This window comes from Cupressus sempervirens, chromosome 6 (genome assembly GCF_028749045.1).
Source record: "Cupressus sempervirens isolate cs-2001-9-10 chromosome 6, ASM2874904v1, whole genome shotgun sequence".
NCBI classification, from domain to species: Eukaryota; Viridiplantae; Streptophyta; class Pinopsida; order Cupressales; family Cupressaceae; genus Cupressus; species Cupressus sempervirens.
This window is the reverse complement of record NC_143123.1, coordinates 97,791,693-97,863,781: the sequence shown is the minus strand read 5'-3', so window position 1 is coordinate 97,863,781 and position 72,089 is coordinate 97,791,693. Positions and strand designations below refer to the sequence as shown.

The following is a 72,089-nucleotide window of genomic DNA, read 5'->3' as shown; positions in this document are numbered from 1 at the left end:
TCATTCTTTTTTTTTGTGGGGAGTGGGGGAATTTGAAACAAATTCGTGGAATGTGAAGAGACGTCTGTTGGGGGATATGAGGAGCCTCTCAGAAGTTATAAAACCAAGGCTCCTCATTTCATTTTCATTTTATGTTTTTGCAGGAAGGAAGAGGTGGAGGTTATTGGAGGATTAGATTGGAGTTTTTGAATAGGAGTAAATTGAAGTTTTGGAGTAACATTTTTGCAGGTGAGATTTCTATTTTTTATTTACATTTTCATTTAGATTTAGATGTAGAAGTAAATTGAAATTCAAAATTAGTTATAATATTCTACTTTGATTTATATTTCAATTTTAATTAATTTCATTTAGATTTAGAATTCTGTTCATATGACCGAAATTGAGGCCACTAGAGGACCTGTGCAGAGTTTTTCGTGGAGATAAGCATGGGGGTACTGAATCAAGGCACATTAGGCCTCTTGGAGATGTAATTGCGGTGACTTCCATGGCTTTTTGAATCGAATAGGGCAATCTAAACAATCTCAGATCTGAAATTCTTTTCTTCCTTTTCAGCCGAAGACAGAACAAAGATTGCTTGCAAGAAATTTTGCAGAGTTTAAGATTTGATTTCTTATGGCCGACTATTCTTGGTAACTGATATTTCTATTGTATATTCCCGTGCCCAGCACGGGAAGTTTTAATCCATACAATTTATTTTGTGCATTTAGTGCACAAACTAAAGAATGCATATGCAATCAATTTTTTTATCAATCTTTATGATAGCTTTTTTTAAAAAATAGAAAATAGAAATTATTCTTTTATGTATGTAGAAAAAATTAGAAAGATTTTATGTATGTAAAAAATTAAAAGAATTCTATATACATCTAGATTTATTGAAAAGAATTCTATTTACATCTAGATATTTTGATTGAAATAACCATAATGTAAAAACAAAATATAAAATAGAAATGTTAATATATGTATGTAGAAAAAATTAGAAAGATTGCATCCATCTAAAAAAATTCTATTTACATCTAGATTTTTTTAGAATGGAAAAAAATGGATAATAGAAATATCAGTTGCATGTTTGTAGAAATAAATTAGAAAAACATGTATCTAGAAATTAAAAAGATTCTATATGTGTCTAATTTTTAGATTTTACTTTATTCTAAACTAATTATTGATGGATATATATTTTAAAAATATTTATGTAGTTTAAAGTTTAGATTTTAATTAATTTGTATGCAAATAGGAAAAAGAATAAATATTTTATATATATGTAGATTAATTTCTATTTTTAAAATTTACAAGTAAATGAGTACTTTATTAATTTAAAGTAAACAAGTTTTTAAGTAATATATTTTTATTTTAGAAATATATTAATCATAATGTTCATTTATTATTACTTATTTAATATATTTACTCTCAAATCTAAGACAATAGAAATGATATTTTATTAACTTTGAAATAGGGAAGTTTTAAGCAAGTTCGTTTACAAAAATATCAAAAATATATTTGGTCTTTGATCAAATTGGAGTTAATATTAGAAATATAAATATGATCATTAACAATTAAGCTAAATTCAGTTCAAAACAATAATGTTATTTAAATTTAAATAAATTTTTTTGAAAAGAATTCTATTTACATGTACATATTTTGATTGAAATAACCATAATGTAAAAACAAAATATAAAATAGAAATGTTAATATATGTATGTAGAAAAAATTAGAAAGATTGCATGCAACTAAAAATATTCTATTTACATCTAGATTTTTTTAGAATGGAAAAAAATGGATAATAGAAATATCAGTTGCATGTTTGTAGAAATAAATTAGAAAAACATGTATATAGAAATTAAAAAGATTCTATATGTGTCTAATTTTTAGATTTTACTTTATTCTAAACTATTTATTGATGGATATATATTTTAAAAATATTTATGTAGTTTAAAGTTTAGATTTTAATTAATTTGTATGCAAATAGGAAAAAGAATAAATATTTTATATATATGTAGATTAATTTCTATTTTTAAAATTTACAAGTAAATGAGTACTTTATTCATTTAAAGTAAACAAGTTTTTAAGTAATATATTTTTATTTTAGAAATATATTAATCATAATGTTCATTTATTATTACTTATTTAATATACTTACTCTCAAATCTAAGACAATAGAAATGATATTTTATTAACTTTGAAATAGGGAAGTGTTAAGCAAGTTCGTTTACAAAAATACCAAAAATATATTTGGTCTTTGATCAAATTGGAGTTAATATTAGAAATATAAATATGATCATTAACAATTAAGCTAAATTCAATTCAAAACAATAATATTATTTAAATTTAAATAAAATAAGCCATGTTTACTTTGAAACATCAAACAACTAATTAACTAATACGATAATTAAAATAAATGAATCTATTATGGCATAGAAAAATATTTTCGAAGTATAATTTCTTTGTTTTTGAATCAATATGAGTTTTTTTTTCTACTTGAAAAGATAAACCATCCTAATTGTCATCCTTAGTTAACCCTAACAACAACCCCTACCTTAGCCCTAGCCCCAACAATGATGTACAATATAACTATAATCCAACATTAAACTATAATTATAGCACTAAAACATATCCCTATTGATATAACAAAAATCTCAGTCCAAACCATAATCTAAACCAAAAACCTACACACTAATATTGGTTATAGTCCTAACCCTAAAATCTAACCCTTAACCATAATGTAAAAAAAAACTCCAAAATATTGATCAAAATCCTAAACCTACCTATATGGATAACCATGATATTAAACTCTAAATCCAGTCCCAAGGTCCTAACCATGGTGTAAACCTATAACCAAACTCTTAAAAAATTTACTAATCCCTGATCCTAATCACATTCCCAACTTTAAACTTGAACCATAAACCATAGTTGTAACCATAATCATAAACTTAAACAAAACCCTAACCCTAAAGGTACAATCATAAAATTAATCATAGCTTAGACCCTAATCCTAGCACAAACCACAATCATGACCAAATATAAATCTTCACCTTACCCCTAATCATAATTTCAATGTTAACCCTAACATTAGTTTCAATCCTACCATGATATGAACCCTAATATAGACTTCACCTTGATCCTCACCCTAATCTTAAGTCTAATTAAACCCTGACTAAAACCTAATCTAAATGATATATCTAACTATAATCCTAACTGTAACTATCATACAACCCAATGCTAACCCTCATGTATATTTAATCCCTAATCTTAACTCTAAATATTCTATAAACTCTAGAATTGACCTTGATTCTAACCATAACCCTAAAATCTAAATTGTAACCATAGCACGAAAGGTGGGGACCCTCGCTACATGGCACAATTCTGGGTCTTGGAGCCTTGCGAAAGCACTACAGAGTGAGGAAATGTCATAAAGGTGACATGTAGTAGCATGATGCAATTTTGGGCTTGAGAGCATTGCAGAAACAATGCAGCTTAAGGAGGCGCTAGAATGGAGACTCATGGAAAGAAGAGGAAAGACATTCATGTTGCTGGCAAAAAACTATGAAAAGAGATAACATGATGTCTTAACCTCCCACAAAAAATGCAAGGTTGATCCCAAGGGGGAATTTGGTTTCCCCAAAAATGAATGATGGTCATTGATGAAGGTCTTCCTCTCGAAATAGACGGCATAGATGCATCGTGAATCCTCACCAATGAAGGATTAAGTCGCAACCGTCGATGTAGATTCTCCCCTCAAAAAGGATGACTGAGATGCAACGAGGAAACTCCTCCCAATGAAGGATTAAGTCACATTCGTCGATCAAGATTGGCTTTATTTCCAATGGATGACTAAGATGTAGTGAAGAGATTCCTCCCAACAAACGAAGCAGATAGCACAAAAGGTGTGAACCCCCTCCATGTGGCACAATTTTGGGTCTTAAAGACTCACAAAAGCATTTTGGAGTGAGGAAATGTTGGAAAGGCAATGCGTGGTAGCATGATGCAATTTTGGGCTTCAGAGAATTGAAGAAACAATGTAGCATGATGATACATCAGAATGGAGATGCATGGTAGCATCTTGTGCAATTCTAGGCTTTAGAGTGTTTCGAAGACACTAGCATATAAAGAAATGTTAGAATGGGAATGCATGGCAACATCTTGCACTTTTGGGAAGATGGGAAGATAGCTCGTGAAGAAATAAGAGTTATCAAATCTCGCAGCATGAATCAACCCGACCAAGAAAAAATGATCCAGCGTGGTCAATGAAGAAATCGAGCTAACACAAAATGTTAGCCGCCAACTTTAGCGATGTTAACCCTCTGCAAAGAACCTATCCCATTTAAGGTCTCTCAGATTAGACATCAATGATGGGTTGAATAGGGGGAAAAAATAGCACACAATGCCCTCCTAAATGAAATTCTAAATGTAACACTAATAACCACAGTCCTACTTCTTTCCCTAACCTTATCCATGAGCGTGGGAATATACATATTATCATATAGGGCACCTTATATAATAATAAATATAATCTAAAATCCCAACCCTTACTCCCCTCCTAACTATAACTGTGACCATAAGAAAACTTCTAAATATAACCCTTCCTCTAACTCTAACCCTAACCCTAACCCTAACTATAATTGTAACCCTATCCCTACCACTAATTGTAACCCTGAATCTAACTCTACCATAATTGGACTTTAACCCTAACTATAACTATAACCCTAAACCTAACTCTAACCTTAACTGTAACCATAACCGTAACCCAAAACCTAACCCTAATCGTAGCTAGGATTCTAATACTCTGTCTACCCCTAACTCAAACTATAGCCCTAACTATACCTCAAACTCTAACCGTAACTCATATTCTAACCCTAAACCTAACCCTAACCTTGACCCTAACCCTAACCCTAAGCCTAAGCCTAACCCTTTGTCTACCCCTATCTCTAACCCTAACCCTAACCCTAACCCTACCCCTAACTCTAACCCTAAATCTAACTCTTTCTGTAAATCTAACTCTACCATAATTAGACTCTAACCCTAACCCTAACTTTAATCCTGACTGAAACCCTAACCCTAACCCTAACTCTAACCTTAACCCTGACTCAATCCCCTTACCCTAACCTTAACATTGATATAACTCTCTCTATATATAACCCTAACTCTAAATATAAACCTAACCCTAACCCTAACCCTAACCCTAAATCTAACTCTAACCCTAACTGTAAGTGTAACCCTACCCCTACCCATAACTCTAACTATAAATCTAACTCTACCATAATTGGATTTTAATTTTAACCCTAACCCTAACTCTAACTCTAACCCTAACCTTGACTCAAAACTCTAACCCTAACCCTAACTCTAACATTAACCCAACTGTAAAATTAACTCTATTGGTAACTCAAACCCTAAAACTAACCCTAATTCTAACCCTAACTCTAAATCTAGCTCTAGCTCTAACCATAACTCAAACTCAAACCCTAAACCTAACCCTAATCCTAACCCAAATTATAATGCTCTATCTACCCCTAACTCAAACTATAACCCTAACCCTAACTCAAACTCTAACCCTAACTCATACTCTAACCCTAAACCTGACCCTAGCCCTAACCCTAACCTAGAACCTTACCCTAACCCTAACCCTAACCCTATCTATAACCCTAATCCTAACCCTAACTCTAATCCTAATCTTAACCCTAATTCTAATCCTAACACTAAACTTAACCCTACCCCTAACTCTAACCATAAATCTAACTCTACCATAATTAGAATCTAACCCTAACCCTAACCTTAACCCTAGCTCAAACCCTTACCCTAACTTTGTCCCTAACCATATATCTACGTATGACTATAACATTTTACATTACAATATCCCAAAAATAAAATATATATTTTTATCTAAATTAAACTCCTTATATTAAATTTAAAATAATATTTGACTCAAACCTTAATCGTAACCCTAACCTTAACCATGAGCATTACTCTAAACCTAACCTTAACCATAAACATAACTCTACACCTAACTCTAACCCTAATTCTAACTCTACCATAATTGGACTCTAATCCTATCCCTAACCCTAACTATAAGCATAACTCTAACCCTAGCCTTAACCATGAGCATAACTCTAGCGTTAGCCTTACTATAACCCTAACACTAACCCTAATCATAACCATAACCATAACTCTAACCCTAACCTTAACCATGACCATAACATTAACCCTAACCTTAACCATAAACATAACTCTAATCTAAACCATAACCATAACTCTAACAATAACCATAACCATAACTCTATCCCTAACCTTAACCATAGCTCAAACCCTAACCCTAACTCCAACCCTAACTCTAATGCTAACCCTAACCCTAATTCTATCCCTAAGGTTAATATTAACTATAATGGTAACTTTGTCCCTAACCATATATCTATGTATGACTATAACATTTTACATTACAATATCCCAAAAATAAAAAATATATTTTTAATCTATATTAAACTCCTTATATTAAATTTTTAAAAATATTTTGAAGCATAATTTTATACTAACTTCATACAACTCTAATTAAAAATTAATTAACAATTTTATAGTAACCTTATCAAAATAAAAAATAAAAAGTAAATATTTTTCCTATTGCGCCGCGACTGCCACTAGCTATATATACCTCTATATATATTACGCCGAGAGTAATCATTCTCGAGGCGCCTATTTTTATTTTCATTAATCCCAACTTCGATTAAAATAACTTTGGGATTAAATAAAAATAGGCGCCTCGAGAACGATTACTCTCGGCGTAATATATATAGAGGTATATATAGCTAGTACTCATAGTTGTGGAATACAAGGAGCTCTGTTTTGTTTTTCATTGCCTGAAACCGGAAACAAATTGTAATGGACATTATAAAAGATCATTCATAAAATCCCTTACTTAATGCGCTAAGAAATTTAAATGAAATTTCAAATTCTGCTATGAAATCAATTTCTAAATTTGCTATTTTGCTAAAAGAAACATTTATTAAATGTCAAACAAGTAAGAACGATGAATATTAGTTTCAGCAATTAGAGATTATGGGATTTGTAACAGCAAAGAAGGAATTTATAAATAAGAACAAAATCCACTTGAAACCAAAGGTATGTTTTCCTTATTTGCAGCACATAGATAGCAATTATGAAAGGAGAACATTCATAGTTTACAAGAGACAATTATTTTCAATTTGGAGAAATAATTCGCAACTTATACATTAGTAAGGACTTCTTCAAACATGGGAAAGCACACATCTGGGCAAAAATTTGATTGAAATGAATGAAGAAAGAAATCTTTGAATTTCTCTAAAATAGTTTGAAGGAAATGTTGCGTACAATAGACTTACACAAAAGATTGAGGAAAAGATTGTACCATACCATATATGATAATAAATATATTTATAATAAAATTAGTTGACAAATATTATTAGTAAAAATTGAAAAGTAAATATAAATCTTCTCACCAACTCTACTTTAATGTTAAAAAGTACTCACACAAGAAATAATAACTACCCATCCTCATATTTAGTTAAATTACTTGAACCTGGAAATATTTGATATTAAGAATTGTTTTCTTATAAAAATATTATTAGATCATTGAATATAATATTATATTAACCATGTTTGCTAAATAGTGGGATATTGTCTATTTTTCATTGAGATCAGAAACATCAATGCAAAAAATAGTGACATAATTGATTCATGTTCTCTATCTTTCATCTTTGAATGGTATATCACAGAGTGTAAAACTAAATGTTGATGCAAAAAATTGTGACACAATAAAATCTAGAAATATTCTAAAATACACCAAAACATATTAAAACTTCTTCAAATTCTATTTAAATATACTACATATCAAATAAATAAATACTAAAATAGAAAATTTTAACTAATTTACTAATTCTACTTTAACATAATAAACAAGAAAAGATGAAAATTATAAAAACTTCCAAAAACTCAAATTTTGATATTTTAGAATTTGTCCTTCCCAAAATCAAAAAATCTCTCACATATTACTTAGACAAGTACAAATCAAATACCAACACAGAAAACAAATAAGTACCTAAAAGTCTATCACTCAGTTTGCTCTTTATTTGAGTTTTTAACTTTATAATTATTGCTGAGTTCACTCGACATTTTCTTCTTTCGAGCTCCTCTCTCCAGTGGCTACAGAGTTCACTCGATAATCACACTACCGAGCTCTACCCTACAGTGGCTACCAAGGTCACTTGGCATCTATTATTGCCGAGTTGTTCTTCATCTACCAAGCTCACTCGGTACACTCCTGCCACTTGGTTTATTAAGGTGCCGAGTAAATTTGGCACTTGGCAATAGTTTGTGCCAAGTGAAAATTATTAAAAAGTGTGAATTTATGTTAACATTTCTTCACATGGTATCGGAGCTTTGAGGCCCCACATCCACAGTGAGTTAGGGCATTTGTTTTCTTGGGATATTTGACATGGCAGGAGATGCAGGGAAGATATGGCAGCAGCCACCACCTTTCAATGGACAATATTATGATACATGGGAAAAGAAAATGAAAACCATTATGGTTGCAAATGATTTGTGGGAGTTTGTAGTTAATGGGTTCAATGATGTGACAGACCTAGCTCAGTATGCTACCCTCACAAATGCACAAAAGACTCATTTGAAAGAGTCAAGGAGAAAGGATGAAAAGGCATTAAGTTTGATTGAAGCAGCAATGACAGAGACAGTATTCCCAAAGATTGCAGCAGCAAATTATGCAAAGGAATCTTGGAATATCCTTGAGACAAACTTCAAGGGGACTGATAAAGTCCGTACAGTGAAGCTACAGAATATAAGGAGGGAGTTTGAGAACCTTCAAATGAAGGAAAATGAATTAGTTGCAGATTTCAATTCAAGGACCTCCAATGTGATTAACCAACTAAAGTCAAATGGAGAAGACTATCAAGAGCAGAGGATAGTAGAGAAGATATTAAGGAGTTTACCTCATAAATATGACAATTTGGTCATGACCATAGAAGAGGCAAAAGACCTCACTATTTTGACAATGGATGAGTTGATGGGTATTCTTCAAACCCATCAGTATAGGATCAATAGATCTACATCTTCTTATTCCCAAGAGCAAGCATTCAAGGTTCAATCAAATCCAAGAGGAAGGGGGAGAGGAAGAAATGGCTCAAGTAGAAACTCTAGAGGCAGAGGCCGAGGAAATGGAGGACAAAGAAATGTTGCAGCAGAAAGCTCAAGAAGAGCAGATGGAGCAAGTAGCTCACAAAATACTTCAAGAGGAGGTAAGAAAAACTGCAACTCAAATAGGAGTAATGTAGAATGCTACTACTGTCATAAATTTGGGCATTATGCAAGTGAATGCTGGAAGAAGCAAAATGATCAGTTAGGACAAGCAAATGTGGCTGATGTGAACATGGGAAGTGGAAACAATGCCACTGCCTTCATCATGTGTAATGTTGGTAAAGAAGGAAGCCCTAAGGTTTGGTACCTCGATATTGGATGTAGCAACCACATGAGTGGTAATGAAACCTTGTTTTCATTCATTGACAAGAGTTTCAAATCTGAGATTAAAATGGGTAATAATGGAACCCTACCAGTAGTGGGCAAAAGATCTATTATGGTCCGCACCAAGCAAGGTGAGAAAAAAGAAATACAAAATGTGTATTTTGCCCCTAGTATGAAGCACAATTTGATAAGCATTGGTCAGCTCATTCAAAATGGATACAAAGTGCTGATGAAAAGGATGGGAGCAAGAACCTACTTCCAACAGTTCAAATAACAAAGAACAGAATGTTTCCCTTGAAAATAGACACATGTTTCTCATCTCAAGTTGGTGTTGCACCTCCCACACAATCCACTCTAAGGAGTGTGATTGAAGATCGCTCACGGCTATGGCACCTTAGGTATGGTCATCTAGGCTATGCTGGTTTAAATTTGTTGTCAAATAAAAGAATTGTAGAAGGTTTGTCATGTATAGGAAATTCATGTGACAAGTGTGAGGCTTGTATTTTGGGTAAGCAACATAGGCTTCTCTTTAATTCTAGAAATTCTAGGAGGGCTAGATATCCATTAGAGTTAGTGCATACTGACCTAGTCGATCCTAGGCAAGTTACTTCTATTGGGGGGAGTACTTATTTCATGACATTCATTGATGATTTCAATCATATGACATGGGTGTATTTCTTAAAGAATAAATCTGAAGCATTTAAAAAAATTGTAGAATTTAAAGCCCAGGCTAAAAGAGAATGTGGACACTATATCAAGGTCCTAAGATCATATAGAGGAGGGGAGTATACCTCCACTTCTTTTATAATTTTTTGCAGGAAACATGGTATAAAGAAAGAGCTCACAGCTAGCTATACACCACAGCAAAATGGAGTCACTGAAAGAAAGAACATGACCATTGTTGAAATGGCAAGGAGCATGATGAAAGAGAAAGGTCTCCCAACTGAATTTTAGGGAGAGGCTGTGGCAAAAACAATTTACCTAATTAATAGGTGTTCTAAAAAGGCAGTCCGTGATAGAATTCCAATGGAAGCATGGTCATGAGGAAGATGGACAGTTGAACACGTAAGGATGTTTGGATGTGTTGCATATGAACATGTGCCTAAACAGCAAAGGAAAGAATTGGATGACAAAGGTGTGAAGTGCATCTTCACAGGGTACAGCTTAGAATCAAAGGCATACAGATTGTATGACCCAGTGAACAACAAGATGACTCTTTCAAGAGATGTGGAATTTCTTGAAAATCAGTCCTGGTATGGTTCAATTGATGAGTCACCGGGCACATCAAGTAAAGTGTCAATTATGAGTGAAGAAGATGTTGATGAACAACAAGAAGAAGGAGCAGATAGAAGAAAAGGCAAGCAGCTTCAGTCATTTCCGAGCTCCTCTAGGCATGATCGAGTGTCAGTATCGAGTAACAGTGAAGACCGAGCTGGTCAGCAAAGCAGCAATAGTGAAGATTTTGATCCCACACTCTCCTCCATGTTACCAAGAAAGACCAAAAGTCTTAAAGAGATATACCAAGATGAAAGTGTTAGAGTAACTAGTTGTTCGCACTTATTAATTAAATCACTTTGGTTTAATTAATTAAGTTGCCTATTACTTTTGTTTTCTTAAGCTATCTTGTAGGTGCATATAATTAACATTTTATTAATTATATTGTGCAACCTAGCTTTTTTAGGATTTAGTTTCCCTTTTTGGGTTCCGTGATTCCTTTATAAGGATTCACCTCTTTGTAATTATGGATTCCATTTTGATTCACTTATTGGATTATATGAGATATTTCTCTTTGCATGTCCATAAGATGGATCTGACTTTTTGGCCTCCATAATTTTTTCTTGCTTCTGTTCTTTGCTTCATCCATGTGACAGGGTTATGCATGCAGGTGTTCTTGGGAGATTAGTTTTTCACCTAATATAACATGGTATCAGAAAAATATATATATAAAAAAGGGGCTTTTTTTACCACAACAATTTTTTAAAAAACTGCCAATGGTCACCGAGAGCGCTAGCAGTTGGCGGCAACCACCTGCGGTAAACCGCCGGTGGTCTCGCTGACCGCAGTGGCTCTTGGTGACCCGTCGGCAGTGCCTTCCGACCATCCGCCTGCCCTCCACCGTGGCTCTGCCACTACGGCAGTGCATCCTGCGATCTCTACCCACCCTCCGCCCATGCACCGCTCTGTCGGCAAAGCGGGGGTGGTGCTTTTTTTTGGGTTTTTTAAAATTATTTTTTTATTAAAAAAAATAATTTTTTCTTGCATTCTGAAGGCCCTGTCAGTTTTTCTTCCATAACTTAAGCATACAGACGTATTTTTTCGATCCAAAAAATGCGTCGAAAAGCTAGTTTCGAGATGGAGATGATGGTATAGGTATTTTTGGTTTCTGGTGTAGTTTGGTTGCTTGTTTTGGCAGTCAAAGCTAGATGTTCTATTTTGCCTTTCGGGAGCCATATCTCGCTCATCCGGACTCTTATCTGGGCTCGCTAGATATCGTTGAAAAGCTGGTTCTATGATTTATTCAGTTGTAGAGGTCTTTTATCCAGATTCTACTCCAAGTTCTTTCTCCTCCGAGTTTTGCACTTTTGCACTCTGGCGGATTACTTGGATTCTACAGATCTTGGGATCTCTTCTTTTGTTCTTTTGGCTCACTCTTCTTTCTGACTTCTGAGCATTGCATGCTTCTCTTTTGTTGCATTCTTTTTTTTCTGTAAACGCACTGAGATAAAGTGCCTACTTTTGCATATCTGGGATCTTGTACACCTTGTGTTTGTTTGTACTCGCACTCAGTTATAAAGTGCCATGGGGGGTCATGATGTTTTGCCATTTTGTGCTCATCCACCTTTGTCAAGTGAATTTTTCTTCCACGACATTAGCCCATGCAGTGTGTCGGTGACACCGCCCTTTATCCTGTGCTTGTACTTCTTTTGCACTGTTGGTATTCCTGATTCTTCTTCTTGCAGATGTTTCTGGCATTGCATTTCAGTGTTCCTGTCACCCCTCTCCCTATTCAGCATTATGGGAGGGTTCACCGGTTGGCTCTATTGCTTCCTTGGTTCGGTTGAGTGATCTACGTATTCAATTTTTGTTCCTATGTACTAGGCGGATGCAGTGGCTAGGCACCTATGCATTTCGGTGAGATGGTTCATCTACTATATAGACACTCATTCATTCCTACTTTTGGAGGTCACCTCTTCGATTGATCAGCTCTTCAAACTTTGTCTTCTCTACCTGGTCATGCACTATTTCAGTGGGGGTTCCAGTAGTTTCTTTTGACAGTATTTGTAGCTTCATGCTTCGGAGATGCTTCATGCTCTTTTTTGTTCCTCTCTTTGGGACATTTCCTAGATTGGAGGCTTAGTTTCCTTCATCTAGTTCTTTTTCTTTTATTTGGGTACCTAATCAGGCCTTGTTGCCGAGACCCATCTTTTCCTTCTTTCTTAGTTGTGCTAGGTTAGCTTACCTCCTGAGCTTCGCTTAAGGGGGGGGTGTTAGAGTAATTAGTTGTTCACACTTATTAATTAAATCACTTTGGTTTAATTAATTAAGTTACCTATTACTCTTGTTTTCTTAACCTATCTTGTAGGTGCATATAATTAATATTTTATTAATTATATTGTACAACCTAGATTTTTTAGGATTTAGTTTCCCTTTTTGGGTTTCGTGATTCCTTTATAAGGATTCACCTCTTTGTAATTATGGATTCCATTTTGATTCACTTATTGGATTATATGAGATATTTCTCTTTGCATGTCCATAAGATGGATCTGGCTTTTTGGCCTCCATAATTTTTTCTTGCTTCTATTCTTTGCTTCATCCATGTGACAGGGTTATGCCTGCAGGTGTTCTTGGGAGATTAGTTTTTTACCTAATCTAACAAAAAGGTATGAAGATTATGATGAGTGTTAATTTTGCATTATTTTCTCATAGTGATCCAATATATTTTGAAGAAGATGTTAAGGAGAAGAAATGGTGTAAGGCCATGGATGAGGAAATAGATGCTATAGAAAGAAATGAGACATGGGAACTAACTGAATTGCCTCCCAAGAAGCAAGTGATTGGAGTGAAATGGGTCTACAAGACCAAATGCAATGTTGAAGGCAAAATTGATAGGCATAAGGCAAGGCTAGTAGTCAAGGGCTACAAATAGCAGTATGGTAGAGATTATAATGAGACATATGCCCTGGTTGCAAGAAAGGAAACCGTGTGTGCTGTCATAGCAATTGTAGCTTAGCACAAATGGAAGGTATACCAAATGGATGTGAAGTCCACCTTCCTAAATGGTGTATTGAAGGAAGAAGTATATGTGGAGCAGCCACCTGGTTATGAAGTAGCAAGTGAAGAGAATAAAGTATATAGATTGAAGAGAGCTCTTTATGGGCTCAAGCAAGCTCTAAGGGCATGGTACAGTAGGATTGACTCATATTTGATGAGCAATGGCTTTAGCAAAAGCAATGGTGAGCCTACTCTCTACATAAAGGCAGCAAATGAAAATGTGTTGATTTTTGTCTTGTATGTAGATGATTTTATTTTTACTAGAAATGACAAGGCTCTAATTGGTGAGTTCAAAGAGACCATGAAAAATGAGTTTGAAATGACAGACCTAGGTCTCTTGAAATACTTTCTAGGCATAGAAGTACAACAAATGCATGATGGCATCTTCATCTCTCAAGAAAAGTATTCAGGGCATATCTTGGAGAGATTTAAAATGCAGAATGGTAAGGTAGCCCCCACACCAACAGCAATAGGTCTAAAGTTGAGCAAGGAAGACTCTAGCAAGAGAGTGGATCCAACACTATACAAGAGTATGATTGGAAGTTTAATGTATTTGATTGCAACTCGACTAGACCTAATGCATGCAGTAAGTTTAATTTCTAGATTTATGGAAACACCAAAGAATTCCCATTGGCAAGCGGGAAAGGGGATCCTAAGGTATGTGAAAGGTACCAAGGGATTTGGAATTTTGTATACTGCAAATAAAGACTTCAAGTTGGTTGGTTACATAGATAGTGATTGGGCTAGAAGTATAGATGATAAGAAGAGCACTTCCAGATACATGTTCCATATGGGATTGAGTGCAATTTCATGGGCATCCAAGAAGCAACCTATTGTTGCTTAATCTATAGCAGATGCTGAATATATAGAAGCAAATGCAGTAGTATGTCAGGCTATTTGGTTAAGGAGGATCTTGACATATTTGAATTAAAGGCAAGAGGATGGAACCATAATTTATTGTGATAACATCTCATCAATTGCATTGTCAAAGAATCTAGTCTTTCATGAGAGGAGCAAACACATAGAAATCAAATATCACTTCATGAGAGAGTTGGTGGAGAATGGGTATATCAAAATAGAATTTTGTAAGTCTGAGCAGCAGCTAGCAGAAATTTTCACAAAGCCATTACGCATTGGAAGTTTTGTACACCTAAGAGAGTGTCTTGGTGTAGTTAATGTGGATTAGTAGTGATCCTTGTTTTTTTGGCTTGGGACAAAGGGGGAGTGTTGGAATATTAAATAAAATGGCCATTTGCTCTTTGAGCCAAACACCCACCTACCTCCATGACAGCTTGCAAAACAATCAAAAGAATTTATTATAGGTAGGTAAATTTTCAAATTTGCAAATGAGGGGGAAAACATTTTTGGCAAAAGAAAAAAAAGGAATGTTCTTTTACTTTTGGCCTATAGATAGAGTGAAGGTGAAGAAGAGTAGATTAGAGAGTTGTAGAGCACAAAAAGAGGAAAGGAAGTGATCAGCAGATCAGTCGTTGCAGAGATAGAAGGAATCGTTTTCATGCCTGCAGTTGCACGTGTTTCTACCTGTCATTCTGTAAGTTTATTATTTTTTTGAGTGCATCCTATGCAGCAGTGTTTGCTCCAGGCACCATTGTATGCAGCCATTAGAGCTACAAGTTTAAAGTTTATGAAATTTGAAGTTTTACTAGTTTTAGGGTTATTTTAGGGTTTTCTGGTAGAAGCCATATGCTCCCAGATTTTGTAATAGTTTCAATCAAAGTTAAATAGCAAGCAAGCAGGCATACATGAATCCATTGCTTCTTATTCATTGCATTTGTGAAGTTTATTATTGAATATTTTAAGCCTTGGGTTCTATAGTTTTTAATGGTGGTAATACTCACATTGAAAGTTTGTCACTCGGTTTGCTCTTTATTTGAGTTTTTAACTTTATAGTTATTGTCGAGTTCACTCAGTATTTTCTTCTTCCAAGCTCCTCTCTCTAGTGGCTACTGAGTTCAATCGGTAATCACACTATCAAGCTCTACCCTGCAGTGGCTACCGAGTTCACTCGGCATCTATTGTTGCCAAGTTGTTCTTCATCTACCGAGCTCACTCAGTACACTCTTGCCACTCGATTTATTAAGGTGCCAAGTAAATTTGGCACTCAGCAATAGTTTGTGCCGAGTGAAAATTATTAAAAGGTGTGAATTTATTTTAACATTTCTTCACACAAAGCCCAGATGAAAATTGAAGTCTAATCTCAAGATAGCATCCCATGGAGACAAGGTTACATTTCTTGCTAATCACATGTTCTTCCATTAACTCCAACATTTACTGCTAACAACATTTGTGGCTCACATTCATTCTAAAAAATTATACCCTTTTTCTATATAATCAACACTCTCTGAATCTTCTACTTTCCAAAAGCTTTTCCTTAGATCTATGGCTTTTTCAGACTTACCAGCAGGCCAATGTAGATAGATAGTGTTGCCTATAAATCAAGTTCTTAGAGAGTTTTTCAGGGCTTTGGATATGTACCGTTTATCCTTCACTAAAATAACTCCTTATTTCTCTGTCTATTTATTGACCATGAGGATTCAATGTGATGTGTGTGAGCAGAGCACAAGCCCGCTGCCATCATATGCGGCACAAATGAAGCGGCTTTGTGTGCAAAATGCGATGCAAAAGTGCACCAGGCTAACAAGCTTGCTTGCAAGCACAAGCGCTTGGCGCTTATGCCCTCCAATTCTAAGCTTTGTCACTATGACATATGGCAGGTAAGTTCAACAAATCTAGAACTTAGATGAAATTTAATGAGTTGAATTGGGGTTTCTCAGAATTTTTTGGATTGGTTGTAGTTGAATTTTTTTTTTTTAAGGTATGACGATGGAGAAGTACTGCATAATGGATTTTTTTCCAAGATTTTTAGACCAAGTTAAGAAAAATTGTGTTGTTGTATGGATCTATGAGATTTATAGAGTCAATAAGTAAAAATGTACTCACACAAGAAAGTACATTAACTCTTAAAATTATTTCCTTCTTATTGTTGTCAAAAGATGGCTAAATATTAAGCTCGGATATCAAAGCGTGAAGTGAAATTTGGAATAGAAGCTCAAAGCGAGGAAATCGTGAAAGATACAAACTATTATATGGTATAAATGATCACGCGTTGAAGATTTTCATCAGAGACATTCAAATGCAGGGTCATATTTAGAGAAGAAGCTAAAATAACTGAATACAAAGTGAAAGTGGTGAATCATAAAACCCACAAATGCATTTCAAAGAAAACTATAGAAAAAAAAATGACCGCAACCAAAGTTGGCATACCTTTACTTCAGCAGACGGTTCTCTCTAAATGATGGTCGTTAACACATAAAAGCCCAAACTGAACCATCGTTGCACTGCACTATCCATTTTTAAACATGGGGAGGTAAAAGGGCTCGAGTTGGAAAAGGAAACAACAAGAAAAGTCTACAAAGGAGGGAAAAAAGAAAGAAATATTTTTTCTTTTGATTTTCGATTCTTGTTTTGATTTCTGGCCAGTAAGGGTGACAATTTGTTGGTAGAAATAAGTAAAAACCAGGAGCAAAGCTCCCACATAAAAGCTTATCAGCTTAATTATTTTTTTAATTTTTTAAAAATTTTGTATTATTAAGATTTAATTTAAATGTACTATTGAATAAATTATAAAACACTAGAATGTCATTTTACTTGATAATCAAAATAATTATTATAATATTTTAGTAACTATATAAAATTAACAATCAAATATAAAGATTAATAAAAGAGTACTAATTAATTAATTCACTATAATAAATTTATTAATACTATAATTTAGTCGATGGAACTTTCTTCCCATAAAATTACTTTCTTGGATGGAAAATTGTCAACCTTTGACAAAAAAACTATCAGTGCTTGCCATTAATTATTTTCCAGCTAGTTTTGTCTCACTTCAACTTTAACTCTTATTTTTTTTCCTATTTATTTAATTTAATTAGCTATTATCTATATTGTTAACTCTTTTTTTTCCTTTTTTTATTTATCTCCATTTTAAACTCTTGTATTTAATTTATAAATTGATTTCTCTATACTTTTAACTTTTATTTTTTCTATTTATTTAGAAATTAATTAGTTGTTATCTCCACTTTTAACTTATGTATTATTTATCTTTATTTAATTTTGATTTTTAAAATTGATTGAAGTTTTAGTTTTTAAATTATTTAAATTAGTTTTTTTTTTAAACTTTAAATATTAATTTTTAGTTTAGTCAATAAGATATTTGTGGGAGTTCCTATTTTTTACTATATTTTTTATATTAATTTTGTGAATTTTTTTATAATAAATTATTTATTTATTTATTTAAGCCAATAGACTTTAAATTAGTTAGTGTTTTTATTTTTTATAATTATTTTTTAAAGATTTAGTTTTTCATTTATTTTTTAAATTAGTTTAGTTTTTCACTTTAAACATTGATTTTGAATTTAGTGAATAGGATTAACAATTAGGATATTTGTATGATTGAAGTTTTAGTTTTTAAATTGTTTAAATTAAATTTTTTAATTAGTATAAAATTCTCATTTAAATGTTGATTTTTAGTTTAGCCAATATGATATTTGTGGGAATTGTTATTTTTTATTTCTCATATTAAATTCTCATAATAGTTTTTTTTAGCGAGATTTTTTTTCATATATTTAAGTTGATAAATTTAAAATTAGTTTAGTTTTTAATCTTTTTAAATGATTTTATTCATATATGTAAGTTAATAGACTTTAAATTAATAAGTAGGAGATATTTTTCACCAAGTTATATTGTTATCAGGGTTTAACTATGTAGTTTTTGAGTCAAACTCATTGACTCGTATTTTTTATGGGAATATTTTTTAGATGATAATTAATTACTATATAATAAATTAAATAAGTAAATATTATTTATTTGATTTATTACAAAATTTTATTTTATTTTACTTAAAGCAAACACTTATCGGCTCATTGTTGTAAGCACAAAAGCTTGCGATTGCTTATATACTAATAATGATAATATAAGATTATATAGTATGTTAATATAATATATTAAAAAAATTATGTTCTAATATTTAAAAAACTACATATAATTATTAATTATTACATAATTAATTCTACATCCTGTTAAAATATATTCAATAGTTACTACAAGTTACATGTTGTCTTTATATCCTCATTACTATGCATGACATCTGAAAGCTTATCTTTCATTTAGGGTATGTATTTTTGAGTTAACTTGCATATCCTCCTTTTAGAGTTAACTTGCATGTCAATATGATCATAAATTACTTTTTTTCAATTCTATACAATCAACTCATCGACAAAGTTGTGTCAATTCTCATATAAAATTCTATTACCTTAACCAAAATATAATACATAATACATGTAGATTCGTTATAACATTTTTAAATACATTAAATTTTCAATTATAATTTTAAATCTCAATAGTGAAATGATATTAATTTAATTCAACTGTAGTAATTTAATTATTCTAATTATTTAATTGTATACAAATAAATAAATAATAGTACATTACTAGATTTTACTCACTTATTTAAAATACTTTATTTTTAAATCTTTTAAATTATTTTAAATTCCATTCCATTTCAAAACCTAGCATAATATCAATGTTTATATCTTATTAAAGAAACATTTCTATTATTAACAAAAATCAAATATATCTTTTTCAAAATAACTATTAAAATTTTATAAAAGATTTTTTATTTAATAATTATTCTTAACATCCATCCATTTCAAAAGAGAACATTTTATTTTCTAAATTAGTAAATTTAAAACATTTAAACTCGTAGTAAAATATTATAAAAATAATCATCTGTTGTACTTAATATAAATGATACTACACTAATAAATGGTGCAAATTTTCGGCTAAGTGTCATTCCCTTTTGCACCTCCTATGGTGCAAGTGCTAGTATATAATTATTAGTTATTTTTATTAGCTTTTTGTATCATGTGATATTTATATGTTTCTTTGGTTACACATTCTCAATATTTAGTGTAATTTCTATTTTTATATATTATTTATTTGTAGATCATGCCAAATGGTCACCTCATGTAAATTGTGACTCTTTAATCATTATTTAATTTAAGTATCATCCATCACTTCAAATGTGTACACCATGTATGCTTCAACACTTCAAAGTTAAATGAAGCAATATTGAACAAACAAACTATTTCATTTAGGCCATCACTTCAAGTTTGTCCACCTTGTATATTAGAAGTGAAAGATGTGACCTAAATGGAATTGTTACTATGTTCAATATTTCTTCATCTAACTTTGAACATCAAGCATACTGCAAGGTGTGCAAATTTGAATGATGGATGAAACCTAAATGGAATTGTGACTGATGAGTCACAATCTACATTCAAGGTGACCATTCACATGATGTGTATAAGTAATAACAAAAAAATAGAAATTAAATTAAATATGGAGAATGAATGAATAAAAAAATATATAATCATTGTAATTTTTATAACTTTTCTAAAGTATCAATTTTAAAAAGTAGTATTGTACAAAGTAAATATAGTATTGTATTTACTTTTATAATGATAATAGATTGTAGTGTACAATTACTTCTATGATCCTTTAACATTTTAGCAATCTAATGCATTTGATACATGTAAGAACTAGTTTCTAGAAATAAAAGCCACATAAGCATAACAATAATAAATGTAAAAAGTCTAAGTTGAAAAGTCAAAAGTTGATTCACTGTCTAATTTCAAATGAGAAAAAAAACTACACAAATTGTCATTTAGTCGAGAAGAAATTGGAAACACAAGTCATTATTACATAACACCAAAATCTCTAAATACATTTGATAGTACAATATCGACCACATGTCAATATCATATGCTAACCAAAACATATATGGTGAAAATGAACATATGAACATAGTATCTTTTGTCAAAATTATGTCAAATTGCATGTCAAACATGAATATAACATCAGTACATTATATGATATAAAACATATATAATAATATAAACACAAAAATTAACATGTCATTGGACCTGAGAGCCCATCTGCACGTTGTCCTGTCTCCAAGCCATCAGATCACTATCCATCTGCTATCAGGAGACGAAAGAGTGGTCCATGCACTTTTACCACCCAACCATGGAGTGGTTAGCTCCCCGAGGTTCTCTGGTTAAGAAAACCTACTTGACCTTGGCACGAGTAGGCTAGCAACTTGGCATAGTTGGATCAAAAGGATCAGTTGCAGCCAAGCGATCAAATCTACTTACACCTATGTTTAGTAGATACATTCACAAGGATATGGAAGAGGGAAAACAAAATAAAATAACCATTGCATTTCAATCATATGCATAAATATTTTACCAAGCTTGGCCAAGCATCAGAATCAGTTTAGTGTAAAAGACTGGTAAGCAGAAAACAAGGAAAAAATATTCACAATATTTCCTTCTAAACTACCCTCCTCTTTGAACCCATATTCAACATCCATTTTTTAACTATTTATAAAAAGAGAAAATTTCCTCTATATTAACGTATGTTCATAAAATAAATACTTACCCCTAAGTAAATAATTTTTTTTTTAAAATCAAATCTTAGAGTAACAATGTCATCTAATCCCAAACCTAAAATTTGATAGAGTTTCCCAACTATTTAGTAATTTGTGCAGAACTATTTTCACCTTTCAAAATTAAAAAAAATAGGTTTTGTTTCCATAATTTCTACATCTTTTCTTAAATTTAAGAAAGACAATAACTGTTCTGTCACTATTTGAATGTTTCTCTAATGCTAAACTACTTTAAAAAAAAAACTATCAGGAAATTACTTTATCTAAAAACATATCATAGTACCCAAGTAAATTTGAAATGTTTCTCTTAAGTCTTAAATGTGTGTTACCGTAGATGACTTCTTAAGAACCACAACCAAACGTATTCTTAAATTTTATTCTACTATAAAACATAACCCTCTTTTTAAAACTTAGATGAATGTCCATGATTACAATGACAATACTAGAACCTATACTCTAGCATCAAATCAATGGTTTTAGTTTTCTAATAAATCAATTTAGATTTCTTTTGGATCTTCATAGTAGATCACTAAGTTTTGTTTTTATGTTTTCTCACCATTTTATCACAACATACATAGAGAAAAGTTGGTTACACCCCCGATGCACTAGTTGGAGATGGCTAACATTTTTTTTTCCTTTCCATCCTCGCTATAATGCCCTTGACTAATCATGCCTTTCTCTATTCATCTCCTACACTGCCTAATGCCATAGTGAGACATCAGTTTCACTAAGAACATCAATTTTATCAGAGAAAAAAAATTACACAAAGAACACTCCATAAATTGATGGAGAGGCATTCGATTCTTAACATATAAAAAAAAAACTATTTATCATTGACATAAATTTCTCAACTAACTATTGAAGATTTAGAATTTGCAATATTTCAAAAGAAATAATAATTAGATCTCTCCATTTTATCATGTATGCTAAATATACATGTAACAAAATGTTTTGATCCATCTAGATAATTAAAAGTAAAAAAAAATGATTTAAATTCAAATAAAACTCTGTGTGTGTGTGTGTGTGCACGTGTGCGCACGTGACTACACCATAAAAATTCTAAGCCAACCCTGTTGAGGAGCTAAACTCCTCTACCTCAACCAATCTTCTACCTTCAATACCTACGTGCTCACAAACTAGACATCATCCATTGAGTCAGTAACAACATCACCATGATAAATAAATAACATCTTAAATACTTTTTTTTTAAACATTCATCATACATCATCAAATATAAACATATAAAAACAACAATAATTTTATCCATCATATAAAATCTCATATGATCAATCATATAACAAAATCACTATATCGACAACAAGTAAAATCTATCCATCTAATATCATCTACTAATAAAGTCTAAACAAAAATATAAAGATATTCGACTCAAGTCAGGTCATACATAGACTTAGTCAAAAATTCAATCAACATAATAAATTTGAATAAATAGCATATCAAAATTTGAGTCGTAACATCCCTCCCCACTAGGAAGAGACATCAACCCAATTTCCATCAATATCCAATGATCAACATATCATAAAAGAAATAATAGTAGCAATAGAAATCATTAATCTAAGTAAAAAGATGTGGAAAAGACTGATGCATATTATCAAAATCCTCCCACATAGCACTGTCAACAGAGAACTGGTCCAATTGGACCTTATACTACAAGATGTCTCTGTCATGCACTCAGATAGTGTGCTCAACCACAAGGTGGGTAGGTAACACCTGCACCACCCTTAGATCCTGAACCTACAAGGCACGTCAATCAAGAATATGAGATGCATAAGGATGTTATGGCTTCAACAATGAAACATGAAAAACATTATGGATATGGGCTAGAGCTGGTGATAGAGCAAGTTGATAAGCCACAATATTTATGACCTCCAAAACATCAAAAGGCCCAACATATCTCAACGCAAGCTTAGAAGACTTGCCAAAAGAGATTGAACTCTTATGTGGACGCATATGCAGGAAAACCTTATCCCCAACTTGAAATTGTCTAAAAGTACACTTCTTATTCGCATAGCTCTTCTATTGGTCTACAATTTCCTTCAAGCAAGCGAGAATCATAACCATTTGTTCTTCCATCTCCCTGAGCATCTCAGGACCAATCATAATTCGACCCTCCACTTTATCCCAACTGATAGGTGTGCAATATTTATGCCCATAAAGTGCCTCAAAAGGAGCCATTCCAAGAGATGCATGATAAGAATTATTATATGCAAACTCAACCAAAGGTAGGTATTCTTCCCACTTATATTGATGATCCATACAATACATACGAAGTAAATCCTCTACAACTTGATTTACCCTTTATGCTTGACCATCAGTCTACAGATGATAAGTAATACTAAAATTTAACTAAGTCCCCAATGAAGCATTCAAGGTCATCTAGAACCTTGATTTCATTCTCATGTCCCTATCAGAGATGATAGTCTTAGGTACACCATGTAACCTGAATACCTCTTGCACATACTTCTTGGCCAACGCCAACGATCCATCCTTCAAACTTCCAGGTATAAAATGCACTACTTTGGTCAACTTATTGACCACAACTAATATAACATCATGCCTCTACCTATTCATAGGTAAACCCTATATAAAATCTATAGAAATCACTTGCCATTTGTACTTTGATATGTCATGAGGATACAACAATCCTACTAGAAGAATATGCTCAGCCTTAACTTGTTGGCATTCTAAACACTAGGCAACAAAAGTGGTCACATCACACTTTAACCCTGGCCAAAAGTAAAGTGGCCTCATATCTGCAACCATCTTAGTCACTCTAGGGTGACCAGAATAAGGAATACTATGCATTTCCTCCATCATAATTTTCCTCAACCCTAAATGGTTAGGAATGTACATATGACCCTGATATCTTAGAAGACCCTCTGTGTCAAAATTGTATTCATCAAAATGGTGATCAAATAAATAAGTTTACAATGCTGATTTAACCATCTTGCAATGGTCATCACCTACGAGGTTCTCTGCTACATACTCTTTCAGTCATGTTCTAGTAGTAGATATAGCAGATATATGGCTTCTCCTACTGAGAGCATCAACCACCTTGTTCTCTTTACCCTTAATGTACTCAATATCGAAATCATACTTATTGAGTAATTCAAGCCAACGCCTTTGTCTAGCATTCAAATTTGGTTGAGTAAAGATGTGTCTCAAATCCATGTGATCGATTTTCAGCTCAAAAGGTTTACCAATGAGATAATGCCTCCACATCTGCAACGCATGAACAATGGTAGCCAACTCAAGATTGTGAGGTGCATAGTTAACTTCATGCTGCTTTAGCTTACAAGACTCATAAGCTACAACTCTACCTTCTTGCATCAACACTCCACCTAAACCATCACCTGAAGCATTGATTATCATGGTGAAATGCCCGTTGGGATCAAGAATCACAAGAATAGGAGTGGAGGTGAGCTTCTGTTTCAATAACTAAAAAGTCCTCTCACACTCATCAGTCCACACATATATCTTCCCTTTCTATTATAGTGAGGTAATAGGTGTTGCGATCTTCAAAAACCCCTCTACAAATTTCTAATAATACCCTACCAAACCCATGAAACTCCAAATTTCACTCACATTCCGAGGAACAAACCATTCAAGAATAGCCCTAATCTTGGATAGTGAATTTATTTATGATACAAAGTGCACTTGGTAAGCTTTGCATACAACTTCCTATCACGAAGACATTGTAAGACAATACACAAGTTTTCCTCATGCCTCTCAATAGTTTTTGAATAAATCAAAATGCCATCAATGAAAATTTCAACAAACTTATCTAGACAATCTCAAAACACATTGTTCATTAGATTCATGAATGTTACAAGTGCATTCGTAAGACCGAAAGGAAAAACTACAAATTCATAGTGCCCATACCATGTTCTAAAAGTTGTCTTAGCTATGTCTTTTTCCTTGATTATGAGTGAATGATACCCAGACCATATATCTATCTTTGAAAACACCTCAGATCCCTTCATCTAATCAAAAAGCTCATCTATCAGTGGAAGTGGATATCTATTCTTTATGGTAATCTTGTTTAACATCCTATAATCAATGCATAGACACAAGGCTCCATCCTTCTTCTTTACAAAAATCATTGGTGCTCCCTATAGTGACATGCTTCGAAATATATAAACTCTTTGTTCAGCAACTCTTGCAATGAAACCTTGAGCTTGTACATCTTAGTGGCGGTCATCCTATAAGGTGCCTTGGATTGTGGCTCAACTCCTAGCTTAATATCAATGGAGAAATCAAACTCTCTCTTAGGTGGTAACTTGGGTAAATATTCTAGTAAGACATCCTAAAACTCCTACAATATTGGGTAATCATCTATGGAAGGTATAGGATCTTCAAGATCTTTCACATGTGCAACAAAAAGCTAACAACCCTTCCTCTTAGCCTTTTTCAACTGCATAGCTAAAATATGCCTAAGCACTATTGGCCTCTTAATCTCATTCACTACTACTAGGTTTCCAAAGTCATCCAAGCATTCAACTAGCTTATCCTCACAATTTATTATATCCTTATGCTCAGTAGGCCAATTTATGCCAAGTATGACATTGTATGACCCAAGTGGAGCTACATATAAATTTATTTGCGTGTGAAAGGTTGGAGGTTCTAACACACTACAAGATAGACATTGCTCTACTCAATGCTCTATCTGATTTCCATACTCAACTAACTAGGGTTTATCCATATAACCAACTTTAATTGGAAGTTTAACTACTACACTAGGATCTACAAAGGACTATGTAGTACCTATATCAATCAAAATGGAAACTTTGCAACCATAAAGCTTACCAGTCAATTGCAAAGGAGTTTCTTGAAATTCTACTTGCCTATGATCCATAGCTACATGAATTTGGTGCTGAAACTTCGGTCTATTTCTAGGTGCACTCTGCTAAGGACATCTAGTTGCATAGTGATTACCTCCATAGACAAACCAACCATCCTAAGGTCCTAATTGAGCTGTTGGTTTATCATCCATGTTCCAGTTCTGATTATTGTTACCACTACTATTCATGTTGTTGTTACCTCCTCTACCCTTGTTCTAACCTTGGAAATTCCTATTATTGCCCTTTTGTGATTCTTTTTGTCTCTTTCCTTTCATGTTATTCATTTTTTGTTGACCACTCTACTGCTTGTTATTGTCTTGAAATTTCCTCTTAAAAGACCAGTTGTTGAATGCTTTTGTTGGAGCTGAATCTTTCAATCGTTGTTCCTATTTTAGTGCCTTTCTCAGTGCCTAGTCCATGGGATTTGGCTCATGCATTTCCACTTCATTAAAAATCTTCAAATGTAGACCCATGATGAACTTGTGAGTCCTAAACAAGTCATCATTTTGGTATTGAGGAATGTATTTAACTAGATGGAAAAATCATTCATGATATTGTGTGACTAACATGACTCCCTAAATCAACTTATAGAACTCTGATGCCTTCTTATCATAAAATGGTTGAGGAAACCATCACTTTCGTAAATGTTGCAAGAAGTCTTCCCATGATATCTCACTATGTCGTAGCTTCTTCTCAACCATAACATTTTCCCACCATGTTGTTGAACCAACTGAAAAGTAGCCCATACTACTTTGGACTTCCTAGTGATATTACGAACATGAAAATACTTTTCCTTGGTGACTATCCAAGATTCTACCTCTTCACCTATAGTCTTACCATTAAAGGTAGAAGGTGTGGCCTTTTGAGGTCCTTGCTAAGATCTTCTATGTTTTGGACCCTATCATGAACTGATCCAGCCATCCTATGGTCAGCTTCTTCCTTATGTTGCTCTTCAACCCTTCGATCTTCCTCTTGCTTCCTTTGAGCCTCAAGCAATTGGTCCTCCTCTCTTTTCTTTTGTTCTTCTTCTTGTCGACACATAGCTTCCATGTGCTCATCCTCCTTAGCTTGCTATCCTCTCATGGCATTTTCTATGTCATCCATGTGTTGTTGTTGTTGAGTGAGGAGTGCCACAATCTAGTCAAGCCTTTGGTTTCCAAGCTCATCCTGAGGACTATTGTTTCCTCCACCCATATTACCTCTACGAGAATACATGATGATAGATTACTCCTATTACAAGAGTAAACTACACAACATTAGCATCAATAAGAGCTTAAGCCCTAGTGTTTAACACAGATTTGATACCACATGTAAGACCTGATTTCTAGAAATAAAAGACACATAAGCATAACAACAATAAATGCAAAAAGTCTAAATTGAATAGTCAAAAGTTGATTCACAGTCCAATTTGAGATGAGAAAAAAACTATACATATCAACATTTAGTTGAGAAGAAATTGGAATCACAAGTTGTTATTACATAACACCAAAATCTCTAAATACTTTTGATAATACAATACCGACCACATGTCGATATCATATGCTAACCAAAACATATATGCTGAAAATAAACATATGAACATAACATCTTTTGTCAAAGGTATGTCAACCTGCACATTGAACATGAATATAACATTAGTACATCATATGATATAAAACATATATAATAATATAAACACAAAAATTAACATGCCATTGTAAATGAGATCCCATATGCACGTTTTCCTATCTCCAAGCCATCAATTCGCTATCCATCCACTATCAGGAGATGGAAGAGTGGTCTAGGCGCTTTCATCGCCCAACCATGGAGTGGTTAACTCCCTGAGGTTCTCTAGTTAAGAAGAACTACCTAACCTTGTCACGAGTAAGCTAGCAACTTGGCACAATTGTATCAGAAAGATTAGGTGCAACCAAATGATCAAATCTACTTACACCTATGTCTAGTAGATACATTCACAAGGATATGGAAGAGGGAAAACAAATTAAAATAACCATTGCATTTCAATCATATGCATAAATATTTTACCAAGCTTGGCCAAGTGTCATGAACCAGTTTAGTGTAAAAGACTGGTAGGTAGAAAATGAGGAAAAATTATTCACAATATTTCCTTCTAAACTACCCTCCTCTTTGAACCCATATTCAACACCCATTTTTTTACTGTTTATAAATAGAGAAAATTTCCTCTATATTCAAGTATGTTCATAAAATAAATACTTACCTGTAAGTAAATAATTTTTTAAAAAAACAATCAAATCTTAGAGTAACAATGTCATCTAATCCCAAACCTAAAATTTAATAGAGTTTCCCAACTATTTAGTAATTTGTGCAAAACTATTTTCACCTTTCAAAATATAACAAATAGTTTTTGTTTCCACAATTTCTACATCTTTTCTTAAATTTAAGAAAGACAATAACACTGTTGTCACTATTTGAATGTTCCTCTAATGCTAAACTAGTTTTAAAAAAAATTGTCAAGAAATTAATTTATCTCAAAACAGATAGTACCCAAGTAAATTTAAAATAGTTCTCTTAAGTCATAAATGTGCATTACTGCAGATGACTTCTTAAGAACCACAACCAGACTTATTCTTAAATTTTATTCTACTACAAAACATAACCCCCTTTTTAAAACTTAGACGAATGTCCATGATGACAACGACAATACTAGAATATATACTCCAGCATCAAATCGGTGGTTTTAGTTTTCTAATAAATCGATTCAGATTTCTTTTGGATCTTCGTAGTAGATTGCTAAGTTATGTTTTTATGTTTTCTCACCATTTTATCTTAGCAGACACATAGAAAAGTTGGTTACACCCCTAATGGACTAGTTGGAGATGGCTAACATTTTTTTCCCTTTCCATCCTTGTTGTAACACCCTTCACTAATCATGTCTTTCTCTATTCATCTCCTACACATAAATTTCTCAACTAACTATTTAAGATTCAAAATTTATAACATTTTAAAAGAAATAATAACTCCCCATTTTATCATTTACGCTATACATGCAACAAAATGTTTTAATCCATCTAGATAATTAAAAGTCAAAACAAATTATTTAAATTCAAATAAAACTATGTGTGTGTGTGTGTGCAACTACACCATAAAAATTCCAGGCCAATCCTGCCGAGGAGTTAAACTCCTCTACCTCAACCACTCTTCTGCCTTCAATACCTGCACACTCAACATCACCATGATAAATAAATAACATCTTAAATATGATTTTTTAAAACATTCATCATACATCATCAAATATAAACATATAAAAACAATGATAATTTTCTTCATCATATAAAAATTTCATATGATCAACTATATAACAAAATCACTATATCAACAATAAGTAAAATTTATCCATCTAAAAATATCATCAACTAATAAAGTCTAAACAAAAATATAAAAATATTTGACTCCAGTAGAGTCATACATAGTCTTAGTCAAAAATTCAATCAACATAATAAATCTCAATAAAAAGCATGTCGAAATTTGAGTAGTGACAATACATTTATTATTTTATAGATTTTTTTTTATGTATTCATTTTTAGACTTTAGACTATTTTAGCTATCTTAATTTAGTAAATATTTGACTTATGATCAAATTATCTTAATATTTAAATAAAATCACTGCTGGAAGACCTACCTGCCTCATGGTTAGTGCAATCTTGTGAACACCAGCTTTACCTTGGAAAGTACTGATGAATAACCCAACTAATGTGATCAAAGATGGCGCCCTCAGACTAAGGTGGATAGATGGTCCCCTTGCCCTGACAGCTTGGTTTGAGGAGTACTTTGTTTTGACTGTTGGCCTCATGTTATTCTGGTTGATTTGAATGGGCCACAGATCGAGATACTTGTTGGTTTATTATGATAGTAAGTAACACTAGCTTATATATATATATATAAAATGCTGAGAGTCATCCTTCTCGAGGCACCTATTTTAATTTAAATTGTAATGGTTTTTTTGTGTTGGATACGATTTGAATTAAAATAGGTGCCTCAAGAAGGATGACTCTCGGCATTTTATATATATATATATATAAGTATATATAAGCTAGTAGCAGTCACCGCGAATATGAAAGATATGATAATAATTTTAATATTATATATATATATATATATATATTCTAATTTTTTATTTTTGATAAAATTAGTATCGATTTATTTGCTTATATATACTTATATATATATATATATATATATATTCTAATTTTTGTATTTTTGATAAAATTAGTATCGATTTATTTGCTTATATATATATATATATATAATGCATTTTATTTATATATAAAATGCTAATTCTAACCCTAAATCTAACCCTAATTTAAACCCATTTTTATAACTCTAACCCTAACTCTAACTCCAACTCTATCTCTAACCCTAACCCTACCCCTACCCCTAATTCTAACCCTAACTCTTGTTAGAATCTGAAAAGATTAATAACCCAGAAAACTAGTGCAAAGAGTAAATATCTAAACTATGAATGCAAATGATACAAAATCAAAATAGCATCATAGAGATAGTCTCCAAGAGAGTAATGCAAATGCTGGAAGCAAAATAGCATTAAGAGGATGCAAAAACAAGAGATGCAAATACAAGCCAGGTAGCATGCTTATATAGGCTAGGAAGAGGGAGGAGGTGTCAACACCAACCAATGAAGAGCAACCATCTATCAGACTAAAGATAGCAAAGTATCTTCCCAAGATAGCTAATGGATGCTCACATGTAGGAAGGTGACACCTCACAACCATTCACCTAATAAGACATACTTTATTAACCTAAGCGAGATTATTAAAAAGTGTAGGAAAAACCTAGCAAAATAGGAAAAACAAAAAACTACACTAATAACCCCCCATAAGCGAAGCTTAGGTGGATGTAGAAATGGGTCCTGGCAAGTCAAGCCTAATGAAGTACCCATGTACATAAGATTTCTCAAAAGAGAGAGAAAAGAGACCCCCCCACAAAAAATTCAGGACTCCGAGTGAGAGGAAGAGGCCCCCCCAAAAGATGAAGCATCTCGCACCCCCAGCAAAGCTCGCAAATGAAGGAACTTTCTCTCAATGAAGGGTTTGGTGAAGATATCAGCAACTTGCTTGGAAGTCAGACAATAGCGAAGGTCAATGACATGACCATGGATGAGCTCCCAGATGTAGTGCATGTAGACCTCTATGTGTTTGGTCTGTTGATGATGAACTGGATTTTGTGAGATCTGAATGGCACTCTGATTGTCACAAAATATGACTGATGGTCGTCTGATCTGGATACCAAACTCAGTGAGAAGATGTTGGATCCAAATGGCCTCAATGGCAGAATTTACAGCCCCCCGATACTCAGCCTCAGTAGAAGACAAAGCAATAGCAGACTGCTTTTTGCTTGACCAACAAACAGGACCTGACCCAAGTGAGAAGCTATACCCTGAAGTAGACTTACGATCCTCAGAATCACCTGCCCAATCTGAATCTGTGTAGCCCACCAAATCAAGCTCAATACCTGCTGCGTAGTGAATCCCACAACTATGAGAACCCTGAATGTAGTGAAGGATCCGCTTGGCTGCTTTCCAGTGTAACTCATGGGGCTCCTACATGAATCGAGAGACCATGCCTACAGCATAGGAGATGTCAGGTCTCGTATGAGTCAGATAAATGAGACTCCCAACAAGTTGGCAGTACAAAGTGCCATCAACAAGTGGAGAAGAACATTAAGCCTCAAGTTTGACTCCAGAAAGGAAGGGAGTCGGAGCAGGCTTACAATCAGCCATATGAAACCTCAAGAGTAAATCTATTTTTGTCAAAACTTTTCTGATTCTCAGGATCATCCAAAGATGCAAAGAAGAGCATACTTCATTTTTCAAAAAACTACAATAAAATTTATTTGCCCCCCCTCGAATCTCTCAAATAAGGAAATTAAAATCTACTCTTGCACATAGAAAAGCTCTGATACCATGTTAGAATCTGAAAAGATTAATAACCCAGAAAACTAGTGCAAAGAGTAAATATCTAAACTATAAATGAAAATGATACAAAATCAAAATAGCATCATAGAGTTAGTCTCCAAGAGAGTAATGCAAATGCTAGAAGCAAAATAGCATTAAGAGGATGCAAAAATAAGAGATGCAAATACAAGCCAGGTAGCATGCTTATATAGGCTAGGAAGAGGGAGGAGGTGTCAACACCAACCAATGAGGAGCAACCATCTATCGGACTAAAGATAGCAAAGTATCTTCCCAAGATAGAAGGTGACACCTCACAACCATTCACCTAATAAGACATGGTTTATTAACCTAAGCGAGATTATTAAAAAGTGTAGGAAAAACCTAGCAAAATAGGAAAAATAAAAAACTACGCTAAAAACTCTAACTCTAACTCTAACCCTCACTATAATTATAACTCTAACTCTAATTGTAACCCTAACACTAACCCTAACTCTAACCCTAACTCAAACCCTAATCCTACTCATAATCCTAATCCTAACACTATATATAATGCTAATACTAACTTAACACTATATGTAACTCTAACTCTAATCCTAACCCTAATTCTAATTGTAAACCCAATCCTAATTCTAACCCTAACTCTAACTCTAAACCTAAATCTAACCCTAAAGCTAACCGTAACTCCAGCCCTAACCCTAAATCTAACCCTAACCCCAACTCTATCTCCAACTTTAACTCTAGCTTGATCCCTAACTCTAACTCTAATTCTAACCCTAACCCTAACCCTAACCCTAGCCTCAATTCTAGCCCCAATTATAACCCTAACACTAACACTAACACTAACACTAAACTAACAATAATTATAACCCTAACCCTAATGCTAACCCTAACTCTAACCATAACCCTTATGCTAACCATAATCCTAGCCCTAATTCTAACCCTACCTCTAACTCCTCTTGTTCTAATTCTAATTCTATCTCTAAATCTAGCTCAAATCCTACCTCTAAATCTAACCCTAACCCTAACCCTAACTTTATTTGTAACCTTAATTCTTGCCCTAACCCTAATTATTACCCTTACCTAACTCTAGCTCTAACTCAATATGTAACCCTAATTCTAACTCTAACTCTAATAGTAACTCTAATTCTACCCCTAATCTTAACCCAAACCTATATAACCGTAACTCTAACCCTAATTCTAACCTAACCCAAATTCTAGCTCTAACCCTAACCTAATTGTAACCCTAACTATAACTCTATACCTAACTCTACCCCTAACTGTAACTCTAACTCTAATTCTTAACCTAACCCTAACCCTAACCCTAATTTTAACCCTAGCTCTAACTCTAATGCTAATTCTAATCCTAACCTTGATTCTTACCCTAAATCTAACTCTAACTCTAACTCTAACCCTAACTCCAACTCTAACTTTATCCCTAATTCTAACCCTAACTCTAACTTTGACACTTTTTGTAACCCTAACCCCAATATTAACCCTCACCCTAAATTTGACTATAAACCTACCCCTAATCCTAACCCTAACACTATATATAACTCTAACTCTAACACTAACCCTAATTCTAATCCTAATCCTAGCCCTAACTCTTACCCTAACCCTAAATCTAATAAGGTAACTTTAACCCTAACCCTAATCTAACCCTGATCACAATTCTATCTCTAACTTTAACTCTAACTCTAACTTGAACCCTAACTCTAACTCTAATTCTAACTCTAACTCTAACTCTAATTCTAATTCTAACTCTAACTCTAACTCTAATTCTAACTCTAATTCTAATTCTAATTCTAACTCTAACTCTAACTCTAACTCTAACTCTAATTCTAATTCTAACTCTAATTCTAACTCTAATTCTAATTCTAACTCTAATTCTAATTCTAATTCTAACTCTAACCCTAACTCTAATTCTAACCCTAACCCTAATCTAACCCTAATCACAATTCTATCTCTAACTTTAACTCTAACTCTAACTTGAACCCTAACTCTAACTCTAATTCTAACTCTAACTCTAATTCTAACTCTAACTCTAATTCTAACTCTAACTCTAACTCTAATTCTAATTCAACTCTAACTCTAACTCTAACTCTAATTCTAATTCTAATTCTAATTCTAATTCTAACTCTAACTCTAATTCTAACTCTAATTCTAATTCTAACTCTAACTCTAACTCTAATTCTAATTCTAATTCTAATTCTAACCCCAATTCTAATTCTAATTCTAACTCTAACTCTAACTCTAATTCTAACTCTAACTCTAATTCTAACTCTAATTCTAACTCTAACTCTAACTCTAACTCTAATTCTAACTCTAATTATTTCTCCATGATGATGTGATAACATTATATATTGTTGAATTTTTAATAATGCTAATGCAATTTTTATTGCAATGATTAAGAATTGTAATCAATAAATCTCCCTATCATTCTAACCCTAACCCTAATTTAACCCTAATTTAACTCTAATTCTAACCCTAACCCTAATTTAACCCCGATCACAATTCTATCTCTAACTTTAACTCTAACTCTAACTTGAACCCTAACTCTAACTCTAATTCTAATTCTAACTCTAACTCTAACTCTAATTCTAATTCTAATTCTAATTTTAATTCTAATTCTAATTCTAACTCTAACTCTAATTCTAATTCTAGCTCTAATTCTAACTCTAATTCTAATTCTAATTCTAATTCTAACTCTAATTCTAATTCTAACTCTAATTCTAACTCTAACTCTAATTCTAATTCTAACTCTAATTATTTCTCCATGATGATGTGAGAACATTATATATTGTTGAATTTTTAATAATGCTAATGCAACTTTTATTGCAATGGTTAAGAATTGTAATCAATAAATCTCCCTATCATTAAGGAATCTATTTAGACTTATGATTTTCTTTCTTAATTAATATATTTAGTAGCCACATATATAATCTAATTAAATAATGACAATATAAACTAAATATATGATTTGTTTATTTTAAATTAATCACTAACTTTAATAAATATACAAATTTTATTGATAAGGTGAACTTCTTGTTCGCATCAACGATTAAATTTAATTATGAAACATTAAAAATATAAATATTTTGAAACATGCAAATATAAAACTATTATGAAACATACAAATCTAAATATGGAAACTAAAAGTATTTTGAAATATGCAAATCTAAAACTAATTCTTACCCTAACCCTAACCCTAATTCTAACCCTAGCTCTAACTCTAATGCTAATTCTAATCCTAACCCTAATTCTTACCCTAAATCTAACTCTAACTCTAACTCTAACCCTAACTCCAACTCTAACTTTATCCCTGATTCTAACCCTACCTCTAATTCTAACCCTAACTCTAACTTTGAAACTTTTTGTAACCCTAACCCCAATATTAACCCTCACCCTAACTTTGACTATAAACCTACCCCTAATCCTAACCCTAACACTATATATAACTCTAACTCTAACACTAACCCTAATTCTAATCCTAATCCTAGCCCTAACTCTTACCTTAACCCTAAATCTAATAAGGTAACTTTAACCCTAACCCTAATCTAACCCTGATCACAATTCTATCTCTAACTTTAACTCTAACTCTAACTTGAACCCTAACTCTAACTCTAATTCTAATTCTAACTCTAACTCTAACTCTAATTCTAATTCTAATTCTAACTCTAATTCTAATTCTAATTCTAACTCTAACTCTAACTCTAACTCTAATTCTAATTCTAACTCTAACTCTAACCCTAACTCTAATTCTCACCCTAACCCTAATCTAATGTTGATCACAATTCTATCTCTAACTTTAACTCTAACTCTAACTTGAACCCTAACTCTAACTCTAATTCTAATTCTAACTCTAACTCTAATTCTAATTCTAACTCTAATTCTAACTCTAACTCTAATTCTAACTCTAATTCTAATTCTAATTCTAACTCTAACTCTAACTCTAATTCTAACTCTAATTCTAATTCTAATTCTAACTCTAACTCTAACTCTAATTCTAACTCTAACTCTAATTCTAACTGTAATTATTTCTCCATGATGATGTGAGAACATTATATATTGTTGAATTTTTAATAATGTTAATGCAATTTTTATTGCAATGATTAAGAATTGTAATCAATAAATCTCCCTATCATTCTAACCCTAACCCTAATTTAACTCTAATTCTAACCCTAACCCTAATTTAACCCTGATCACAATTCTATCTCTAACTTTAACTTTAACTCTAACTTGAACCCTAACTCTAACTCTAATTCTAACTTGAACCCTAACTCTAACTCTAATTCTAATTCTAACTCTAATTCGAATTCTAATTCTAATTCTAATTCTAACCCTAACTCTAATTCTAATTATAACTCTAACTCTAACTCTAACTCTAATTCTAATTCTAACTCTAATTCTAACTCGAATTATTTCTCCATGATGATGTGAGAATTCTAACTCTAACTCTAATTATTTCTCCATGATGATGTGAGAACATTATATATTGTTGAATTTTTAATAATACTAATGCAATTTTTATTGCAATGATTAAGAATTGTAATCAATAAATCTCCCTATCATTAAGGAATCTATTTAGACTTATGATTTTCTTTCTTAATTAATATATTTAGTAGCCACATATATAATCTAATTAAATAATGACAATGTAAACCAAATATATGATTTGTTTATTTTAAATTAATCACTAACTTTAATAAAATACAAATTTTATTGATAAGGTGAACTTCTTGTCCGCATCAACGATTAAATTTAATTATGAAACATTAAAAATATAAATATTTTGAAACATGCAAATATAAAACTATTATGAAGCATACAAATCTAAAAATGGAAACCAAAAGTATTTTGAAATATGCAAATCTAAAACTAATGTAAAACATGCAAATGTAAAATTAAATTGAAACATGCACATTAAAAATCTGCAAAAGAAATGTATTATCAAATATCTAAATCAAAAAGTTTTTGAATCCTAAATCTAAATCAAACATACAAGGCTAAACTATATGAAACTTTAATCTACTCCTGTTAAAAAACTCTAATTGCTCCAATAATCTCCATCTCTTCCTCTCTACAAAAACACAAAATGAAAATGAAATGAGAAGCATTTGTTTTATAATTTATGAGAGAACCCTCATATCTCCCAATAGATGTCTTTTGACATTCTATGAATTTGTTTCAAATTCCCCCACTCCTCACAAAAAATAAGCATGAATGTGCATGCAAAAATATATTTAACAAAAAGAAAATGTTTTATATTTAAAATTTTAACTAAGTTATTTTAGCCTTATTTTCTTGAATTCTATTTTTTTGGCATTATTTTTTCAAGTTCTATTATTTCAGCATCCATTTGGCTTAATATTATTTTGGCTAGCTATTATTTTAAAAAAATTATTTTATTTTTATAATTCAACAATGTTAAAATATATACTAAATATATGATTTATCTACTTTAAATAAATTATTAACTTTAATAAACTATAAATTGTATTGATATGGTGGCATTCTCATCCAGATTAATGATAAAATTATGTTTTGAAATATGAAAATATAAATACTTAGAAACATGCAAATGTAAAACTATTGTGAAACATTCAAATCTAAAACATGCAAACCAAAACTATTTTGAAATATGAAAATCTAAAACTAATATGAAACATGCAAATATAAAACTAATTTGAAACATGCACTTTTAAAATATGTAAATGAAAAGTATTATAAAATATATATATCAAATAGATTTTGAATACAAATCTAAATCTAAATCAAACATGCAAGACTAAACTATTAAATGCAAGCCTAAATAGTTATGAACAGAATTCTAAATCTAAATGAAATTAATTAAAATTGAAATATAAATCAAAGTAGAATATTATAACTAATTTTGAATTTCACTTTACATTTACATCTAAATCTAAATGAAAATGTAAATAAAAAATAGAAATTTCACCTACAAAAATGTTACTCCAAAACTTCAATCTGCTCCTATTCAAAAACTCCAATCTAATCCTCCACCTCTTCCTTCCTGCAAAAACATAAAATGAAAATGAAATGGTGAGTCTTGGTTTTATAACTTCTGAGAGGCTCCTCATATCCCCCAACAGACGTCTCTTCACATTCCACGAATTTGTTTCAAATTCCCCCACTCCCCACAAAAAACAAGTATGAATGTGCATGCAAGATTATATTTAACAAAAAAAAAATCATATTGAAATTATTTCGCCCCAATTTTTTCAGGCCTTACTTTTTCGGGCCCTATTTTTTCGGGTCTTACTTTTTCGAGCACTACTTTTTCGGGCCATATTATTTCGGGCCTATTATATTGTTTGTAACTCTCACCAAATCTTTTTGATTGTCAAATGGCATTCCATTATTTAATTTCGTTTGTAACTCTCACCAAATCTTTTTGATTGTCAAATGGCATTCCATATTTTAATTTCGTTTGTAACTCTCACCAAATCTTTTTCCCTTACACGGATTATTCCTTAGAATATTCTTTGTGCTGAGAAGTGTTGCTGCCATTGTATATGCCTCTCAGCATAATTATATGATATAACAAACTTTTATATTATATCTAATAAAAAAAGTTATATAGAATTTTGTCATGAAATTTGAATCTTGCTTCTTGTTTATGAATTAACTAAAATCATAAAACATATAAATAAATTGTCTAATATAAAAAACATCTTAATAGAACTATTTACCTTAATACCAAATTAACAAGCCATAAAATATTAACCCATTAACCTACAAATAACCAGACTATAAACATGTAACATGCCTGTTAAAATATATTTCAAAAAATATTATAAAGTGTTTGAACGTTTCTAACATATAATCAAGACCTAAAATGTCTAATTCAGTTTGATAGAAACTTTCATTCTATATGAATACAGGACCATTCTACCATTAACATCATGACAAAAAGGGGGAAGAAAATCAAGCAGATAAAATAAAGGTATGGACCAAAAAATCCGTACACTCTAGACATGATGGAGCAACACGAATTGTTTCTTAATGCTTTAAGCTGTGAATGCCATTGATATCACAAATTAAAGTCAAGATAAGGCAAATGCAAAAATGATTCCTCTGCATAGCCATTTAGCCCCCCTTGCAGACAAAATGCATGTCTTTTTCACCACAAGTGTTACAGCACAATACACAGTATTTATTATTATTTATTTGGTTGATGTGGAGATCTTGTATGATATGATATGCCTTTTTCAGTGATAAGACTACACTAAATGAATTTCTCCATGTGTTTATTCCCTCGTTCCCTTCTATTTTTAGTCGTGTGAAAGTATCAGTTCATTGTAAGGCCATCGGTAATGGAGGCAAAGGCAGAGGCAAAGGCAAAGGCACACTTTGTGCTGGTTCATGGAGCATGTCATGGAGCTTGGTGTTGGTACAAACTTCTTCCTCTTCTCAGAATGGCAGGCCATGATGCCACTGCAATAGATCTTGCTTCTTGTGGGATTCATTCACTGGATGCCCATCAAATTCAAACATGGTCTGATATAAATCAGCCACTGATTGAATTGTTCAACTCTCTTTGTCCCAATGAAAAAGTATGATCTTTGTATCATTTATCTTTTTTTAAATGAAATATATCAATATGCAATAGATCTTGCTTCTTGTAGAATTCACTCCTTAAATGCCCACCAAACTCAAACATGGTCTGATATAAATCAGCCACTTATCTAATTGTTCAACTATGTTCATACTTATGAAAAAGTATGGTCTTTGCACTCCTTTTCTCTTTTTTAATAAAAACATGTCAAAATGCAATAGATCTTGCTTCTTGTAGAATTCGCTGTTTAAATACCCATCAAATTCAGAAATGGTCTGACATAAATCAGCTACTGATGGAATTGTTCAAGTCTCTCTGTCCCCATGAAAATGTATGATCTTTGTATCTCTTATCTTTTTTGTATGACAACATGCATGTCAGTATGCAATAGATCTTGCATCTTGTAGAATTCAGTTCTTAAATGCCCATCAAACTCAAACATGGTCTGATATAAATCAGCCACTTGTCTAGTAGTTCAACTCTCTTCGTCCTTATGAAGAAGTATGATCTTTGCACCATTTCTCTCTTTCTTATAGAAACATGTCAGTATCCAATAGATGTTGCTTCTTGTAGAATTCACTCTTTAAATGCCCACCAAATTCAAACATGGTCTGACATAAATTGGCCGCTGATCGAATTGTTCAACTCTCTTCATTCTTATGAAAAGGTATGATATTTGTACCATTTTTCTTTTAGAAAAGTGTCAGTGTGAAAAGGTATGATATTTGTACCATTTTTCTTTTAGAAAAGTGTCAGTGTGCAATAGATCTTGCTTCTTGTGAAATTCAATCCTTAAATGCCTTTAAATTCTGATATAAATCAGCTACTTATCTAATTGTTCAATTCCCTTCATCCCTATGAAAAAGTATGAACTTTGCACCACTTTTCTTTTTTTCTTTTTTAAATGGAAACATGTCAGTATGCAGTAGATCTTGCTTCTTGTAGAATTCATTCCCTAAATGCCCATCAAATTCAAACATGTTCTGACATAATTCGTCCACTTATCCAATTGTTCAACTCTCCTCATTCCCATATGATCTTTGTACCACTTTTCTCTCTTTTGTTATTGATAGAAGCATGTCAGCATACGTAAGTGTAGCTATTTATATTTTTATATATCTAAACTACAAGCCTCCTTCGACTGAGCACTGAATAGTCATGTGTAAGAATCTAGTCAGTCAAATTCACTAGAGTTCAACCTGACCCAAACACATCTAAGGAATTGGCTTTTCTCCTTCCATACACTCTTAACTCAACACCCATCTGGTTCTAAATGAGTGCAGGTAATACTACTGGGTCATAGTATGGGAGGTATGAATTTGAGCCTAATGATGGAGCAATATCCAGAGAAGATAAGGGCTTCTGTGTTTGTGACAGCATTCATGCCTCTCAGTGGGAGTTCTGCCATGGAAATGATTAACGAGGTGCAAGAGAGAATTGAATCATGGGGAGACACTGAATTCAACATGGGTGAGAATGGAATTCCCATATCATTCAACTTTGGCCCTGATTTCGCAAGGAAGATGTTGTACCAAAATTGCCCAATTGAGGTAAACATTATATATATCTTCTGCCATTGATTTTTAGGTTTCTTGTTGTATGTTATGTTCATGATTAATATGAACAAACTATGGAAGTGCAGGATGTTGCTCTGGGGGAATTGCTCAGGAAGAAGTTTCCTCTAATCCAAGGAGAGGTGGTTTTTACCCAAGAGAAGTATGGAAGGGTTCCAAGGGTCTTTGTCGTAGCCAAGGATGATAAGGCCATTTGTGAAGAGTTGCAGAGGAAAATGATAGCTGAAAACCCTCCTGATAGAGTTTATGAAATTGAAGGCTCAGATCACAGCCCATTCTTTTGCTATCCATCTCCTTTGCTAGAGATTTTGGATGAGATTTCAAGCAGTTATCACTGAATTTAGTGAGAGTGTATGGCTGAAAGCTAAAATAAAGTTGGGGGATTTCTTGAGTATTTTATAGTATTTGTCTGTAGTGTTGTAGCTTTTTCAAAGGATGACTTCACTCTTGTAATTAAGTAACTAACTTTTGATTCATTTAATATATATGATAGTATGTGTCATTGTTTTTAATCTGTTGATGATGGTAGTCTGTATTATTTAATTTTTCATTGTGTCTTTTCTGTTAGAGAATATGAGAGTAATAATATAATTGGCATGTTGTAATGTTGACTTCAGTCCAAATAAAAATATTAATTAATCTAGAATAGTGTGTGAACAAATTTAAATTTTATTTTTATTGTTTTTTTATATTTTATTTTTAAAATAAATTTGATTAATATTAATATTATAGTTTGTAGCATCTATTTTTTAAAATAATACAAAAGTTTAATATATATTTTTAATTATTCATATGAGTAAAATTTAATTAAATAGTATTTAAAATTGGTCCTCTATTCCTTTACAATTGAAATGCTTTTGAAGTCCACTTTATTCTTTTGTGGAGTCTTTTTCTTCATGCATTTTTATGCATTTATGGCCCCTTTTGTACTATTAGCACAAGTAGATGAAATTTTTTTCTTTTTTAAAGAAAGATCAAATTTTGAACCATTTGATTCTAATTTAAAAGTTCTATAAAATTATTATATTTTCATATATTAGAAGGAGGTCAACCTAGGGCATCACATAGCAGCATTTCTACGGCACTGATCTTGTAGATTTTTGTAATTTATATTGCAGTTGCTATCTGTACTGCTCCAGCTATGCCATGTTCTCTATTTTGTATTGTTCTTTCTGTTTCTATTGATACAACTAAGCCATGTATTCTATTTTGTGTCTCTAGCTGATCTTCTTGCATTCTTTAATTGCAACTTTATAACATGCTTTTTTAAATATATAAAAATAACTTTGATGTGTATAAATTAATTTTATTATTGTAAAATAATCATATGTAATATCATTATTGAAACAAATTACAATAATAGTATACATAATCAATTCTTATATTTAGTTCCTAATGTATTTGTAAATTAGAATAAAAACAAAGTCTCTATTCATATAATATTCTCTAAAGTCTCTTATGAAATTCTTAAGAGAATATTTCAAAATTCTAATTGAACATTCACAAGATAGATGTATGTATTTGTATGTGTATGAGGGTTTATATATTACTAATAGTTTCATTCAAATGCACTCTTTGTAGTGCTTACTTGCCTCTAATTTTATTCTTAGGGGGGATTAGGAGAGTTTGTAAGGAGTTGGTTTAAATTTTTGCTTGAAATTGCAACTTCTTTGCAAAGCAAGATATTTTGGCCCGAAGCATGGATGTGGTCAATAAGTACTTGATTGCTACGAGGTACTTGAAGCTTGTTAGACAATTGTTTGGGGGTAGGGATGCCTTGGTGGAAACAAGTGTGGGGCAAATTTTCTTGGCCCAAATGTAAATTTTAAATTTGATTAGTAGTTCAAAATCAATGTCTTACTTGGGATAATTTGTGTAGGTGAAACTTCCATTGTCCCTCTATGTGTGTATTAGATAGTAAAGAGTGTGTTTCTTGTCTTTTCTCTTTGTATTCTTGCTCCAAGGACATTTGACACTTCTAATGGGGGGTTTGGAATGAGGCCTACTAGCATGTCTCCTCTTTGGTTGACTTTTGGGACCATTAAAGTAAGCCTCCAATTAAGACTTATTTTCTTTATGTTGTTTGACCCATTTTCATTATTTGGCATACTTCCTTAGAGAGGAATCATGTGATCTTTTATGATATTAGATGGTCATTCACCCACTCATGGATAATTATTTATTCTCTTCAAGAGTTTGTGTTGACAAAGTCTGACTTTGTTAGAGGTGTGGATAGTGGAGATGTAGATATGTAAAGTTAGCTCACTTTTCCTCTTCATGGAGTTGATCCTTCTCTTGGAGCAAGTGATAGGCAGGTCGTGAGGAATAGATGTAGACATCCTTTGCAAAAGATAAATCGAGAGGGTCATTGGATCCCTCCTCAAAGAGTTTTAAAAACTAATAGTTCTTCTAAGAAGATCTTGATCATGCTAGTATTAGCAAAGTCAGGTGTGATAGCTTAGGTTCTTTTCAGTTTATTTTTCCAATTAATAACGGTCTTCATATGAAAGGTTACATGGAGGATCTAGCAATTTTGTATGTTGCAAATAAAAGTTGAGTCCTTGGATGCAAAAGGATTATTCATGAATTTGATTCTTAGGGGAGGCAATGGCTAGAATATTTGGTTGCCACTTAGCTTTGATTATTAGATAGATTCTTTGGTTATGCACCTCTTTGGAATATGTTACTTTTACTCCCATTCCTAGGGAGTGGAATGGAATATAAAACTATTAGGCCAATATGTCGGTTGGGACTTAGCTTTGGTTATTAGATTATTAGACAATCTTAGGTTGTGTGGCTCTTTAGAATCTAATAGTTTATTCACGTTAGTTGGGAGTGGAATGAAGTAGCAAATTGTTTCACCAAATAATTTTCAAATCAAATTCAAGGTTCAAATATTGTGGACAGGGAAAATTATCTCTAAAACTGTCTCACTTGTTGGCTAAATTAATAGATCATAGCACTTGTTATTTTGTATTTTTCTTTCTATCGAATAATTTTTTACCAATATTTTTATTAATAATGTGTCACTATTTAAAAAGGCCAAAGAAATTGTAATTGATTTTACACTTAAAAAAATAGTTTTTGTCAATGGACCCTTGGTTGAAAGGTTTTTAAAGAGCCCACTAGATCAAGTCTAGCTGAGTACCTGAACTTAGACATTGAATAATAATCAATACTTAGATAATTTTTGAACATAGGTCACCTATTTTATTTAAAATCGACTCTTTATGTGAAATCAATTCTTTTGCTATTATTGGAAAAAGTTAGGAAGTTGAAGTATATTATTCTATTCAAACTTTATTGGAAGTTAGTTTAGGCTGCTAATGTGTATCACTTTGTTTTAGCACTATTTGTGGAAAGTCAATATGTTTTGTATAGATATTATTGAAAATGATTTGTCTACTAGAATGTACCATCCGATTTGAAAACAATTATTCATGTGAATTGTATCACTTCATTTAAACATCATTCAAGTTAAGGCTAGTTATCTAGTAGCCTCCCATGTTCTAGTGATTGTTACTATCGTTATAGATTTATTTATAAAAAGTTTTAAAAAATGATAGTATATGTACTAATAGCAGATCACACATATACTAATAGTTGATCATTTTTTGCTTTCTTGGTTGTTGATTGGCCTGTTTGTGTAGAGTACTATTTTTTTGGGTGAACAACTATTGGGGGTAAACATAAAGATTCCTAGTGAAAGTTTTAAAATGACACTTTTAAAGCCAAAAAGTTAGCTTTAAGTTGTTCACTCACCTACTACTAGGTTCACCCAAAAAATTGACATGAATTAGAAGTTGTAGGTGTACGAAGTTGGCCTAGACCGCTACTAGGTCATCTCTCTTATATATTTTTAGAACAATAACTTTATTAAATTATATAATCAAATTTATTTTGGATCTATTGAAAATTTATATCATAGAATACAAATACATATTTTTCCAAAAATGTAGAGATGCATTTGAAAATTTCAAAAAAAATGAAAAAGATTTTTTATGATAAAATATTACCATTTAAAGAGGAATTTTTCTCAAATACATATTAGTAGTTAGAAAGAAAAAATCTTGTTGATTGGCTCTTGATTTAATTGAGAGTTTGAAAGGTTCTTAATGAGGCCACTAGAGATAAGTATAATTGAGGGCAAAATTCTAACATAAAATTTAAATAAGATGAAACTGAGATCATGCCATGCAACTAATCTTTGAGTTCTTTGATTCGCTTGATCATGCGATATAGATATGTTTCTTTATTCAAAAATATCTATTATATTTTTTTTTTCCATTTTCTTATAAATCAAAATTTAATGATTGATTTATAATAGGTCCAAGCACTTTTCATTTAATAAAAATTCTAGCTCACTAAAGAAAATTAGCAATGGATTCAAAGGCAAAGATAAGGACAAAAGCACATTTAGTGTAGGTTCATGGAGCCTAGTGTTGGTACAAGCTCCTCCCTCTCCTTAGAACAGGAGGCCATAAAGCCACTTCAATAGATCTTGCTTCTTGTGGAATTTACTTCTTAGACACCCATCAAATTCAAATATAGTCAAATGTAAATCAGTCCTTTATTCAATTGTTCAACTTCTTCTTTCTTTAAAGAATACCAAAAAAAAAAAACACGATCTTTCATCATTATTTGATATTTTTCTATTTTTTATGAAAACATGTAAACGTACATAGACATCTAAAATACAAGCCTTTGAATCATTGGGAGACAAAGAATTTATAATAGGAGATAATGGAAATCCCATATCCTCTATGTTTGGCCTTGAATTCTCAATGCAAATGTTGTACCAAAATAACCCAACTGAGGTAACTAGTAGCATATCTTCTACCAAATTTTTTCTTTTTTCTTTTGTGTTTTGAATAATTTGTGTGGGGAAATAAAAGTGCAGAATATTCGGCTAGTGAGTATTTCTTATGAGGAAGTCTTCTCTAATCCAATAAGACTTGGTGTTTGATTAGGAGAGATATGGATGAGTCCCCATAGTTTATTTGGTGGCCAAAGATGATAAAGTCATTTGGGAAAGAGTTTTAGAGTTAAATGATAGCTGAAAATTATGAAATGGGATGCTCAGATCATAATCCACTCTTTTGCTATCCTTGTCATTTGGCTAAGATTTTGGATGAGATTTCAAGTAGCCATCACTATTATAGTTAAAAAAACAATTCAATGGAAATTTGAAGAACATAAAGAAGACAGGAAATTCGAAGAACATAAATCACAATGCAAATAAAGCACAAGATTCTACCTGAATCTGATGCTAATACAGAAATACACGAAGCACACAAAATCCTCTTTCTTTTGAAACCCTTCTTTCCGAAAATCCCTTCTCCAAAATCCTAGTCCCTGCAAAATGAGCTCTAGATCTCTGATAAAGAGTTCTCGCCTAAATTTGGGGCTCTGATTGTGCAATCACGTGAGTGAACTTGTTGATCAAATTATTTTTAATATTTTATTACTTTTTAAAAATATTCATGCACACTTTTTGCAATTTAAAATATCTTTATTAAATTAATTTCTCTCTCTCTCTCTTTAATTAATTTTTGAAGTATTTTTTATAATAATATTTATTAAGTTATAATAATATTTAGCATTTATTTAAAAATGATCTCCGACATATATTATTATTAAATTTAATTAATATTATTAATTTGTAACATTAGAACTATAATTTTATTCTTAAATTTAATTCTTTTATTTAATTAATTTCTCAATTAAATAAATATAATTAAATATTGAAATTATGTAAATAATTTTTCATTAAATAAAATAATTTAATATCTTTTAATTTGATTTAATTAATAGAAAAATCACCATAGACCCACAAGATGAACTATGAAAACCCATCATAACATACAACGTACAAGATCAAACTCAAGGGTTATAATCATGAATTTACATCATATGACAAATTCAGAAGGGTAAACATCTCAGATACTTCTCTTATTTTTTAGGACAAATGGTTTTAAGGATAGGATTCAGACTCAAGAGTTATCTCCCCTCTCTTGCCATTGAGATATTGCGATAGGTACGCTCATCCTAGCAATTCAGGGAAGTCGATACCCAGTACCTACAATCTACATAAAATCCATGCATGTACAAACACATGTATTCTAAACTAAATAGGTAATGACAGGAAGTGGTGCATCGTGTAGATCCCAACTAGTAGGTGACTACGACTCCCTTCCTCAACCACATCAGATACGTCAAACATAAAGAAAACATACACATACAACATACACATGCAAGTATAGGGTAAGTATCCATAGAACAAATATAAATAATCTATCAATCATCATGAAATAATTGGAATCATTCTAAGAAATCATCATCAAAGTATAATCATGCATACATGAAATAACTAGTACCAAAGTAATCTCATCATATACTCAACTAAGTATGAAACAATACCCAAAAATCTAAAAATCAAACACCACTAACCATCAAACATAACATAAGCTGGCCTAAAAGAGTTTGGTAATAATTGAAAAGTAAACTAGGGGTAGGCACTACAATGTGTGTGTGTGTGTGTGTGTGTGTGTGTGTGTGTGTGTGTGTGTGTGTGTGTGTGTGTGTGTGTGTGTGTGTGTGTGTGTGTGTGCAAAGATATCTTGTGGATTGTGGATTATGGATTATAAACAAAAAAGAAACGAAAATATGACATTAGGGCATATGCACAGAGTTGTGGTGCCAAAAAGGTGACATGGTTTTTTTATTTTCCTAATTTCAATAGCACGTGCAGCTATTTGCGTTATCAAAAAGTTATATATGATGGGCTACAGACCCGCAACCCATCATTTTTATGTTCATTTTTTGCTATTCCCACAAAGAACAGTGCATATGCAGGTCAAAAACCCAAGTTTTCACCTTCATTTGCAAATATGCCTCCTCGCAAACGAAATCAAAGACAACAAGCACACCCACGACGACGCCATAAGTGATATTAACTTAACTTTGCATTGTTTGATATTTTTTCATAATGTTTTATAGGTTTTTTATATTGTTTTGTAGGGTTTTTACAAATTTCATTTAGATTTGTTTATTTACTTGGATTTCAATTTATTTTTTACTAGGAAATGTCCATAATCAACCGAAAAATCCACAAGAGCCTCAAAACCCTCAAAACCAAAACCCTCCTCAAGAAGATAAACAAATTTCACAACCTGAACCAATTGCAAAACCTCTGCCAGGCACACAAGAAAATATAATAAATGAAATAGAGAGAGGCAAAACTGAATTAGAAAGACTCATTGCTCGGTTGAAAGAATCTGGACAAACCAATCCAATGAGGGCTCAATTGGCATCATCCTTCGAATCCATTAACACCCAAATAGCCTCAATTAGTGGTTAGTTAGATATTTGGTAGGTTAAAAGGGATGAACAAAAAATATTTTATGCAAATAAATTGTCATATGAAGATGTTAAAAAAAAAAGGAATACCAAAAGGTAGTATATGTGCATTATTTAGAAAATTCAGTGAGCAAAATATTGTTAGAGAGGGTACTAAATGATTCCCCATCCATTGGTGCATACATGATGCTATTAGAGACAATTTTTGGGATAGATGGTGGATGGTTTTTGATGCCCCTCCTTGCAACAATCACGAGGTCCCCATGTATTTTTGGAAGAAATTATATTGTGAGTTTGTCCTTGGGGAGATCCCTAATTATTTTGATCTATTAGAGTCCCAAGGTAGAGGTGGGGGGTCATCATTTGAGAAGTCGGGAGCACGTCATGACCCTAATGTAGTTAGGGCACCTATGGTCAAGCCACAGCACGAGCATGTGACTATTCCTTCAGTTGTGAAGGAACATGTAGAGGCCAACACTCTAGGGACCATTAATGTTTTGACACAGACCCTCATCCATTCCATGAGCCCATTAGTTGAGGGGGAGCCTTCTATGTGTCATGGTCACATGTGCACTTCATGCGGATCCCTATGCACATTTGGCACTCATGCTGGAGATGGTGCGGATGATTGGCTTGTCACCGATCAGTTCCTAAATGAGACATTTGGCATTGACACATAGGTAAATTACAATTATAATTTACTAATTTGATCACATTTCATATGTATAGTGAATGATTAATTAATTAACAGCTATTGACATTGTTCAAAATTCAGGGTCAGAGTGTTGCTAGACCCAGCAGCGATCCTCCAGGCCCATTTTTTGTCCCTTCCACGAGTCCTGAGGTATGTATCGATTTAATCATTTTAATTAATATATATATTTATTACGTAATCATATTAAGGATTGACAAAAAAATTATGCATGTGCATTAGTTCTCCAACGGACCCTCAACCTTTACCACAGACTCGGAGCATAGACATCATATGAGCTTCACATAGGTACAGTTGTTTCATGTTAATTTAATTCATTTGATTATATTTATTTTATGTTTCATGTTAGATGTAACGTGTATTGTATGACATGCAGCTCATGATGTTGGACACACCTCCTCATCTGCGACAGTCTGTTGATAGTGGAGTGGCCGTAGCTATGGCTAGCTCATAGCCACTGACGGAGGTATGAAAGAAGTTTCTTCATTTTAGTTGTTGTTTATAATAGTTAATCTCAAAATTTCTAATGTTAACCTTTGTTTATATATTACTATAGCTTTTATGGTTTTTACACAAGCAGTATGTATGTTAGGCCTACTGATACTCTTTTAATTATGGATCGAAACCTTGTTTTTGTTTTACTAAGTGGTAAGGGGTAGTTTTGTTTAATGGTTATCTACTGATAGCAGGTCAGTTTGTTGTTAAAGGGTCAGCCCCCTAGTTTTGGCTACTTTTAATTCAAAAACTAGGAGTGAAGGTAGAAGTGGCAGTGAAAGAATTAGATAAAGAAGAACTAGGAGCGCATATTGAAGTTAGAAGTAGAGAAGAAGTAGGAAAATCAAATAAAGGTATGAGGACTAAAAGTAGGAGATAATGAAATTAAAAGTAAAGATAGGAATAGAAGATTAGTTGTATTCCAAGTTGATTGCAACTAGGAGTAGGACCTACAAGATGGAAGTTATATGTTTTCTATAAATAATAGTCAAGTTTAAAGATATAATTGGTGATTAGATATACTCACCTTGGTCTAGTAGAGTCATAAGTGTAGGAGAATTTGTGTTTTAAATTAATATTATTCATAGGCCAAAGTCAAATGTTGAACTTGATAATAGAACTAGGCATATCCTTAGGATTCAAAGAGACTATAGTTTTTGGAATCAACACCATCAACTCTCCTTCACTATTTCTTTAGGATGAATGGAACTAGCATAACAAAATTCTACATTCTTTCATTCTCGTCCTCCTCCTCCTCTCATACAAAATAAACTTGGATAAGATAACTTACTAGACTTTTGGATTCATGGCCCTTCTCTCTTCTTTTCATACTCTTATAGCTATGCTAGTGGGATAAATCATTGAGTATTTTCTTATCTTTTATTTTTGCTCTTTCTTTTCTCAAGTGACCACTTGAGCTTTTGCTATAGCTTTTTCAACACGATGCTTGAGATTGAGACATTTTCTTGAGTGAGGTCTCTTCAACTAGTTGACTTGGAATCTTAGTAAGCTTTAGGATTTTGTTGTTCTTTTATGTATCGTTGCAAATGAATGTAATAGTTAATATTCTTGGTTTGGAAGCTTTTGTCCTTTAGCTTGGTGATATTTAATCTCCTTGTAGTTTTTCCAAAATCTTTACCTCTTTCTCTTCTTTTCTTGTACTTTATTGTGTGCATGAGGTGGACACATGCTTCCAATAAAGTGGGGACTACATGTTTCATTTGAAAAAGTAAGAACACTTATTTGGTATTAATTTTAGCCCCATTTTAATATACATTATGGGTTCCTACATTGATTTCACACTCTCCTAACATTCATTGGACCTTCAAATTATTATTTAAGTCCTATATTGATTCATTTTCTTTAAAAACTCAAGGTTACCCTTATCTATAAGTGTGCTTCTCTATTTCAACTTCAATCAAATAATTCCTTTCATTTATTGGACCTTTTCTTACCATTTATGACATGTATTTTCTCTCTAAACCCAAAAATAAGTTGTTAGATCAAATTTCACGCGCTCTAAATATCTTGGACCCACAATCAAAACTTGGGTTGGAATTGGTGGGTATAAGATGACTTTGGTGATATTTACTTGGGTACAATATTTTTGTTGGTGATATGTGTATTTATAAGTGATTATATTTATTGAATTGTTGTAGGGTCTTGTCACGCTTGATCATCCATGAGCATTTGAGGTGAACTTACAGAGTGACTATTTGTTGGTGGTAAGAAAATAATTGATTTTGTGTGTACATATATTTGATTTCAACGTATAATAAGTATTGATTCATATCTACTTTCTTTTTATTAGTTGGAGCTGGAGAAGAGCCTCAACAAGAGGTCGAGTGAGCGTGTTAGGAGGGCCCTATCATCTCCACTATCTCCCTCCACACGACGGCAGAGGACGTCAAGAGACTTGTTTCCTTCCCCTCGTGGGAAGGAAAAGATGTAGTTGATCTAGAAATTTATATATATAGGCATTAGTGGACATATTCGATACACATTTGATGTATATGACATTCTATATTTGATGTATGACATTATTCAACTTATGACATTATTGGTTAATATATATGCTATGTTTGTTCATATACGACATATGATATGATATGTTTGTTCATGTTTGTTCATGTATGACATTAAATTAGATATGTTCGTGTATGACATTAAATTAGATATGTGCATGTATGAAATTAAATTCAATACCTAATGTATTCAAAACTTTGATAGAATATTGATTAACAATAAACTTTACAATTGTTTAAGCATAAGTTAATCATTTGCAATATGTCATCGTCATATGATTTATGATCTTGTTCATGTTTAAAGTTTTCCTTCTCTATCATTTATTTATCAAGTTTAATTCAATACCTAATTAGTTTGAATTTTTGATACAATAGTAGAGAAAAGATGGATTATTTGCAAAAAAAAGTCATTTTAAAAATCATAAATGCGACATAATCACTGATAGTTTTATGTGTTTTCATACATTAATGATTGTAACATAATCACTAGTTGATTGGAATGTGTTGTTATTATTCTATAGTAACTAAATTAAGGTAAAAATAAGAGTTTAATTAATAGTTGTGATGTATAGGAAAGAGAGATATCTCACATGAGAGGGGGATGAGTCTAAGATGGCACATAAGATACTTGTAAGAGGGAGCTATACTTGTTAACGAATTTACAATGCATGTTATGGAAAATCATAAAGCATCTTTAAAAGGAAATAAAAGAGTATGACAAGTGGAAGGAACATGTTTTGTAGACTCGTATTCAAATTTGGGTGTTGATTTTCTAATAAAGGATTCAAGCACTACAATTTGGTAGTTTTGGCTCATGTTATCCTTGTATCTCACTCTCTCTTATTCCCCCCCCACTCCCCCCTCTTCATATTTTTATTTTTTCCATATCTATGTAGCCATCTATCCTCTTCATCTCCCCCTCACTAATGTAGAGATGTTGAGCAAGAAGTGAGGTTTAAGCACTTTCTTGTTCCTAATCTACCAAACTAAACTTGTGGCCTTCCTAACATCTCACTCCTTTAGGATATCATTTTTTGTGGCATATCTAAAGTGATAGGGTCATTTGTGAACTCCTCCAAGGTGAGTATTTCTCCAATCAAGATCTTGCACCTTTTTGTTTTAGGGACACTAGCCCTATTCCAAGCCAATAACTATAACTCTTCACCAATGGCTTCACCAACCCCAAGTTTCTATTGGGACACCCTCCTTATGTTGAATTGATTGAGAATCAACTCTTGGTTTAACCCTCCAATTGTCATACAGTACAAAATGTTGACTATCATAGAATTCCTTGTAGGTCTCCTAATCTGATTTTCTGGACTTAAATTCCTCTTAGGTTGAAATCTAACTATTCTATGGGTAGATTCAAACCCCCTTTGGAAATTTATTTAAGACTCCAAATCCTAGATTCCCAATTCCATTCCTGTAGCACCTAACCCATGTAAAGTACATAGACCTAATAAGGTCACACTAGGTTTGGTTTTCAAAGTAATTACTAGATAATTGGTGCATGAATTGGTGCATGGCCTCAGACCTCCTCTATTCACCAATATTTATCATCTTCAAATTATGATGAAACACAATAATGTTTCCACTTTTTTTCTATTATATATTCCCCCTTATGAAAATACTCATAGAACTAATAAATCATTCATCTCCTCCTTGCAACACTTCTCTACTTCATGTCTTTGCTTGACTCATATCTTAACTATAACACTTCTCTCCCTAAGTAGCATTCGCCAATAATTCATTTATCCCCCTTTGACTCATATCTTCTATTTTTACATCACTACCTTTGATATAAGTCCATTCAATATTTTATCTTCATTAACAATTTATCAATGTTTTAAACTAAATTTCCAATGTTGTTAACTAAATTTCCCCTTTTCTTAACATCTTTAAAGTTAGTCAATATTGATTATCCATTGTCACATAGGAATAGGACGAGGTTGGGGATAGGTTTTACCCTGCCACTCGAAGCTAACGGGGTAGACAATTTGATCCCACGATGAAAGGTGAGAGAGATTTGGCAGTTGGCAACTTTGTACTAGCCAACACTACAAGTTTCAGCATCACCCGAGATGGCATTGTAAAATGAAAATGGAATGTGATCTCCAAAAAGTGAGAGAGGTTACTATAGGCCTCTACAACACGGTCCTATAGGAATTGGAATCACATCCATACCTCGTACGAGCTCCAAGATATGCCCTGTCAAAGATCGTAGTCCTATGGGATTTAGTGACCCTTGGGGACATTTCGGTTCGACGTGCTCGAGAACATTCGAGCACTGAAGGGGATAGGATGAGGTTGAGGATAGGGTTTACTTAGTCGCCCAGATCTAACAGAGTAGATAGTTTGACCCCACAACGAAAGGTGAGAGAGATTTGGTAGTTGGCAACTTTGTACTAGCCAACACTGCAAGTTTCAACATCACTCGAGATGGCATTGTAAAATGAAAATGGAATGTGATCTCCAAAAAGTGAGAGAGGTTATTGTAGGTATCTGCAACATGGTCTTGTAGGAACTAGAATCACATCCATACCTTGCACGAGCTCCGAGATATGCCCCGTCAAAGATTGCAGCCCTATGGGATTTAGTGACCCTTGGGGACATTCTGGTTCGGCCTGCTTGAGAACGTTTGAGCACTAAAGGGGATAGGAAAAGCTTGAGGATAGGGTTTACTTGGCCACTCGAAGCTAATGGAGTAGACAATTCGATCCCACGATGAAAGGTGAGAGAGATTTGGCAGTTTGCAACTTTGCACTAGCCAACACCGCAAGTTTCAACATCACCCGAGATGGCATTGTAAAATGAAAATGGAATGTGATCTTCAAAAAGTGAGAGAGGTTATTGTAGACCTCTACAACATGGTCTTGTAGGAACTAGAATCGTATCCATACCTCACATGAGCTCCAAGATATGCCCCATCAAAGATCGTAGCCCTATGGGATTTAGTGACCCTTGGGGACATTCCAGTTCAGCATGCCCAAGAATGTTCGAGCACTGAAGGGGACATGATGAGGTTGAGGATAGGGTTTACCCAGCCACCTAGAGCTAATGAAGTAGACAGTTCGATCCCATGACCAAAGGTGAGAGAGATTTGGTAATTTGCAACTTTGTACTAGCCAACACTGCAAGTTTCAGCATCACCTGAGATGGCATTGTAAAATGAAAATGGAATGTGATCTTCAAAAAGAGAGAGACAATATTGTAGGCCTCTACAACACAGTCCTGTAGGGACTAGAATCACATCCATACCTCACACGAGCTCCGAGATATGCCCCGTCAAAGATCGCAGCCCTATGGGATTTAGTGACCCTTGGGGAAATTTCGGTTCGGCGTGCCCGAGAACATTCGAGCACTGAAGGGGATAGGATGAGGTTGAGGATAGGATTTACCCAGCCACCCAGAGCTAACAAAGCAGATAGTTTGATCCCACGACGAAAGGTGAGAGAGCTTTGGCAGTTGGTAACTTTGTACTAGCCAACACTGCAAGTTTCAGCATCACCCGAGATGGTGTTGTAAAATGAAAATGGAATGTGATCTCCAAAAAGTGACAAAGTTTATTGTAGGTCTCTACAACATGGTCCTATAGGAACTAGAATCACATCCATACCTCGCACGAGCTTTGAGATATGCCCCGTCAAAGATCGCAGCCCTATGGGATTTAGTGACCCTTGGGGACATTCCGGTTTGGCATGCTCGAGAACATTCGAGCACTGAAGGGGACATGACGAGGTTGAGGATAGGGTTTACCTGACCACTCAGAGCTAACAGAGTAGACAATTTGATCCCACGATGAAAGGTGAGAGAGATTTGGTAGTTGGCAACTTTGTACTAGCCAACACTGCAAGTTTCAGCATCACTCGAGATGGCGTTGTAAAATGAAAATAGAATGTGATCTCCAAAAAGTGACAAAGGTTATTGTAGGTCTCTGCAACACAGTCCTGTAGGAACTAAAATCACATCCATACCTCAAATGAGCTTCGAGATATGCCCCGTCAAAGATCGCAGCCCTATGGGATTTAGTGACCCTTGGGGACATTCCGGTTCGACGTGCCCGAGAATGTTCGAGCACTGAAGGGGATAGGAAGAGGTTGAGGATAGGGTTTACTCAGCCACCCAGGGCTAACGAACCAGACAGTTCGATCCCATGATGAAAGGTGAGAGAGATTTGGCAGTTTGCAACTTTGTACTAGCCAACACTGTAAGTTTCAGCATCACCCGATATGGCATTATAAAATGAAAACGGAATGTGATCTTCAAAAAGTGAGAGAGGTTATTGTAGGCCTCTACAACACGATCTTGTAGGAACTAGAATTGCATACATACTTTGCACGAGCTCCAAGATATGCACCATCAAAGATCGCAGCCCTATCAGATTTAGTAACCCTTGGGGACATTTCGGTTCAGCGTGCCCGAGAATGTTTGAGCACTGAGGGGGATAGGATGAGGTTGAGGATAGGGTTTACCCAGCCACCTGGAGCTAACAGAGCAGACAGTTCGATCCCATGACGAAAGGTGAGAGAGATTTGGCAGTTTGCAACTTTGTACTAGCCAACACTACAAGTTTCAACATCACTCGAGATGGCGTTGTAAAATGAAAAAAAAATGTGATCTTCAAAAAGTGAGAGAGGTTATTGTAGTCCTCTGCAACATGGTCTTGTAGGAACTAGAATCACATCAATACCTTGCATGAGCTCCAAGATATGCCCTATCAAAGATTGCAGCCCTATGGGATTTAGTGACCCTTGGGGACATTATGGTTCGGCGTGCCCGATAATGTTTGAGCACTAAAGGGGATAGGACAAGGTTGAGGATAGGGTTTACTCGACCACCCGGAGCTAACAGAGTAGATAGTTAGATCCCACGACGAAAGGTGAGAGAGATTTGGCAGTTTGCAACTTTGTACTAGCCAACACTGCAAGTTTCAGCATCACTCGAGATGGCATTGCAAAATGAAAAAGGAATGTGATCTCCAAAAAGTGACAGAGGTTATTGTAGGTCTCTTCAACATGGTCCTGTAGGAACTAGAATCGCATCCATACCTCGCACGAGCTCCGAGATATGCCCCGTCAAAGATCGCAGCCCTATGGCATTTAGTGACCCTTAGGGACATTTCGGTTCGACGTGCCCGAGAATGTTCGAGCACTGAAGTGGATAGGAGGAGGTTGAGGATAGGGTTTACCCAGCCACCCAGAGCTAACGGAGCAGACAGTTTGATCCCACGACGAAAGGTGAGAGAGATTTGGCAGTTGGCAACTTTTTACTAGCCAACATTACAAGTTTCAGCATCACCCAAGATGGTGTTGTAAAATGAAAATGAAATGTGATATCCAAAAGGTGAGAGAGGTTATTGTAGGCCTTTGTAACATGGTCCTATAGGAACTAGAATCGCTTCCATACCTTGCATGAGCTCTGAGATATGCCCTGTCAAAGATCGCAACCCTATTGCATTTAGTGACCCTTGGGGACATTCTGGTTCGGCATGCCCAAGAACGTTCGAGCATTGAAATGGATAGGATGAGGTTGAGGATAGGCTTTACCCAACCACCCAGAGCTAACAGAGTAGATAGTTCGATCCCACGACCTTTTTTCCACTAAGTTGCAAGTTTGAGCAACTTTTATAACTTTCAACAATGCAACTTTGCACAAAAAGTGCAATTTTTACATTTTTCACTTGATTCCAATTCTATGACTTAGAAAAGGTTTAGCAATAGTAAAACCTCAAATTAATATAGGAATATAGATAGTTTTATGGTTATTTCATAAAAGTTGCTAAATTGTTGCAAAAGTTGCAATTTTTGCATTGACAACATTTGGGTGAATTATGCATTTTGGCTTGGAGGGTATGGAAACTGAAAGGTGTTGATGGGAACATGCTAGATAGGGTAGAACAAACCTATTAAAGCCTAAAAACATCTTAGAGTTGACTGTTTGTAGGATTTTCCCATCAGGACCTAGAAGGGTCACTTGGCACATTGTTACAAATTTACTCATTTTGGGTTGTTACTTGGGTCCATCACCCTATCCTCTGCATCAGGATTGATCCTAGGTTAGGGGTGGATAGAAAAGACCTATAAAGGTATTAAATAATGTAATAAGGCTATCGAAGCCTCTAAAAGATGTAAAAGGCACTAAAAGTGTAATATTTTGTAAAATTGCCAACATGGCAATATAAGCCAAAATGGGCTTAATCAAGTCATGTAAAGGGTCCAACAGAAGGTTTCATTTGGTTTTGAGAGTCTAAATGAGTTTAAAACCTCATTCCCACATGTGGGAGACAAGTTTGGGTAGTCAAAATTGATTTCTCCAAAGGTGGATTTAGTGTTTTCTCTAAACAAGAGTTTCATTTTACATTGGAAGTCATCTAATATAACCAAAGTGAAGGTGTTTGAACCATTTTGGGATTCTAGAGACATTGCAAAGTAAGATTTCTAGAAAACCCTAGGGTAAAGGGGCTAGAAAGGAGGGTTTTTTAAAAACCATTGTAAAGTTGATCATGAGACCAAAAAAAAAAAGAATCCTTGCATTTGAGTCATCTCTTAAGACTATTTTGGGTCATCGGAGTTCCAAAAGTCAAGGGATTGTGAGTTGCTTTGTAAATGGCCTTAAACTAGGCCTAGTTGGCAGACTGAAATAGCCAATTTTGAGTCTTTATAATAGTTGGTATGTACTAGGTGCATGGTGCATGGTAATCTAGCCTTTTGGTGTTGTCAGTTTTGATTTTTCTAGAAAATCAGTTTCAGTTTGGTATTGGAAATAGTTTGGTTTGGAGTTGGAGGACAAATGATGGGGAGGATCTTGAACAAGGTTCTAGCTTCAACTAGTAGAACTCACCCCAGGCTTTCTCCTAGCCTCTTAGGGTATTTCTCCTATACCCTATTCCAACGGAATCTTCTCTCTATTCCCTTATTACACTAATCCCCACCAATCAACTCAAAACTCTATTTCACCATGGGGTCTCCCTAGTGCTCTCATTGCACCGTTCTTCACAACTGGCTTCCAAGAGTGCATTCTTGGCTATATTGAATTCCAAGGCTTGTATTAGGTCTCATTCAATAGTTTTTAGGATCATTAAGTGGATTGGAGTATTGGTTTTCCAATCGATTTACAGATTGCATAGTTAAGAGGGCTACTAGGACTAATAACAAATTAGGCCTCCAAAACTAATTTTTGGCTTATATCTCCTCAAACCCTTAAGAAGAACTCAAACAAATTTATGATCTGCGTACCCTTTTGGCTCCCCTTGAAGATTTTTTAGGTCTGCAACACCCAGGTCATCCATACAAGGGATTCCAAAAAATATGCCTATTTACAAGGGTTTCTTGTTTGTATGAACATGAATATGGAGGGTTTTTCCTTCCACCACTCAAATGGACTCTAAATGACTAATATTTTGGAATTAATTTCCTTCACTCACCACTCTTGCCTTCCATGAATTTGTATTGCACCCAACTGATAGGGCGAGAAGGGATGAATCAATCACTGATTCATGTTTCCAATCTACTTTTGAGACTTAGGGTGTCCTCCAAGATCACCACATGGATTTATAGGATCTTTTTCAAGAAAATATCCCCCAATCCTAAAACCTTCTCCACTATCTTGAGAAGTTTTCACTTCTTGCTACGTGCCAAGCTGCCATTCTCAAATGAAGATCATTGAAAACCTTCAATCAAAGTAGGTCTTCTTGACCAATCTTACCAACCACTTGTAGTATCATGGAAGGAGTCTCACATCCTTGTAATGTATTCCTTTATCATGTCAAAATAGGTTGTTGAAGCCTTCTTCTTTACTGATTTCACCAAATTGCTCCAAAATAAAGCTACAAGGAATCAAAGGACAACATGTTGTCCTATCTTGTTTGTTGGCCAAATGGATTGGTGGAGCACTATCCTTTCACCCAAAGAATCTCCTTTCACTCCTCTTCCAACCTCCTTCAACAACCTGCAACAAAATCCACAATCTTGCAATGTAAAATGCTTATTTATGCAACTCTTCCCTAACAGCGCTTGCTTTGGCTCGCCTAGGGCAAGAGATTAAAAATGCTTGCCAGCATTTTGAAGGGCCCTGCTTTTTCTTGCATATAGTAAATTGAGTCTACTGACTATCCCCAAAAGGCTGTACAATTCCTACAATGGGATAGTGAGTTATCTCATTTTCTTTACAAAGTGTTGTAAACTGGACAGCAAACTACCTAAAAACAAAAGATTTTTATAACTACCGAACGAAATGCTTTCAAGCCAAACTTCCTAAATAAAAATTGTTCTAAATCATTCCATCTAACATTATATCAGGTACAAAACACAAAAAAAATGAAGGAAAACGTCAAAACTGAAAAAAAATAAATGTCTTTTTGCTCTCAAAACGCATGCTACAGCACTTGTTTTATTCAAAATGACAACTTCTTCCTCACTTTAGGGTTTGGGAAGTCATTTATACTTCCTCCTAGGTCTTTTCCTCACCTCCTAATTTTTTGCATCAGCCTCTTTATGTTTTAAAGAAAAAAACTCCAATTTCTAGGAAAGGACAGCATTTTTTTCAAAAATTGCAAAATTGCAATAGAGCAACTTTTGCAATTTTTCTTGCTTACATGCCTTTTTACACTTCCAACTTGTCAAATAGGTCACCCCTTAGCAATTTCATGCTAGAGACCCTTTCGTAAGTTAGTTACTCATCACTTAAGCTACCCATTACCCCATGGTAAGGTATACCTTGCCTTTTAGGCCATTTTGCACTCTACCTAGGACATTTTGACTTCCTACACCCCAACTACCACACTTAGGAAGAAGTCAATAGTAGGAAGAAGAAGTTCTTGACTACTAGCCCCTTTTTTAACATGGTTGCTAAGAGAAAGTACAAACCTAATGTGGAAGGTAAGAATTATTGTTTGGGTAGGAAGAATAATAAAGAAATAAGAGAATTGGCAAGTAAAGTTGATATAGTAAATGGGAGACAATTCACCATCTAGGAGAGTTGTAACAAAAGTTATAAAGGAATATCATATCATAGAATATTATAGGATTGAATGCTCCTCATAAGAAGGATATTTTGTGGAATGTGGTTTGGTAGCATAAATAGGATGTGATTTTGGTGCAAGAAACTAAGATGACTAGAGATAAAGGGGAAATGCTTTCTTTCTTCAAAATGGAAATTGTTGCTTTGTAGGTGATATTTTCCTTTATAATATGTCATGTATGTTCAAGGAAAGGTGAAGTAACCTTTGTTTGAATTTGGAAGTGGTTGGAGAAGGCACTTTGAGAAAGCCCTAGTTTTGAAGGGTAATTAGGCCTATTTTGTTGAATCCATAGTGTTGGATCAAATAGTTGGTCCAAAGGAACTACAACTGAGATTTCTATATGTTGTCATACTCCAATAGTAGTATTTGTAACTATAATTTACTTGTATGGGGTTTGGGAGAAATTGGTGAAAATAAGGAATTACTTGATTCATAGCGATACTAAGATCAAGCCTAAATAATGTCCAAGGGATTTTGAATAAACCTATTAAAGATATGCATCTAGACTATTGGAACAACCTAATTGAGATATTTGAAGACCTTAGAAAGAGTTGGGACAAGCCAATAAATTTGGTAACCCAATTTGAACCTTTGGAGGGACCCTTGTGGAGAAGGGTAGGTATTTAGTTTAATGGTTTGAATCTATTCTTGAAACAAGTCATTTTCTGAATGTTTATTACTTCTTGAGGATCTAGTTTGACTCCTCAAATCATTGGTATCAAATCTAGTAGATCTATTGGGGGGTGCAAAATTAGTTACTCGTGTTGTAGATTGTTATATTGAGAAGATGCCTCCAAAAAAAAAATATAGAAGGAGATACAAGAGCCGATATAAGCTACTAAAATAATGGATAGAGAGTTGAGGAAACAAAGAGACTAAGATGCAATAAGGTAATGAGAACTGAGACAAGTAAGCAAGTAAAATGCAACCATCTTGGAAATCTTGGAAGCTTTGGAAAGGATTCCTATGAGGGATGTGCATGAAGAACAAGAAAGTGATGCTTAAGCACTTGAGAATCCTCATGGAGAGGATGGAGGGGACTTAGATCTTGAAGAAAGAAGGATGATAAGGTTGTTGAAGATATTTCAATGTGGTAGAAGAAAGACAATAATTGATTTCCATATCTATCATGGCAAGATAGATAGTGAAGAGCTTTTGGGGTTGATGTGGTGGAGTAGTGTAATGGAAAAGAGGTTTTGTAAGGGTGGAACAAACATGACCAAATGGTGAAGGATGTGCCTCTTCCATCAAATAATACAATCCAAAAATAGAGGATACGGAATAACTTGAAAGAAAAGGAGATGGGTTTGATGACTTACATAGAGGAATTTCACAAGTTGAGCATAAGAGGTGGATTAGAGCATAAAGATGAATATGTTGCAAGGTATCTTAATGGGCTCATATAAAACTTGCAAAATGGGATTACCTTGATTTTTCCTAAGATGCTTAGAGATAGTTTCCAAATGGCTATAAGTGCATAAGATATGGTCAATAGGAAGAAAGAGAGACAAGAAGGTGGTAGAGGAAATGCAAACAAAGGAAGGGGAAGAAAAACCAATAATATAGGAATAGGACAAGGAAGAAATGACAAGGGTAATGAATCTTTCTTTCTTATCAAAGAGGAGGCTATAGATTTGGAGGAAGATTTTGTTTAGGTAGAGGAACATGGATGTTTATAGGAAGGGTAGGGAACACATCAATTAAGTGTCAATTAAATGATCAAGGTGAAAGGAAGATTAAGAAGAGGGTCAAGAAGTTAGAGCACATAGAGGTTCAGATCCTTATCTTTAACTAATTTTAGAGACTAAAGGATAAATGTTGATTTTTATAAGGGGAAAACAAAAAAAAGTGAAATCAAAGCTATTAATTTTTAGAGCACAATATAAGAGTCAAGATAAGTTGTGAATGACAAGAATTCATCTAGGTTCCAATGATAGTTTAGTTTCATATGAAATGGTGAACAATTTATATTTGGAATGGTCACCACACAATAGGTCGTATAGAGCATCACATGTAAGTAGTGATGATTTTCTTAAAAGATAGATGACTATGAGGTGACTATCCTGAATTGAATGACATCTCTAGGAATTGATTGGAATCTAGTTCTATATGATTGTGCTCTACTTTAAACAAATGGAAGTTCTGAACATTGTAAATCTGTTTCAAGTCATTAGAATATGACTTCCTAGAAGTATATACTTATAACTATTTTAAACTATGTCAAACTCTTCATGAAAGCTATGACCCAAATGCATCACCATTGTGTTGAATCTTCTAATATAAATCTCCATTAAAATATGTTTGTTGGTGTAAACCTGTGAGGAATAGTTGGTATTAGGAACGTGACCAATTAATGCTACAAACCTTAGTATTGACATAATTTAACCATATTGCAGGTTGAATTCAATTGGGTTTGGAAATAAGTTAATATTAACATGTGTATGAACTACCAGAGAAATTCTAAATATAGTAGATAATAGCCTTCCATGTTTGATATTGAGGGATAATGTATGCACATGCTATAACAAAACTAGAGGATCATATTATATGCAGATTGAAATTTCTATTTGTCATTCAAAGCATAGTAAAAAATTTATTCTAGGAAGTCTATGCTAAAAACTATAGTGTACAAACAACCATTACTTCATAAATCACTTCAACTCAATCATTACATTGTACAAACAACCTCATCATATGTCACTTGAACAAACTGATCATGTTACAATAGTATTAACCTCATGGAACACACATGGGATGAATATACATAATCAACTATTAACCCTTTCCAACATGCCAACTTTATGATAATAATGAGTCAAATTCCAACAAATTGGAATCCTTAGAGAGAACTATAAAAGGTACTTGAACAAAGAACACTAATAAATATTGAGGATGTGAATTGATAATACCATTTCGCAAATGATTTTGGCATCTCACCCTTTATCGCTTGTGCGTCAACTTTATTAGCCCTCTTCTTTGGTGACCTACAAATGAAGAATTAGCACAATAAAAAATCTAAGATAAGATTAAAAAAATGAAAGAATCTAATATAAATTCAAATAATGTATCTAGATTCTAAACAAATAAAAATTAAATCTCATCACTTACACATCATAACAATACGGTCCACCTTAGTCATGTGATAGTCTTGGGAAAGAGGTTGTAACATTGTATTTGGATCCAATTGATCACTTTTTATCTCTCTCCCTCTCTCCCTATTCAATCTAATGAGCCAACTGGATCTGCTAGACATTTTAATGCCTCAAGTATTGCCTCATGGTCTAACTCGTGAACTTTTCAAAGAATCTTATTATGTGGTTTTCCACCATATTTTATCAAGTGGACATTTGATGCGACAACAAGGTTTGAATAATGAAGAATCTTCCTCTCTATTTGCCAATCTTCGAATAACCACAAGTTAGGATTCTTCATAGGATATCGTCTAAGTCATGTGCCTATTACAACCACCGCACTGACATGGTACTCTAAACCTTCACCATCTATAACTGAGTGATCCAATTTTTGTTTGGCTTAAACACAATGACACAAATAATAATCTATCCCTTCTTCATTGTCTTAAGGTGCAATAACAGCAAAAACATGGCCCGTAGTGACAAATGTACAAAATGTGATCATTAATTCAAAAAATACCTGGGTAAAAGTTATAAAGTTACATATTGAAATTACAAAGATATATATATATATATATATATATATATATATATATATATATTACCAGGTTGCACTAGATCTGACAAGCGGTCAAAGTCAATAGATGAATCCATCTCTACCATTTCCAGTGCTTATGGGGGACGATAGGTGTCAATTGGGTCCAACACCTGTATATCCCATTTGTCCACCCATTCAGTTGACTCACAGTCATCCCAATTTTCCTCTACACATGATGGACAATAGCATGCCATTTTTCATGTGTGGATACTCCATGAACCTGCATCAGAGCTTCTAAAAGAGTGTAACTCACTAGATCCTGTTAGTGTGCAACAATCCTAATATAGTGTTAGTATTATCTATCAACCAAAACAATCTATGAATTGTAGACTCACCTTCCTTTCCTGGACCCATTGTAGCGTTACACCATTGGATGATGGATTTTGCTCCATCTTTGTACTTTAGTTCTTTACGAGCCAAGGCTCTTTTGATACATGCACCTGCACCATCGTGCTCTCCCTTACCATGACCAGCCTCTGTGAAATTCCACATATATTGAATTCTACACAACCTGTGCATCTTGCTCAACCAATAGAACATCTGTGCATTCTTGAATTGAGATGCACAATTATCTGACCAAATAAAGTGTTGATGATATGATATGCCCCTGTTAGCCAAATCTCCATAAAATAGTTGAAAACAACCATGTATGAACTCTGTAGAATGTGATCGATCATCGCTGATGTAAAAATGGTACTCCCTCAAAATCTTCCTGTCATCCTCTGAATTTGTAGGTGAATGCATGAATGTTATGTGAACAAATATGGAAACCTGTTGAGATGTATAATACTTTGCTTGCACCTCATTTTGTGGTTGTAGTGTGTAGTTCTCTGCAAAATCTACAACCAAAACAATGGTATCCAATGGAAACGTATCTTTGCACAACTTGAATTGCAAATCCAACCATCGAGCTCTATGGGTATGCCTTGCTTACTTGTAAATAATCTTTTCACAAAAAATCTTCATGAACTCATACATTGGAATCTTTTCAATGACTAGATCACATCTTTTACCATGTTTTCCATCTTTAATAGCATATGTCACTGTTTTGAATTTTTCGTAATCTACTATTTCATTTCCAATTGCATGCGTACTATCCATATGTTGACAAGTTGATAAAAGTTGCAAAGAACCACAAAATAAGCATGTATCATCCAAGCATGATGTCTTGTAAAATTGTTATCCGTCCCCTATTTCACATAAAATGTTGGATATGAATTCTCTTGAAGATCTTGGTGGCTCTTTTATGTCACAATCCTACAAAACAAACTAAGAATGCAAAACTACGCATATATGCCTAAAAACATCAAAATGGTTAGAAAATTCAATATGTATCCTACAACAACAAGTTGTGCATATGTGATTTATCTTCACATAAAAAGGTTTACCCATCTCAAAAAATCTTTGACTTATTCGAATTTGAGGATACATACCAATAAATTTTGCAAAAAATTGTGTCTAAGTTGAGTCCAAAAAATGTTATTATCGATGTGAGTACTCATCTTGTGATATTACTATCTTTGGTGTGTGATTTAGAACTCACTTTTTCATAAGCACTCATTAGATTCTTTACAATATTTCTTTCATTTGAATCGTTCATCATTCTTAGCCCAAGAATCTTCATGATAGGCCTAAATTTTAAATTTCTCATCATTTCAACAAATAATTGGCATTGACCTATAATATTTAATTCTTCAAAAAATAATCTCCACATACTATTAACTTTTCTTTGACAAGTACACTTGCTAATCTTGTCAGGCATTGATTTCAAAATGTTAGTATCAATATCAATCAAATATTTTGGTCTTCTAAAACGAATTCTAAAAGGTGTTCTAATCTCTTCAATTCTCTCAACATTTTGAACATCAATATAAGGTTGAGTGTATTGCGTACCTTGAACTGAAGATGATGTGCCTTGGCAATAAGATGTAAAATATAGAATATCACCTACTTTATGTGTTGATGCTGTGCTTTCAACATGACATGATGGAGTGTGTATATCATCAATAAGATGTAAAAGATAGAATATCACCTACTTTATGTGTTGATGTTGTGCTTTCAACATGACATGATGGAGTGTGTATATCATCAGATCTACAAATCAGTGTCTCTTCTACATGAGAGGATGATATGCCTTCAACATTGGAAGATGGTACTCCAACATTGGAAGATGGTGTAGCGGACGATATGACTCCAAAATTTGAGGATGGTGTAGCTTCACAATTCAATTGTCTTCTTGAGCGTAACAATCACATTCGTTCTCTTTGTCTTTCTAATTCTTCCTCTTTGTTTCTTTGTACTGGTGGTTCTTGATCCTCTTCAAAAGTCAATTCTTCATTATTGCTTTGTAATTTTCTTTGTTCACGTAGTAATTTCATTTTATCTCTTTTAATTGCCAAATCTCTCTTCCTATCTTCATTTGTTTGAATCTTTGGTTTCTTCCTTAGCATGATGATGATTTCTACATGTCAAATTATTCAAACATCTAAATTACTTAAAATGTGTAAATTACAAATTATTCAATTACATATAAAAATTATAATTATTTGAATGAATACACAATATATATCAAACGACTTGTCAAATTTCTAACCATTTCGAAATAACATACAATTTTCAATGAATTCACTATATATTAAATAACATGTCAAGTTATAATCAAATTTGTATCTATATATTGACAAACAATATTTAAAATGGATTGCACTAACCTTTTCTATACAAGGAATATTCAAAAAGTCTTCAAATCACGTATCCAATGATTGAATTTGGTGTTTGATACCTTCCAAAAGTGTTGAAATAGTGTTTTCTATGTTGAAACCCGTGATTTCTATCAGAATAATAGACCAAAAGCAAGAACTGGATGAAATGGGCCCCAAGGTTGGTTTTTTACCATTTTTAGGTGATTTGAGATACTGTGTACACACTATAGCGCGTATGCACTATAAAGTGCGTACACACTATGTGAAATCACATCACTCCCCATCCTCCCTACTCCCCATCCTTCCTACTCTCTCTCCCATTCCCTCCTTCTCTCTCTTCCTACTCTCTCTCCCCTCTCCCATCCTTTACAATCTCTCACTCTCCCTCTCTCACCCTCTCTCCTCTCCAATCCCCGACTCTTTAGATATCTCACACACAATCTTATCCCCCTATCTCTCTCCCTCTCCCTCTCCTACCACCTACTTTCTCTCCCCCATCCCCTACTCTCTCTCTCCTCTCCCATCCCCTACTTTGTCTCTCTTACACACATTTCCATTCCCCCTATCTCTCTCCCTCTCCCTCTCCCTCTCCCACTCCCTCTCCTACTACCTACTATCTCTCTCTCCCTCTCTACTCTCTCTCTCTCTCCCATCTTGTACAAGCTCTCTCTACCACCACCTACTCACTCTCACACTCTCTCCCATTCCCTACTCTATCTCTCTTACACACACACTCCCATTCCCCCTCTCCCACTCCCTCTCCCTCTCCCTCTCCCACCACCTACTTTCTCTCCCCCATCCCCTGCTCTCTCTCTCCTCTCCCATCCCCTACTCTCCCACACTCACACTCTCTTCCATCCCCTACTTTGTCTCTCTCACACACACACTCCCATCCCCCCTCTCTCTCTCCCTCTCCCACCGCCCACTTTCTCTCCCCCATCCCCTACTCTCTCACACTCACACTTTCTTCCATCCCCTACTCTGTCTCTCTCTCACACACACTCCCATCCCCCCTCTCTCTCCCTCTCCCACTGCCTACTTTCTCTCTCCCACCTTGCTCTCTCTCCTCTCCCATCCCCTACTCTCTCACACTCACACTCTCTCCCATCCCCTACTCTGTCTCTCTCACACACACTCCCATCCCCCCTCCCTCTTTCCCTCTCCCACTTCCTACTTTCTCTCCCCCATCATCATACTCTCTCTCTTTCATAGATACACACACTCTTATCCCCCCACTCTCTCCCTCTCCCTCTCTCACTCCCTCTCCTACCGCCTACTATCTCTCTCTCTCTCTCTCAAGTTCTATTTCTTCCTCTCTACTCTCTCTCTCTCTCCCATCCCTTACTCTCACTCTCTCTCCCATCCCCTACTATGTCTCTCTTACACACACACACACACACTCCCATCCCCCCTCTCTCTTTCCCTCTCCCACAACCTACTTTCTCTCCCCCATTTCCATACTCTCTCTCTACCACCCCCTACTCTCACACTCTCACACTCTCTCCCATCCCCCACTCTCTCTCTTTCACAGATACACACTCTTATCCTCCCATTCTTCTTCTCTCCCATCCCCTACTCTCTACATCTGTCACACACACTCCCATTCCCCCCTCTCTCTCTCTCCCTCTCCCTCTCCCACTCCCTCTCCCATCGCCTACTTTCTCCCCCCCATCCCCTACTCTCTCTCTCTCCTCTCCCATCCTCACTCTCTCACACTCTCACACTCTCTCCCATCCCCTACTCTGTCTCTCTTACACACACACACACACACACTCCCATCCCCCCTCTCTCTTTCCCTCTCCCATAGCCTACTTTCTTTCCTCCATCATCGTACTCTCTCTCTTCCACCCCCTACTCTCATACTCTCTCCCATCCCCTACTCTCTCTCTTTCAGAGATACATAGACTCTTATCCCCCCACTCTTCTTCTCTCCCATCCCCTACTCTCTACATTTGTCACACACACTCCCATCCCCCCTATCTCTCTCTCTCCCTCTCCTACCACCTACTCTCTCTCTCTCTCTCTCTCTCTCTCTCTCTCTCTCTCTCTCTCTCTCTCTCTCTCTCTCCCATCCCCTACTCTCTCTCACGCTCTCTCATCCTGTAATCTCTCTCTCTCTCTCTCTCTCTCTCTCTCTCTCTCTCTCTCTCTCTCTCTCCCATCCTGTACGAGCTCTCTTTGCCACCACCTACTCTCTCTCACACTCTCGCACTCTCTCCCATCCCCTACTCTATATCTCTTACATGCACACTCCCATCCTCCCTCTCTCTCCTCTCCCATTCCCTACTCTCTAAATTTGTCACACACTCCCATCCCCCCTCTCTCTCCCTCTCCCACTCCCTCTTGCACCACCTACTATCTCTCTCTCTCATACTCTCTCTCCCTCTCTACTTTCTCTCTCCCATCCCCTACTCTCACTCTCTCTCTGCCATCCCCTACTCCCTCTCACACTCTCTCCCATCCCCTACTCTCTCTCTCTCTCTTGTGCCCCCATCCTGTATGAGATCTCTCTGCCACCTCCTACTTTCTCTCAAACTCTCACACTCTCTCCCATCCCTTACTCTATCTCTCTTATAAATAAATACACATTCCCATTCCCCCCCCCCTCTCTCTCTCTCGCAATCCTTGTCCCACTACCTACTCTCTCTTGTCCCCTACTCTATCTCTCTTACATGCTTCCATTCCACCTCTCTCTCCCTCCCACTCCCTCTCCCACCGCCTACTATCTCTCGCTATCACACTCTCTCCCCCTCTCTCCCATCCCTCTGCCATTGCCTACTCTCTCTATCTCTCTCTCCCTTCTCTCATTCTCTACTCTCTCTCTCTTTCACACACACACACACCCATCCCCCCTCTCTCCTCTTCCATCCCCTACTTTTTCTCTCACTCGCTCTCCCTCTCCCATTGCCTACTCTCTCTCTCTCTCTCTCTCTCTCTCTCTCTCTCCCCCCCTCTCTACTCTCTCTTACATTTTCACACTCTCTCCTATCCCACTCTCTCTCTCTCTCTTTCTCTCTTACACACATTTCTATCCTCCCTTTCTCTCACTCTCCCACTCCCTCTCCCATCGCCTACTCTCTCTTCCATCCCCTACTCTCTCTCGAGCTACTTTGTCTTCCCCCTCTCCCATTCCATACTCTCTCTCTTTCACACACATGCACTCCCATCCTCCTCTCTCTCACTCTTCCTCTCCCACTCCGTCTCCCATCGCCTACTCTCTCTCTCCCCCATCCCCTACTCTTAATCTCTCTCTCCCAACCTGTACTCTCTCTCACACTTCCTCTCTCTCCCATCCCCTACTTTCAATCTCTTTCCCCCATCCTACACTCTCTCTTTTCCACCCCTACTCTCTCTCACACTTCCTCTCTCTGACATCTTGTACTCTCTCTCCCATCCTATACTCTCTTTTCCACCCCTACTCTTTCTCACTTTATCTCTCCCCTCTCCCATCCCCTACTTTCTCTCTATCTCTCTCACACACACATGGCCATTCCTTTATCCCCCCTAGTTCTCTTATGCAATTTAGGTCTTAATAGTGCGTGCACCCTATAGCGTGCACGCGCTACTGAGAAATCATGTTTTAGATAGCATGTGCGTGCTATAGGGCGCACCCGCTATTGAAAGCTTATTTTAACCCAAGCCTAAGGCTTGGTTTTGCCTTGGAGATCCAACCCAAAGGTTTGGAGTTTGTGAATAGGTCTGAGATGTGTTTTCCAGCAAACATACCAAAAATGATTGTTTTTTCTTATGTGCTCCCCTTCAAGATTCCTCATGGTTGGGTATCGATAAGATCAGGTTACATAGCATTATAGGTCTCTGTGTTAGCTATCTAACCATATAATTTATTTTTAATTTGAACTATTTCAAACCTTTCATTTATAATTTCTTTTGAATGTATGTTCATTTTTTGTCAAAAACCACTATGTACTAATTGGGCTATAGATTTTAGCTCGTTCATCGAATTTTGCAACAACTAAGTTTTTTAGAAACTAGACTCCATTCTACACACTTTGAAAAAAAAAAGTTTTGATTTTAGATTAGTTCTCAATTATTTCTAGGGGGAACACACAGATATTTCACATTTTTGGGATGTGTCTAGTTTAAAAATTCATTAAAAAAAATACACATTATAAAATTACCTGAAAAATATGGGATAAACTACACAGTGTTAAGTAACTTTTGACCAGAGTGATTAAAGAATTTCAAAAAAAAAGTTAAAATTTTAGGGGGGCCACACTTTGTGTTGTGTTATGTTTTTTTGGAATAAACAGTACCACTTTTTGTGCCCCCCCTTTTTTGAGGACCTAAAACTAAACTATTTTGAAACAAAATTAGTAGTTTAGAAACTAGATTCAAAGGACTATGACTTTTGTTTTTGTCATATCTTAAAATTTTGAGCGTAACTATCTTCAAATTCTTGTTGAAGTTCAAAATTTGTAGATTTCAGGAAAAAGGTGTCCACTTATACCCCCCTTTTGGCACCACAACTTGGTGTCTTACCCATTAGTCATTCCCAATTTTTTTTGATTGATTATGGAGAGTTGCAAGTGGAAGAGGGTGGAGAGCTCTGAACAAGGGTGGAGAGCTCTAAACGTTAGTGGAGATCGATGAAGATCTTGGATTTTGTTACCATTTCCTTGTGATCATTATATTTCATTGCCATGTCCTGCCCATGTGATCTATGTGCCCTTGCTCTATGATTTTCTTCAAGAGCAGAACAAGTACCTATGTATATGTTCTTTTCTTCTTCTTTTCCTTCTAAACATGTATCCCTTGTTCATATATAATAACTTTGGTCAGATTCAAGGATAAATGA

At 34.2% G+C, this 72,089-nt stretch overlaps 1 protein-coding gene and 1 pseudogene across 1 annotated transcript; both read left to right on the top strand.

Annotated features, from left to right (window-relative positions):
• Positions 1-39,387: 39,387 nt before the first annotated feature.
• Positions 39,388-41,745, top strand: LOC149551409 (methylesterase 1-like). The gene is made up of 3 exons (XM_089786923.1): positions 39,388-39,657; positions 40,943-41,209; positions 41,302-41,745. The coding sequence occupies exons 1-3, from the start codon at positions 39,418-39,420 to the stop codon at positions 41,569-41,571; spliced, it is 777 nt and encodes a 258-aa protein (XP_089643049.1). The 5' UTR covers positions 39,388-39,417; the 3' UTR covers positions 41,572-41,745.
• Positions 41,746-42,932: 1,187 nt separating this feature from the next.
• LOC149551408 (methylesterase 8-like) lies at positions 42,933-46,399 on the top strand (annotated as a pseudogene).
• Positions 46,400-72,089: the final 25,690 nt, after the last annotated feature.

Bases quoted from the DNA above. Each gene is read 5' to 3' on its own strand.
- LOC149551409 (XM_089786923.1), top strand. From the start codon at position 39,418: ATGGAGGCAAAGGCAGAGGCAAAGGCAAAGGCACACTTTGTGCTGGTT. The intron at 39,658-40,942 runs GTATGATCTTTG...AAATGAGTGCAG, and splicing joins CTCTTTGTCCCAATGAAAAA to GTAATACTACTGGGTCATAG. The intron at 41,210-41,301 runs GTAAACATTATA...ATGGAAGTGCAG, and splicing joins ACCAAAATTGCCCAATTGAG to GATGTTGCTCTGGGGGAATT.